Raw genomic sequence first — 72,089 nt, forward strand, 5'->3', positions numbered from 1 at the left:
TTGAAAAAGAGAATTTAGAGAAGAGGAATTCCTAAGCTTTTGAGAGAGAAAGAAGTCATAGCCATGGCAGCACCTAGGGAGCTCTCGGTTATCTCCTTTCCTCCCCTTTCTACACAATTAAGTTGAGGGATTTCAAGGTCAATTGGAGAAAAAATATGGAGATCATAACAGCCATGACAACTTATGGCCATGGCTGTTCTTGAAGAAGTTACATGTTGATGATGAGGGTTTTATTTTTAAGGTAAGATTTCATTCCCTTTTTCATGTTTTAGGAATGATTAATCTGTGTATGAATTGGTGGATGTGGTATGGAAAGTAAGAATTATGTGTTGGTGTTGAAACTTTGCTTGGGCCGTATGTGGGGTTGTTTTAGACTAGCAATGACAAGTTAATTTTAAATTGGTGGTGTTGTTGTTGTCATGGAATAAATGATGAAGGTAAAGGGATTTGATGACTAAAAATGGAGTTATATTCGTCTAATGGGTTGTTCTTGTTGAATTGAAGGATTAAGGGTTAAGATTATGTATTGTGTTGTTGATCTTGTAAGATTGAAGGACTAAGTGTCGTTAAGACTTGTGTTGTGTTGATTATAATTGACGGGCTGCTTTAGGACTTGTCATAATGGTAAGATAATTCTCGTGCATATAAGGGTTGAACCGTTGTTGTGTCGTTGCTAATGCAAATCATTAATTTGATAAGAAAGAAATGTATAAGATATCATATGCGAAACGTATTTGGCCTGTTTTGGGAGTATCCTTGGATCTTGTTTTGGCTAGCTTTGGTTGTTGCTATGTTGGTTGTTGTGTAATTGGCGTAAATGCAAGGAGTGATCGATATAGGTGAAGTCCTGCCCAATTGTCTAGAAATAAGTTACTAACGTTAAAATACATTTTATGCCTTTCAATAGCTAACCCTAGTGCTTAATGTCTTAATATAGGTTGAGACACTATGGGCAGCATATACGTATTGTGTTACGGATAAGCATTGAAGGTATGTGAAGTTATTCCTTTTTTATTTTGTCATATCTTAGATATAAGTGATATATGATATGGATTTGGGGTAATTCCATCCATAGGTTCCAAGTATGATTCATGGTTCTTATTCACTTCTTGATGTTAAAACTCTTAAAGTAGTTAAGCTACTGCCCTTGAGTCTTCTATACATTGGACAGTCATTGGTATGTGAAAGTCCCTATCCTTAAAGACTCTATAATGATTAATCTCCTTAACTTTCATAAGTTGTTTTACATTATCTTGATACGTATCTTTGATTTCCTAAGGCTTCATTTAATATAGTTCAAAATAACATTCAAAGAGTACTGAACATGACTATCGCCTTGATACTCAAGTATTAATTATACTACTTATCTATTGAGTTTTAAATGATGATCTAAATGCATATGGTTACTCACTACTCTGCTCGTGCATACTGCTATTACATCTCTCACCGAGTCTCTGGTCGGGTATGTTATCATGCATAGTTTTGCTACATCATTCACCGAGTCTCATGATGGGCCGAGTATGGTATACGTGTACACGACTTTATTCACTGAGTCCCTTACCAGAGGTCCAGGTATGATATATGTATATAATAATACGATAATATAGTGATACGATTATGGCTCCGAGTCCCATAATGGGCCGAGTACGGTATATGACAATGATATGCATGATTTGTTCCGTAAGGCACAAGTACAGTGAGTTCTTGATTATCATACTTGTCTCTTGGACTATCTACTTCAGTTATGACCTTTCTTACTGCATTTCATGTTTTATATACACAGTACATTTCTTGTACTGACCCCTTCCTTCGGGGGGGCTGCATTTCATACCCGCAGGTACAGATACTCATTTTGGAGATCCACCAGCTTAGAATTTTCATTCAGCTGTTTTGGAGTGCTCCATTGTCCCAGAGCCTAGACTTTTGGTATAGATCCTTTTGATGTATATATTTGGTTATTCAGAGGTACAGCGAGGCCCTTTCCCGTCATATGCTACTGTTAATACTCTTAGAGGTCTGTAGACATATGTGTGGGTTGTGTATGGATGTTGTTCAGCTGTGTTAGCATGACTTATTTTGGGACGTTTCAGTACGTAGTGGCAGCCTTGTCGGCTTACGTGTATATGTATAGTTTGATATGTTGTGTGCAGTGGAAGCTTTGTCGGCTTGCATATATATATGTAGTGGGACGTTCCCACATGCTATGACAACCTCGTCGGCTTATGTACTGTGTTACCCGTTGATAGTTGTGACTCCTCGGGAGACAGGTTGCCTGATATATATATATATATATATATATATATATATATATATATATATATATATATATATATATATATATATATATGCGACAGTTCTAAGACTAGATTTTGGGTCGTGGCATATACTCATGCAAAGACATATAATCTCAGATCAAAATCAATCATCAGAATAAATGAATGAAAATGCAATGTCAAATATCGTGATGCATGTCTGTCCTACAATACACATCCGTTGATCACCTCAGATCGAAACTCAAGGAAGGCTCACATAGACCATGTATCCATCGAAAATAATCTCATCCATAATATATGTCGGAAGAGACCTCGACCGCCAAAAGAAACCTCGGCAAATTACCTTGATCGGTAGAAACCTCAGTTTCAATATCCATTACCTTACTCATATCATTTCTCAGCCATCACAGATGCAATATATGCACAATGAAAGAGTTAAGGAAGATAAATATTCACAATGATGTCATATAAACCATATTCACACAATAGATCACGGTCCAAAATCCACAACACTTAGATGATTAATCCATATTCAAATCCACTATCACCTTTCAACTCAAATAATTCAATTCAATCTAATGACCCAACACACCCTAATCCACTCACATAAGAAAATACAAGGTTCAACATACTTAACAAAGATTAGAATTCCACTTGCCTTAGCCAAAAAGTCACGAATAATCCAAAATCACAGCTTTTCCTCTCCGATGATACTCCAAATCACCAAAATCTAATCAAATATAGCCTCACAATCACATTTCGAATTTATTGACACTAAAATCAAGAAATTCGGATGAAAGAGTACAAGGATCAAAAATCTCATATCGGATATTGAACTCGAAATCTGATTATTTTTAGATGAAAATTCAAGTATTAAGGAATCTAATGGTGAAATCTGTTTAAAAAATGGAGTTAAAATGAGTTCAAAAATCCTCATTTCTCATTCAAAAGTTCATGTTCAAGAAAATCCCAAAATCTCCAATTTGAAATCCACAATTTAAAGTTAAAATACGAAATTATTTAATGGAAATTAAGGAAAAGTGTTAAAATACATTACCCAATAAGTTCTCATGAAAATTCACCTTGAAATTCGCCTCCCCCATGCTTAGAATGTCAAAAATGGAGGAAATTGACCCTAATCCTGTATTTCAGAAAAAGACATTCTTCAGGGCTTTTTAACCCTTAGAGACCGCGACCCACTTACGTCGCGGTCGAGAAGGTCAGGCCCACTTCATCGTGATCGCGTCTCCAGACCTCGCGATTGTGAAGGTCAAACGACAGGTGCCTCGCGATTGCAAAGAGTAATTGGAGGCACCAGCTAACAATAACTAGTTTCACAAGGCTAAGTCTCTGAATGGACCCTCGGGATTCGATCGAAATTCCGTGAACATAAATCAGATATGCAACCCTACTAATTTTAACGTTCCGGACTCAATGGAATCATTGGAATTCAAATTCGAGGCTTCTTTGATCCGAAACCCGATGAGTCGCAACTAAACTAATTTCGACACTTGAAATACCCAAATTACCTTCTAGACCTCTAAAAATTATAACGAAGTCATTTATAGAGCTAGAATCACCTCCCGAAACCATTGGAATCATCAGAAATCCAATCCGAGCACTCGAACCTCAAAGGTTGACCAAAGTCAAACTTGAACCAAACTTTAACTCAATTTCCATCTTCGGACCTAAATTCCACGTTTTAACTCCAAATCTGATTCCGACAACTCTCCTAGATTAATTTCCATATTCTAGAGTTGATGGAATAGGCAAAATTTCATTCTGAGACTCGAAATCCCAAATGACTCTGAAACTGAAATTTTGACAACTTAAGCCTTCAGAACCCATTTTTCAAACAAAACCTCAATTTTTCACAAGGTTTCCAAATACTAACTTTCAAATCTAAACAAAAGTGACCCGGAGAAATTAATGGGAGAGGTAAAATGATAATTTTATCAAAAATGAACTTTAGGTCATTACATTTTGGTGTAAATCTAACTCCAAAACTAAACTACATAACAGGTTCCATATAGATATCCAATTCTAAGACCAAATCATTCTTTAATTCGAGATTGCTAAAACGTAAAAGAAATATGATTTCGTATCCCCAAAAACATCGAGCTAAGCCGAAACAGATTATTTCATTATAGTTGAACTAAATAAAATTACTCCAAAAAAAATAATTCTTAGAGCACACGCTGCTGTCCAGAAAAGAAAACAGAAGAGAAAAAGAAAAAAAAAAAGTTGTATCACCTATTGTGGAGTAGAAAACTGGAGTACTTTTGATTACGAATATACACTCGAACTCAACCACACACAAGAATCTAGAGGAAACATAAGAGATGACAAAACTAGAATTTTGTAAGAGAAAACAAAGTATTTCAGATAGCTTTTTGTTGTGTATTTGATGGCTGAAAAATCAACTCCAAAAAACATGTCCCAAATGAATGCAAAAGTTGGTATTTTATAGGAGAAGAGTATTAGTGATTGGTGGTATTGACTGGAATTTTTGTTTGAAATTCAAATTTTCAGCTTTGAGGAGATCACAAGAAGATCTTAAATTCCTAAACAAGTTGTTTGAACAATGAATAAATCAAAAGTTATTTGGCTTCGTGTTGATTAAATTGTTGAGAAGGAAATTTTGAAAGTTGAGGCGTGGCAGGGACGAAATTTGCTAAAAGAAATTGTCCATAATTATGAGGGCTACCTACCATGGTTGAAAAAATGGAATGAGCATGTGAGAGAGAGATCAGCTCTTCTTTTGACTCTTTTTTTTTATGCAAACAAAAGACAAAATTGGAATGACATCTTTGAAAATAATATGATTTTCTTTTCAAAATTTTAAAATAGTTTTTGTTTTTAGTGATGACCAAATCATAGAAGAGATATGATGGGATACAATGAGTATTTATTCTTACCTAAAAGTGCAGCAATAATGTTGTGCTATTGCTAATTTAACGGATCAATTAATGTAAAGATTTGGACTAATTAACTAGAATACTTTCTTCCTTATACTTCTTTGGGATTTCTAAATCAAGATTAAAGATACTCTTTAATATAAATACATACTAACACATGCTTAAGTAATTTAAATATATATTAAGGGGTAACTATTAATACTTAAATAAAGTTACATAACATCATAAAAGAAAATTAAGCAATAACATTTATAAAAATGTAGAAGTACGTGCTTAAATGCAATGAATGTGACGTCTTTTACTAAATGATGATAAATATAACAAAAACAAACTATGTTGATGAATCCTTTTTTATATAATATTACAAAGACTTCTTATTATAATAAAAAAAAATTATATACATTCTTAAGTTATTAAACTATTAGAAGCATAAAGAAATAATGTGGAAGAAAGGTGGGGTTTGAAGAATGTAGTAGTCATTGGAAATTCAAGATAATCGTTTGATCCCAATTCAAAAATATGATAGATGAGAAATCAACAAAAATCATTTTTTTATTCATAATCAACAATTAATTTTGTCAACAAAATACTATAGTTTTTTTTATTTTATTTTTTGACTTTGCAAGAAGGAGTTTGAAAATATAAAAGAGAGAAAGAAGATTTAGTTACTACAAAAGTTCAAAAAAATGAAGAAGAAAAAGGGGTGGGGGGACTTCTGGAGAGTTTAGGAATAGATTAGGAGTTTTTTTTTCTTTTATAAATAAAAATCGGATATGATTTGGATCAAGTGGCTGAATTAATTGAGAAGAATTAGACTTATTTGGGTTATTATAATGCTGAATTTTGTGGTCTTTTCCTTCTTTAAATTATTTCTTTTGAGCTTCTAATTCAATAACTAGTGCGATATATAATTTATATGTAAAAAATAAAAGTGATAATATTATAATATTTTGTTCATGGTTTAGCAAAATATTGACGTTTAACTAATTTAATACGTTAAAAACTTGAAATAAAATAATGGCAATAGAAAATTTTAAAAGTTAGTAGTAGTAGTGGTGGTGGTGGTAGTAGTAGTAGTAGTAGCAGCAGCAGCAAGTCGTAAATATAATAGAAAAATAATAGTAAAAATAATTGTTAACTTAGAAACTCAAAAAAAATGTAATTTGAAGAGAAGGTCAAAATTGGGTGTCAACAAATCGGGTGTCACGTTCTGACACATAATTGAATCGAATATCACATTCCGATGCATAATTGGATCGAGTGTCATATTTCGATATAATATTAGATCGATTATCACATTCAAACACATTATTGAATTGGGTGTCATATTCCAACACACCAACAATTTGGATGTGGGTTACATGAGAGGACCATTCTTTGAGTGTTGCATTGAAATTGAGATTGTTAATCTGTGTATATGTATATGTACTGATTATGAGATGATAAGTGGTAAAGTATTATGTATATGTGTGTTTACTGTGGTGTGGTTATTTTTTTATATTTCACTTACTAGGATAGCCGCGTGATTATACTAGTACACCATTGTTTTGTATATTGATAGTGCACTTGCTCTTGCTTTGTTGAGAATAGGGCATCTTCAGATGGCTGTTGAGAGACCTCAATTAGGGGAGCGCTGATTTTCAGAGTTCAAATGTGAGCCAGTTCTTTCAAGCATCCGTGAATTCTTCTCGATCTTGGTCTTTCCTTTCAGACCTTTCAGACTCTTATTTATTTTATGGTTTACGGGGTTGCATTCCTTTTTCTTTAGACTTGTTGTTTAGTAGAGTTTTGGTACAATGACTTTCAGATTTTAGGGGGTTGTATTTCTTCATTGTTTATGTTTGGTTTGTTACATTACTGAGTTTTATGGGAACTCAACTTTTAAAACTATTATTTAAATCTGTTTCCGCATCTTTAAATATCTATCTCTTATTATTACTGCTTAGTTGGGTTGTAGTGGTGGTTCTCCCACCAGAGGGTTAGAGTGGGTGCTAATCATGGCGGCCCTAAGTAGTAACAAAGTTTGTATCAGAGCCCTAGATTCATTGATCTCATTGTATCAAAATGAGTCTAGTAGAGTTTTGTAGAATGGTATAGAGGCGTCTGTACTTTTCTTCTAGAGGCTACAAGACTTTAGAAAAATCTCTCTATATTCTTCTCTTTTCGTGCTATAACTTGATTCCAATTGGTATCTAGTGATCCAAATAAGTATCTAACCTCTTTCACTCCACTAAGCAGCAGATATACATGAACCAACAACAACATCAAGAGATGCAACAAGCTTCAACAACTAATCAGGACATCTCCAAAGCAATCTGGGATCTCTTTTTCTTGTTGTTAGCTTGTGCAATTCCTTTCTTGTTTTTGTTTGTTTGTTTATGCAGGTACACTAAGGTATTGATCCATCATATAGGATTAGTACAAATATGCACAGCTGTAGTTCCCAACAAGAAGGCCAGCAGCATCCAACAACAACTCCTTTCAACAACAATCCAAGCAACCTCCAACACACAAGGAACACCTACAAGTTCTTGTTTGTATTTTTGTTTGTCTGTTAGTGCAGGTACATTAAGGAGCTACAACAATTGGTTATGGACTTCCAGCATGTTTCCACATAACAACAAGCTCTTCAACAACCAAAAACCTGTAACAAGCTCCAGAATTGCAACATCAAGACTTGCAACAACTCAACCAACAGTTTCACAGAGCTACAAAAGATGTAGGTTGCTGGAGCTGAGGTGGATTGGAAAGGATACATATGCATTTGAAGAGCTGCAACACTAACTCCAACCAACAAACTACTGAGCTGCAGCAAACTCCACTCCTGCAGCAACTCCAAAGATATTGCAGTTGGGCTCCCTTGGATGCAAGTTGCAACTTACAACAACAACAACTCCTGAAATGCTGAGCTACATTGGGACAGAACTAAAGATGTATTTTGGCCATCCTTTGGACATTAACATCTTCAGCTTTCACTCTTCAATAAGAGGAGCATTCACAGCTCCTAGACTGAGTATTTGCAAAGCTGTAGGGACTTAATTCCTCCACTTCTTGGACAATCTTGGTATGACAAGATTAAGAAGAACAAAGATGAAAAGAATTTTCTCGATCCATGCAAAATAGAAGTTTCGTATACTTACTCTTCTTCATACTAGCTATGTTGATATGTAGCTTATTTGAATAGGACTAGTGTAGGCTACTTTATTATATTCTCATGGAAGGGGAGAGTCTCCCTCATTTACATTTTTTGCTTAGTCACAGTGTACCGAGAGGATTCCTCTCATTGGTTTATCTTTTTCTAGTTAGTAGATAGCACCTTTTTATATCGGAGATGAGTTAGCCGACCTTAGTAGGTTAGCCGACTTACGAACCAACTTAGGTTTGGAGGTAAGGTTTTATGTCCCCCTCCTTGTATCTTTTATTTTATGTATAATAAGGCTTGGGGTGCTGCTTAACATTGGTTGTGCATGAGAGGTGGGAGCCTCGTGTAGGGTCTGTTCCTATAAAAAAACCTCTTTCACTCTCTAATCCATAGATTGTTAACATGTGTTACAACGGTGTCCGGCCTGTAGCTCTCATCCATCCAGAGGAGGAGCAAATAATTAGAGGATATGGTCGAGGCTGGGGTAAGAGAAAGGGACGCGATAGAAGCTAAGGAAGGGAAGCACCCGCCTAGGTGGGGCTCAAGCTGATAATGTTCCACAGGGAGAGGCCCCTCCCCCACCCCAGGCTGAGGTCGAAGAGGATGCTGAACCAGAGAAGGATGCACAAGATAGGGCTGTAGGTTTTCCACCTCTAGACCCAGCTATGGCCCAGCAGATCAGGACTTTCTTAAGTGGGTTGGCTGGCACGGAACTATTTCCTTAGTGCCCGAAGCCTAAGCTCATATTGCTCATCCATTTGTTGTTGCAGTTCCTCAGATGGATGGAGTATTGGAAACTGATGCCTTTTTTCGACCACTTATGGGCCTAGTGATGAATGGCACAGAGTATGAGATATTGACTAAATTTCTGAAGTTAAAGCCACTAGTGTTCCATGGTTCTGAGGGTGAGGATACTTATAAGTTTATCCTTAATTTCTATGAGAGGCTCTACAAGTTGGGCATTGTACACCAGCATGGGGTTGACTTTGTAACTTTCCAGCGTTAAGGTGAGGCTAAGCAGTGGTGAAGGTCCTATGGGGAATATCGATCGTCAGTTTTTCCCCCACTCGCTTAGTTTTAATTCTATGCTTTATTCCTAGAGAAGTATGTACCCCGGACCTTGACGGATCGCAAAAAGAATGAGTTCATAGCTTTGAAGTAGGATGGTATGATAGTAGCCGCTTATGAGGCTAAGTTTCATGCCTTTTCTGGATATGCTACTCAGTTGGTGACTATAGAGGAAGAAAGGATCCATTTATTCGTGAAGGGATTGAATCCCGAATTGTAGGTATTGTTTGTCTATAAGTTTCTCTACAAGTAAAAGTTTTAATAAAGTGACAGATTTTGTAAAGAAGGTAGAAGGAGTTCGACGGGATAGACAAGCCAAGTCTTTGGCTAAGAAGCCTATGAATATAGGTAACTTTCATGGCTCTTACTCTAGAGGTTCAGGTAGGCCGGCAATTGCAACTCGGCCAATTCAGCCAGTTATGCCCATTTCTATGAGTGGTTATTTAGGGACTCCATAGTAGAATCCTACTGTCACGACCCAAACCTAGGGCCTAGACGTGACATGGCGAATGAGGAACCCGAAAGTACCTTAAACAAGCCTCTTAGCATTCTTTTAGCCTTTCATAGGTAATGACGATAAATGAAGAAGCGAAAATCATAATAGTAAATATTCAACTTACATATGTCCAATAATACCTCTAACTATTAGATTTAATGGGACTAAGACAAGTCTCTAGCTCACCCTTAATCATAATAGAAGAAATACCATAGTAAAATATCTCAACATATCATAAGCTAGAAATATAAAGGAGTATTATTCTCGGAACATGGGAACTCACCAAAAGTAGTCTTCAAACGAAGTCTCAACTAGCCACGTGGAGGAGAACGAGGAGGAGCACCGATCCCTACATGGTGATATCATGTAGGCAAAAGAGTATGCGTTAGTAATTTGAATGTACTAAGTATGTAAGGATGCATGAACATTGAGAAAACATTATAACATTTATGTAATATGGAACATGATGTAATATGGAACATGATGTAATACATGCATAATAAATCATATGGATATCCTTTAAAATATTCATTTTATGGGAAAATAATCATAACCGATATTTAAGACCATGCGAGCTATTACATGGAATCTAACATAATCCCCTACGTTGGTCGGGGAGACTACTTGCCAGGTAGAACTCCGTCAACTTCATTCATTTTTTTAACTTTAACTTTAAGGGCTATTTATGGATCCATTAGCCTAAGCTTACAAGGGCTCCTATATTGGCACATAGTTAATGAGACAATGGGTTGCTACTAGGATTCCCTTACCGAATCCCACCTCAATGCCCCATTCGGTGCTAAGTCAATCTCACGGAATAGTTTAATACTTCAAAATATTCATAGCATATAACTTGAGAATTCAAACATCATATTCGGTAGAATAGCTCATTAAAACATTTGGTAATTCAAATATGCAAGAATTATCCTTATTGCATAAAGAATCCATTATTCATATCATTTCATCATTCTTTCATTTCATAAGACTCCCTTTTGATCATAGATATTACTTTCATAAACATTCATTTGGAGTCAAGGCTTTCAAGTCAAACTTCATTGAAGATATAGTAAAACTAGGTGGGTTCAAATCATTTAAACTTGCAAACATGTATGTAAATAATATGCATAAATACTTTGAAATCCATTAATTAAATATCATGCTATAAACAACCCACCATGAATTTCAAGAACCTTTAAATAGATAAATAGAGAAATTACTTGCAAACCATCAATTCATACATATGAAATTATGTTGCATCAAAATAGACCAATAATTATTAGTTTAACCATGATTCATACTATTAAGTAAAAATAAGAATTTTCCATAAGAAAATATTACTTGAAACCAAGAGACTTAATTGAAAGAGTTTTTGGACTACATGGGTGGAAGAACCCATGAATAAACACTCACATAACTTAGAGTAAAGCTTAAAGAAAATAAACATAATTTATCATATAATCAAAATAATTTAGACATGAGATGGAAGGAATACTCTCATTGAAGCCTTACATACCTGGAATCCGAAGCTTTAGTTAGAACCGAAAGACTTAATGAATACTCTTAAGTCCTAGCTTTTCTCCTCGCCGAAACGTTTTGTGTACTATCCGGAGTATATGAATCACCGGAATAGTATTTCTTCACTACTAAGAGCTAAAACTATATTTGAGAATGAGTAAAGAAGTGTATAGAGAGAAGACTTGCTTGAGAAAGCTTGATGAATAAAATGAGGAAATAAGGTGGGTATTTATAGGTGGGAAAGAGGGACCTAATAATAAATAAAATAATTATAAAGAAAAATTTGAAAATTTAATGAAATATATTGATGTCATGGATGATGTTAAATGGAGGACAATTTATGTCATGAGTGATGTCAAATGTATCTAGATCTTTCCATGGTAGGTGAGATGAGTTCTTTTTAACAGAATACTCTTTTTCGGAGCTGCGTTTGAATAAGATAAATTCCTTATTAGGATTTGGTGTCTTCATAAGAATTGTATATATGGAAGTCTAATTTCATATCGTTCAATAATCAACCAATTTGGATAAATCTACAGTGAGATATGATTTTTCTTCTATAATTACTCCTTTTCGTCACAGCATCCTACCTTACAAAAAATAATTTATTTGACCTATTTAACCTCTAAAACTTAAACTATGGTATTCATAAAAGTTGTAGGTAATAATCTTGTGGTTACTCAGAAATTTAAATCACCCAATATGGATATTCTTATGAAAGGTTATGTCTAAAATACAAAGGTTTTATCATATTTAGGCGAGAATCGAAACATCGTATACAACGTTTTAGGAGATGTTACACCTACTCAGGATGGTAAGGGAGCTTCATTTACGTTAGACAATAGGTCATCCCTTGATCACAGGTGTTTTAATTATGAAGAGCCAGGGATATAAGGAGAGAGTGTCCTCTCCCTTGCATGATTGATTTTGTGCTGCAATAGACCAGAGCAGTGGTAATGGCGGGCAGAGGTAATAATGCTAGAGGGCGTCCATAAGGTAGACGAGGAGGAAACCTGAGAGGATATGGAGGCCAAAGAAATGGTAATGCAGGTAGATGAGAAATGCAGCCATGCAGAGAAGTTGCCTAATAGGATGACAAGGCATAGTTTTATACTTTTCTAGATAGGAAAGAGGCTAAGGCATCTGATGTAGTGATTACATGTACTATTCTTATCTGTGACTTGATGTCTATGGTCTTATTTGATCTGGGTTCTACTTACTCTAATATGCCATTATAGTTTGCCTTGGTTTTGTGATTTGTGATATGCTTGATGCCCCTATTCATGTTTCTATCCCAGTTAGAGTGTTTATTGTAGTCACATATGTCTATCGTGCTTGTCATGTTCTGTTTATGGGTTTCCAGATTTGGGCTGACTTGGTAATTTTAGATATGACTGATTTTGATGTAATCTTATGCATGACTTAGTTGTCCCCCTACTATGTTGTACTTAATTATAATGCTAAGACTGTGACTCTAGAGAACTTGAGTAGGCAAAGGTTAGAGTGGAAAGGGGTGTACAAGCCTAAACCTTCTAGGATTATATCTTTCATCCGAGCTAGAAAAATGGTGGGCAGGATTGTTTAGCATATTTGGCCCATATTTAGGATGTTGATGCAGAGTCTCCCTCTATTGAGTCTATTCATGTGGTGTCTGAGTTTAAAGAAGTGTTTCTTACAGATTTTCTTGGTATGCCTTCGAATATAGATATAGATTTCTACATTGACTTATAGCTGGGCAGTTGCTCAATCTCTTTTCCTCCTTATCGCATGGCTCCAGAAAAATTGAGAGAGCTTAAAGCTCAAATCCAAGAACTCCTTGATAAAGGTTTTGTCTATCTCAGTGCTTCCCCATGGGGTGCTCCAGTCTTGTTTGTTAAGAAGAAAGATGGTAGTATGAGAATATGTATAGAGTATCGGCAGTTGAATATGGTCACCATTCGAAATAAGTACCCATTGCCTTGCATAGATGATCTCTTTGACCGATTGCAGGGTGAGTTAGTCTTTTCAAAAATTGATCTATGGTTTGGGTACCATCAGCTGGAAATTAGACCTGAAGATGTACCCAAAACAGTATTTAGAACTCGGTATGGGCACTATGAGTTTTTGGTAATATTGTTTGGGCTAACTGATGCATCTGCAGCCTTCATGAGTTTGAAGAATGGGGTGTTCAAGCCATTCCTGAATTCTTTTGTAATTGTGTTTATAGATGATATTCTAGTCTATTCGAAGAGTAAAGAAGAATATGCAGACCATCTTCATATTGTTCTAGTTGTCTTGGGGAAATAGAAAATGTATGCAAAATTCTCTAAGTGTGAATTCTAATAATTGTAGATCTCCAAAATATTAAAGCAGTCAAGAACTGGGGTCAGTCTAGCTCTGTGACTAGAGTTAGGATTTTTGTGGGACTTCTCAGCTACTATCGATGGTTTGTGAGTAATTTTGCTTCTATCTCTACCCATTTGACAAGGCTGACTTAGAAGGAGGTACCATTTTAGTAGACTAATAAAAGTGAAGAAAGCTTCCAAAAGCTCAAGACTCTTCTGACCACGGTACCTATTTTGATCCTACCAGTTGAAGGTAAAGATTTTATCATTTATTGTGATGCTTTACATTCAGGCTTAGGTGTTATGTTGATGCAGGATAAGAATGTTATAGCCTGTGCTTTGCAAAAATTGAAGGGTTCATGAGAGGAACTATCTAACGCGTGACTTGGAGTTGGCAGCGGTAGTTTTTGCTCTAAAGTTTTAGAGGTATTACCTTATGGTGCCAAAAGAGAAGTTTTTACTAACCATTGTAACCTACAGCACGTGTTCACTCAGAAGGACCTGAACCTGAAACAATAAAGGTAGATGGAGTTACTCAAGGATTATAATGTCACTATTCAGTATCATCCATGTAAGGCTAATGTGGTGGCAAACGCATGAAGTTGAAAGCCAGTTAGTATGGGTAGTCTAGATTGTTTGGGTGCATGTAAACGGCCCTTGACTAGGAGATTCAGGTCTTGGAGGCTAATTTTATGAGGCTATACATCTCAGGAAAAGGTGGAGTGTTTGCCAATGTTGAGGCAAGGCCTACTTTTATTGAGGAAATCAAGGCTAAACAATTTGAGGATGAAAACTATAATGGGATCAAAGAAAAGGTTTTATTAGGCAAGGCCCAGGATGCAACGTTTGATGCAGATGGGGTGCTCAATTTTAGAGGGAGGATTTGTGTTCTCCGTGTAGATAACTTGATTCAAAAAGTGTTGTCTGAGTCTCATGGTTTGTGGTACTCTATTCATCCGAGATTGATCAAGATGTATCAAGACTTGAAGCAACTTTATTGGTGGTCTGGCATAAAGAACGACATAGCTGAGTTTGTGGCTAAATGTCAGAATTATCAATAAGTAAAGTATGAGCACCAAAGGCAAGCAGGTTTACTTCAGAGAATGTCAATTCCTGAATGGAAGGGAGAAAGAATAGTCATGGATTTCATGGTAGATCTTCCTAAGACCTTGGGGAAGTTTGACTCTATTTGGATTGTGGTTGACAAACTGACGAAGTCATCCCACTTCATTCCAGTTCCAGTTAGAGTAGACTATAATGCACAGCAGTTGGCGAAGATCTATGTTAAAAAGATAGTAAGGTTGCATGGGGTGCCCCTTTCTATTATCTCAGACCATGGTACACAGTTTACATTGAAGTTTTGGGGAAATTGCATAAAAAGTTGGGCATTCAACTCACCTTCAGCACAACGTTTCTTCCACAGACTAAAGGATAGTCATAGAGGACCATTCAGGTGTTGGAAGACATGTTCAGGACATGTGTAATTGACTTTGGAAGGCATTGGGATAAATTCTCACCTTTGTGTGAGTTCTCCTACAATAACAACTATCACTCCAGCATTGATATGGCACCATTCGAAGCACTCTATAGAAGAGGATGTAGATCACCATAGGGTGGTTTGATACTGGAGATGTGAAACCTTTGGGGCTTAATTTGGTAAAGGATTCTCTAGATAAGGTAAGAAGCATCCAAGATAAGCTACTAGGAGCCCAAAGTCGACAAAAGGAATATGCATATCGCAAGGTGAGGGATATGATATTTCAGGGTGGTGAGAAAGTTCTTTTGAAAGTGTCACCCATAAATGGGGTGATGAGATTCGGCAAGAAAGACAAGCTCAGTCATTGCTAAATTGGCTCCTTTGAGATCCCTGAATGTGTAGGGCCAGTGGCTTCCAGTTTAGCTTGACCATCTAGCCTATTTGGAGTCCATCTAGTGTTCCATGTGTCCATGTTGAAGAAGTAGCATGGGCATGAAGATCATATCATCAAGTGGGACTCAGTCTTATTAGACAAATATCTTTGGTATGAGGAACAACAAGTTGTAATCTAGATCGTGATGTTTGGAAGCTGAGAACCAAAGAGACTAAACCGGTGAAAGTTCAATTAAAGCATCGTCTCGTGGAGGAAGCTACTTGGGAAATCGAGAAGGATATGCGAGATAAATATCCCCAGTTATTTGATGATTCAGTATTTCCTAGTTTTTTCACTCGGGGACGAGTGTTTGGCAAATTGGTATCTATTGTAACAACATATTCCCATCGTTATGGATAAAATAATGGAAAGGAATTTGGGACTAGAAAACTTCTGAGTAGTGACTTGGGAAATTTGAAATGAATTGCTCCATTATATTACTAATGAATGAGTCGGTTAAAAGTGAAACCAATCAAAAGAAGATAAAGACCAAAAACATATCAACTACCCTAAACTTCCCCTAAAATTTCTCAACCACTTTCCTAACTTCTCTATTTACCCAAAATTCAAACGTATTCTTCACTAAATTTTAACAGTGTTCCTCCTAGTTTTCTTTAGTTTTCTAAGTGTCAAAAAAAGTAATTTAAAGATAGTGTGTTAGGAGTCCTACTTTCTCTGTGTCACTATCCAATTTAAAACAATAGTTTCCATGATTAAAAAAAGACCTCAAACAACTTCAAATTTACATCACAACTTTATTGATCATATCGGGAACATTTAGGGTTCGATAGTTCTTTTTAATTTTTGTTTCTTTTTCTAACTTTTTGATTAGTGATTGTAATTTGTATGTCATCATTGTCTAAAAGTTTGAACAGGTCTGGATAATAATCATGAAAGAATGATTATAAGTATCTTCCTGTGGAATTTATGATTCTATTTGTATTTGGCATATCTATTGAAGAGTCTACCAGGACAGCAAAGAAACACTCCGAAATATGCACTCAATGGAGAATTATGTCTATTTTTATAATTATAATTATTATATAGGTCATTAGATATGTCGAGCATCCAATTCCTTCCTCTTCATCAAAAAATATGGGCCACCTAAAGAGGAGAATGCATTGAGAAAGGGAGGACCTTTCAACAAGCGAGCCACCATAGTGTGGTTGAAATTTTTAGATTTATCGAAAAATGAACTTGGAATATCGCGCGGGTGAATAATAGAATAAGGACTATTCTATCCTTCATCACTGTTAATTAATCTGGAATATCACTATTAATTATTTTTATGCATGTTTTATATAGGAGCTCCAACATCTGCTAAAATGATTGTGGCTAATGCAGGTGCGATATATGTGATTGTTCAGACAATAAACTGGTGTTAGTGCTATGCTCCCATCTTTATTGTTCATACAATACAAATATTGCTTCATTTGATAATTAATTTTCTTAATGATAATTGTTATTCATGAAGGGGAGCCTTGGAGTAACTGGTAAAGTTGTTATCATGTGATCAGAAGGTCACAGGTTCAAGCCTTGGTAACAGAAATGCAAGGTAAGGCTGCGTACAATAGACCCTTGTGGTCAGGCCCTTTCTCGGACACCGGGCATAGCGAGGCTGCCCTTTACTGAGCAGACAGTTCAAAAAATATGACAAGACTTTGCAAATTTTCAAACTTACCTTAAAAGTTAAAAATAATACAACATTATGGATTTTTTTTGACAAATAATTGAGATCAACATGGATACAATGTTGATAGTACAATAAAACTTTTGTCAAATAATAAAATGTATCAATTCTTTTTAATTACTAATTAAAAAGTAAAGTATTTTATATAAATTGAGATATAGAGAGTATTTGTTAATTCAATATGATTTAATGTTTCAATTGCAAATTTTAAAAGGTAAGTGACTTTACTGTATATATTTTGTTATTTCACTGAGTAAAAATCTGTTGTTTTTTTAGGACCTAGACTTGAGAATCCAAACAACAATAGTAGTTTATACTATCATTTATACTTTTTGGTTATTGTAGATAAGAATAGTGGCAAATTAGGACTTTTTTTATATGCTATGCTGTTATATAGCCAAAGGCATTATAAAATTATTTATTTTAAAATATTTAAATTTATATTTTGACTTTACGTGTAAAAAAACTTAATATCCAACTAATTAATTTCATTTTTCATTTTTTCTTAAACAGAGTAAATTTTACTGACAATCAAATATATATTGGAATATTTAAAACATTCCATTATCTTAGCTCCAACTTCTAAACAAATTGTAAAAGTTTTCTTTAAAAAAAAATTAAAACACTATTTAAATTGAACTTGAAAAAAAACTGATTATCCAACTAAAATTATATATTATGATAGTGGAGAAATTTGGAGCAGCCATGCAATCGACGAGAACTCCTTCAACGCCTCGAGTATTATTTTAGTCACTTTATTGACGTATTTTAATTTATTACTTTTAGGAAAGAACAAGCATTATGACTATATAGATCACCCATATATGAAAAAAAAAATATTAGTACATATTAGGAGAACATAAAATTAGTGCTTACAATCAACTTTAATAAGTTGTTTAAATTTATAAAAAAAAAAATTGTATGTGTTTGATCTAAAGGCTAAACTTGTATTTTAACCATTTGTTTGAATACACATTGATTTTTGCTGTCAAAAATTTTATTGGGATATATAATAATTCGAGTAGTTTAATTTAAAATTATAAAATATTAGGTAAAAGTTATAATGTTGCTAACTTCAAAAATTAAACTAAAAACTGTAACGACCTTTCCCCGTCGTTATGAATAGGCCAATGGGGAAGGAATTTGGGCCAGAAAACTTTGAGTAGTAGCTTCGAAAAAATTTAGCCTAGGACAGATTTGGACGAATTCTGAGTCAGGTGAGGTCTACGGTGACCTTGTGATAAGTAGGGGATCAAATCTTTAATTTGGTTGGGTAAGTTGATAGCTAAGACGATACGGAGAATTTACGGCTTCAGGAAATCGCATTCGGGTGAGTAAAACTCTCTGAATTGGACTTGGCATGAAGGGTATAAATTAAGACGTCTTGGGGAGAAGGTATGTTGTGAAAGGGGAGACTTGGAGACTCTTTATGTGCTCTCTGTCTCTGCCTATCCCGGCAGAAAAGGATTAGGGCCACCATAACTGGATGATCCCGCCAGAGCGGAACAATCGTGACTTATTACGGGGTAAAAAACCCAGAAATAGTTTTTTGCATAAAAATTGTTCTTAAGACGTTAGGAGGTGACCCGGGGTGGTTTTGATCACTTTTTCATGGATTTTCACGCAAAAGATTAGATTTCTACTCCCCAAACTCATAATTCGATCCCTAGATCCCGTAATCTATGGTGGGTGATCTTGAGGAAGGGTTTTCGCTTAAAAATTAACTGTGAAAAGTATCCCTAGAATGGGGGTTAGGATCATGGGGTTGGCCTAAGATGGGAATTGTGTTATAATTCATATTAGTTAGGTCATTTTGTTGATCCTTTGTGTGTATGTACTATTTTTAAATCAAGAACAAGTAGAACGAACCCGGAAAGGGAAATCTCTTGCATCTTAGAGTGGTTGGAGCTCGATTTCGAGGTAGGTGATGGTTTTATTTCTTGTATGAGTTTCATGTACTTGCTAAATTATTTCATGGTATGCATATGTGTATATGAATAGGTAAAATGCTAGAAATTATGCGAAATGATCACTTACTGGCCTGTTTAGTGATGACACTGTTCTTGTGATATAATGTTGACTAAGGTTATGAATTGTGATTTCTTGTATGTTTGGATCGGGTGTCATATTTTGATACATAGTTGGATCAAGTATCACGTTCCGACACACATTTGGATAGGGTGTCATGTTCTAACACAAACACTTGATCGGGTGTCACGTTCCGACACGAATTAAGTATTTGCAAGTCCCATGAGAGGACCCTTATGTGAAGTTGCATAATATTGAGGTTTTTGAACTATGATCTTGATGATTATTATTTAGGATAAAAATGGTTAAGTTACTCTATATAGATATGCTTATTATGTTTAGTTTACTTGTCCATGACTCGCTTACTAGCTAGCCGCATGATCCTATCAGTACACTGTTACTTTTGTGTACTGATACTACACTTGCTCTATCTTTGTTGAGTATAGATCATATTCAACCGGTTGAGAAGAGACTTCGCCTAGAGGAGTGATTGTGTTCGAATTCAAAGGTGAGCTATTCTTTCAGGCTGCCGTGGACTCTCTTTTTTTTTCTAGTCTTTTTTCTAGGACTAAGATTTCAAACACTGGTTTAGTTTTCAGGACTATGATTTTGGGATTGCCTTGTCTTAGACTTGATGTTACTAAAGTTTTGGTACATTCGGCTTTCAGTTCATAGGAGTTAAATTTCGTGTACATGTTGGGTTATTAACTAAAATATTTTGAGTTTATCGAAACTCAATCTTATTCATTGATTAAACCTGCTTCTGTATCTTTCAGTTTCTTATATCTTGCGAATGTTGTTAGTTGGGCTGTAGAAATAATTCTCCCACTAGAGGGTTAGTATGGGTGTCATTCACGGTGGTTTAGGGTCATGACAAAGTTGGTATCAGAGACCTGAGTTCGTTGATCTCGTCGTACCAAAGTCTAGTAGAGTCTTATGGAACAGTACAGAGATGTCTGTATTTTTTGTTTGAGAGGCTACAAGACTTTAGGAAAAGTTTCTCTATTTTCTTTCCCTCGTGCTATAACTTGATTCCAATTGGTATCTGGTGATCCAAATTGGTATCTAACTTCTTTTTCTCTATTGTACGCAGATGGTTAATACTCGCTATAATGGTGTTCGGCCCATAGCTCTAGTTGAGCTAGAGAAAGAGCCAGACATTCGAGAGCATAGCAGAGGTAGAGGCAGGAGAGAGAGACACGACAGGGGGCGAGGGAGAGCAGCACCCGCTAGGGTGGAAGTTCCAATTGAAGAGGTGCCAGTAGATGAGGTCCCTCCCGCTCCCCTGAATGAGTTAGAGGGAGATGTAGAGGTTTGAGAGGAAGAGAATATTGAAAAGCTAGAAGACAACCAAACCGGGGCTGCCAGTCTTCCCCCTCTAGATTCTAAAGTAATAGTAGATCATGTCCTTTTTTAGTGGGTTGGTTGGCACTTGAGCCATTCTTACCATGCCCGTAGCACCAGCCCCTGTTGCTCGTCCTTTTGCTTCTACAGCTCCGCTGGTAAATAAGGTGGTTGGCACTGATGCCTTCTTCGAACCACTTATAGGTCCTATTATGACCGACACTGAGCATGATATGCTCACCAAGTTTCTAAAGCTCAAGCCTCCAGTCTTCCATGGTACTAAGAATGAGGACGCTTATGAGTTCATCCTTGACTGCTACGAGAGGTTGCATAAGTTAGGCATAATACATCAGCATGGGGTGGAATTTGTGACTTTTCAGTTGAAGGGTGAGGCCAAGCAATGGTGGAGGGCGTATGTTGAGTGTCACTCGCCAGTTTTTCCCCCACTTACTTAGGTTTAGTTTCATTCCATGTTCTTGAAAATTTATGTGTCACGTACCGTGAGGGACCGCAAGAAGGACGAGTTCATGGCACTGGAGCAGGGAGGTTTGTTAGTGGCTACTTATGAGGCCAAATTTCATGTGTTATCAAGGTATTCTACTCAGCTGGTAACTGTAGAAGAAGAGAGGATTTAGTTATTTATGAAGGGGTTGAACCCCGAGTTGCAAGTGTTGCCAGTTCACTTGACTTTGTCAGATAGGAGTTTCAACAAAGTCACTGACTTTGAGAAAAAGGTAGAAGGTGTAAGGAGAGATGGGCAGGCCAAATCTTTGGATAAAAAGTCCAAGAGAACAGGTAATTTCCAGGGATCCTATTCTAGAGGGTCAGACAGGCCGGTAATTGCAGTCTATCCAATTCAATCAGCTTTGCCCGCTTTTACTAGCAGTTTTTCATATACTCCACAACAGCATCCGGCCCATGAAGGTCAGAGAGCATCATTTCCAGGTAGCAGGCCATCTTTTGATCATGACTGTTTCAATTGAGGAGAACTGGGCATATAACGAGAGAATGTCCTCACCCCCGCGGAATAGTTTCAGCACACCGGTAATGGTAGAGGATGTCTATGGGATGGGTGAGGAGGAAATTAGAGAGACTGTGGGAGATGAGGTAATGGTAGTATAGGTCGAGGAGCAGCCTAGCCAGGCAGGGAGGTGGCCCGTCAGGATGACCGAGCTCCATTTTATGAATTTTCGGGCAAGACCGAGGTAGAGACGTCTGATGCAGTGATTACATGTACTATTCTTATCTGTGATCGGATGGCTACTATTTTATTTGATTCAGAGTCTACTTATTCTTATATATTCATGAAATATACCTTGGGTTTTGATGCACTGTGTGATACACTAGATGCACCCGTTCATGTTTCTACCCCTGTTGGAGAGTCAGTCATAGTCACTCATGTTTATCATGCTTATTCTGTGATGTTTATGGGATTCCTGACTTAGGTTGACTTACTGATTTTAGACATGACCAATTTTGATGTAATCTTATGCATGACTTGGTTGTCCCCCTATTTTTTTTACTTACTTGTAATGCAAAAATGGTGGCTCTAGAGATCTCGGGGAGGGACAGGTTAGAGTGGAAAAGGGTGTACAAGCCTAAGCCAGCTAAGGTCATATATTTTCTCCAGGCTAAAAAAATAGTAGGGAAGGGTTGTTTGGCCTATTTGGACCATATTTGGAATGTGGATGTAGAGTCTCTCTCTACTAAGTCTATTCAGGTAGTGCATGAATTTCCAGAAGTGTTTTCTTCGGACTTGCCTGGTATGCCACCTAATAGAAACATAGATTTCTGCATTGACTTAGAGCCGACCACTCGTCCAATTTCTATTCCTTCCTACCATATAGCTCTAGCGGAGCTGAGAGAGCTTAAGGCTCAAATTCAAGAACTCCTTGATAAAGGATTTATCTGTCTCAGTGCTTCTCCGTGGGGTGCTCCAGTATTTTTTGTTAAGAAAAAGAATGGTAGTATGGGAATGTGTATTGACTACCGACAATTAAATAAGGTTCCCATCCAGAATAAATATCCCTTACCACGTATTGATGACCTCTTTGATCAGTTGCAAGGTGCATCAGTCTTCTTAAAGATGGATCACAGGTCTGGGTACGATCAATCGAAGATTAGGCCTGAGGATATGCCCAACACAACTTTTAGAACCAGGTATGGGCACTATGAATTTTTAGTGGTCTTTTTGGCTGATCAATGCACCTACAACCTTCATGAGTTTGATGAATGGGGTGTTCAAGCCGTTCTTAGATTCATTTTTCATCGTGTTTATAGATGATATTTTAGTGTATTCGAAGAGTGAACGGGAATATACAGACCATCTATGAATTGTCTTAGGTGTTTTGGGAAAATAGAAGTTGTATACAAAACTATCTAAGTATGAATTCTAGTTGCCTTCAGTTGCCTTGTTAGGCCATATTGTTTCAAAGGAAGGAGTAATGGTAGACCCACAAAAGATTAAGGCAATTAAGAATTGGGCTCAGCCTAGTTTCATGACCGAGGTTAGAAGATTTGTGGGAATAGCAAGTTATTACTGCCAGTTCGAGAAGAACTTTCCTTCTATCGCAACTCATTTGACTAGACTGACTAAAAAGGAGGTGTCATTCGAGTGGACGGACAAATGCGAAGAGAGCTTCTAAAAGGTTAAACCTCTTCTGATTACAGCACCTATTTTGACCCTACCGATCAAAGGTAAAGACTTTATTCTTTATTGTGATTCTTCACATTCAAGTTAGGCATTGTGTTAATGCAGGATAAGAATGTCGTGGCCTATGCTTCGCGGTAGTTAAAAGTACATGAGAGAAACTACCCGATTCATGACTTGGAGTTGGTAGCGATAGTGTTTGCACTAAAAATTTGGAGGCATTATCCGCATGGCGTCAAGTGTGAAGTGTTTACTGATCGTCGTGGCTTGCAGCATGTGATCACCAAGAAAGACTTAAATTTGGGATAATGAAGGTGGATAGAGTTTCTCAAAGACTATGATGTCACTATCCCGTATCATCCAGGTAAGGCTAATATGGTAGCAGACACCTTAAGCCGGAAATCGGTTAGCATGGGTATTCTGGCCTATTTGTGAGCCTGCAAGTGGCCTCTGGCTAGAAAAATTCAGGCTTTGGAGGCCAGGTTCATGAGTCTAGGCATCTCAGAGAAGGTTGGGGTGATGGCCAGTGTTGATCTAAGGTCTAATTTCATAGAAGAGATTAAGGCCGAACAGTTTGAAGATGTAAATTTGAAAGATTAGAGAAAAAGTGTTAATGGGCAAGTCCCAAATTCGACACTTGATATAGGTGGAGTGCTCAACTTTAGGGGAAGGATTGGTATTCACCGGGTGGATGGCATAATTTAGGAAATCTTTTTCGAATCTTATGGTTCGTGATACTCTATTCACCCTGGCGTAACCAAGATGTATCAAGATTTGAAGCGTCTATATTGGTGGTCGGGTATGAAGAAAGACATAGGTGAATATGTAGCCAAGTGCCAGAACTAACAACAGGTGAAATATAAGCACCAAAGACCTATAGGTTTACTTCAAAGAATGCCCATTCCAAAATGGAAGTGGAAGAGAATATCCATAGACTTCGTGGTGGGACTTCCTAAGACTTTGGAAAAGTATGACCCTATTTAGGTGGTGGTTGATAGGTTGACAAAGTCAGCATACTTCATTCTGGTTAGAGTAGACTATAATGCACAATAGTTGGCAAAGATTTATGTGAAAGAGATGATAAGGCTGCATGGTGCCCATTTCCATAATTTCAGATCGCGGTACGCAGTTCACCTCCAAATTTTGGGGGAAAGTTGCATGAAAAGTTGGAAACTCAACTCACTTTCAGCACAACACTCCATCCACAGACAGATGGGCAATTAGAGAGGACTATCCATATCCTGGAAGATATGTTGAGGGCATGTGTGATCCACTTTGGGGGACATTGGGATAAGTTCATGCCCTTGTGTGAGTTCTCCTACAATAATAGTTACCATTCTAGCATTGAGATGACCCTATTTGAAGCTCTTTATGGGAGGGGATGCAGGTCTCCCATAGGGTGGTTTGAAACTGGAGAAGTGGAACCATTGGGGGTGGACTTAGTGAGGGATGCTCGGGATAAGGTAAGAAGAATCCAAGCTAAGCTTCTAGCAACTCAAAGTCGTCAAAAAGAGTATGATGACCGTAAAGTAAGGGATATGACATTCAAGGCTGGTGAGAAGGAAATTCTAAAGGTGTCACCCATTAAAGGGGTAATGAGGTTTAGTAAAAAGGTCAAGCTCAGTCCTCACTATATTAGCCACTTTGAAATTCTTAACTGTGTAGTGCCAGTGGCATACAGGTTGGCCTTATCACCTAGCCTGTCAGGGGTGTTTCATGTGTCAATGTTGAAAAAGTACCATGGGGATGGGGACTAATTATTAAATGGGACTCAGTTTTGTTTACAGGGATCTTTAGTATGAGGAAGAGCCAGTTGTAATTCTTGATCGTGATGTCCGTAAGTTGAGGACTAAGAAGATCAACATGGTAAAGGTGAAATGGAAGCATCGTTCAGTGGAGTAAGCTAATTGGGAGACCGAGAAGGACATGCGAAACAAGTATCCTCAGTTGTTCATCGAAGCAGGTACCTGTTTTGACGAACAGTTGAGGATACTTGTCTTGCATATCCTTCTCAGTCTTCCAAGCAGCTTCCTCTACTAAATGATGTTCCCGTTGCAATTTAACCATATTGATCTATTTAGTCCTCAACTTCCGGATATCACGATCAAGGATCGCAACTGGCTCTTTCTCATACTGAAGTTCCTTGTCCAACAACACCGTCTCATTTAATGATGTAGTCCCCATCCCCATAGTACTTCTTCAGCATTAATACATGAAACACCGGGTGTACCCCAGAAAATCTAGATGGTAAAGCCAATTTGTATGCTACTGGCCCTACACAGTCTAGAATCTCCAAAGGGCCAATATAGCGAGGACTGAATTTGCCCTTCTTATCAAACCTCATTACTCTTTTAATGGGTAAAACTTTAGAAGTACTTGTTCACCATCCTCGAATGTCATATCCCTTACCTTACGGTTAGCATACTATTTTTGACAACTTTAGCCCCTAGTAGCTTAGCTTGGATGCTCCTTACCTTATCTTGAGCATCGCTCACCAAATCTACCCTCAATGTTTTACTTCCCCAACTTCAAACCACCCTATGGGAGACCTGCATCCCCTTTTATAAAGGGCTTTAAATAGTGTCATCTCAATGCTGGAGTGATAGGTATTATTGTGAGAGAACTCACATAAGCGAAAGAACTTGTCCCAGTGTCCTCTAAAGTTGATCACACATGCCTTTAACATGTCTTTTAGCACTTGAATAGTCCTCTTTGATTGCCCATCTGTCTGTGGATGAAAAGCAGTGCTGAAAGTGAGTTGAGTGCCAAACTCTTCACGTAACTTCCCCTAAAAATTATAGGTGAACTGCGTACCATGGTCTGAAATGATAGAAAGGGGCACCCCGTGTAGCCTTACTATCTCTTTCACATAAATCTTGGCCAGTTGTTGTGTATTGTAGTCCACTCTAACCGGGATAAAGTGTGTTAACTTTTTCAACCTGTCAACCACCACCCAAATAGAGTCATATTTTCATAAGGTCTTGGAAAGTCCCACCACGAAATCCATGGCTATCCTTTCCCACTTTTATTCCGGAGTGGGCATTCTTTGAAGTAAACCTACAGATCTTTGGTGCTCATAGTTCACATGTTGGCAGTTTTGACACTTGGCTACATATTTAGCTATGTCTTTCTTCATATCCAGCCATCAATATAACTGTTTCAAGTTTTGATACATCTTAGTCACTCTAGGGTGAATAGACAGGATTTTCTTAATTAAGCTATCTACCCAAGGAACACAAATCCTTCCCCTAAAGTGAATCACCCCACCTGCATCAAGCGTTGAGTCCTGAGCCTTGCCCATAACACATTTCCTCTAATTTCATTTATGTTAGCATCCTCAAACTGTTTGGTCTTGATCTTTTCTATAAAAGTGGGCCTTATATCAACGCTGGCCATTATCCCACTCTTTTCTCAAATGCCTAACCTCATGAACCTGGCCTGCAAGGCCTGAATTTCTCTATCCAGGGGCCGCTTGCAGGATCCCAAACAAGCTAGACTACCCATACTAACTAGTTTCTGCCTCAATACGTCTACTACCACATTAGCCTTTCCTGGATGATACTGGATAGTGACATCATAGTCTTTGAGCAACTCCATCTACCTGTGTTGTCTCAAGTTTAAGTCCTTTTGGGTGAACGCATGTTGTAAGATGTAGTGATTAGTAAACACCTCACACTTAACGCCATACAGATAATGCCTCTAAATTTTTAGTGTAAACACTACCGCTGCCAACTCTAAATCATGAGTCGGGTAGTTTCTATCATGCACCTTCAACTGCCTCGAAGCATAAGCTACAACATTCTTATCTTGCATCAACACAGCACCTAAACCTGCAAGCATCACTATAAATAATTAAGTCTTTACCTTTGACCGACAGGGTCAAAATTGGTGTTGTGATCAGAAGAGTCTTACGCTTTTGGAAGCTCTCTTCACACTTATCAGTCCACTCGAATGGCACCTCTTTTTTAGTCAGCCTGGTCAAGTGAGTAGCAATAAAAGCAAATCTCTTCACGAACCGATGATAATAACTGGCCAGTCCAATATAACTTTTAACCTCAGTCATGGAACTCGAAAAGCCCAGTTCTTAACTGCTTTAATATTTTGTGGGTCTACCATTACTCCTTCCTTCGAAATCACAGGGCCTAGAAGGCAACTAAAGGCAGCCAGAATTCACACTTAGACAATTTTGCATACAACTTTTGTCTTCTCAAAATACCTAAAAAAATTCAGAGATCATCTGCATGTTTGTGTTTACTCTTTGAATAAACCAATATATCATCTATAAACACTATCATAAAAGAATCCATGAATGTCTTGAATACACCATTCATCAAACTCATAAAGGCTGCAGGTGCATTGGTCAACCCAAAAAACATCACCAAAAATTCATAGTGCTCGTACCTGGTTCTAAAAGTTGGTTTGGGCACATCCTCAGGCCTAATTTTCAGCTGATGATATCCAAACCTGAGATCAATCTTTGAGAGGACTGAGGCACATTGCAACTGATTAAAAATATCATCAATACAAGGCAAAAGGTAGTTATTTCTAATAGTAACCTTATTCAGTTATTGTTAGTCAATGCACATTCTCATACTACCATCATTTTTCTTGGAAAACAATACTGGAGCACCCCAATGGGAAGCACTGGATGAATAAACCCCTTATTAAGAAGCTCCTGAATTTGAGCCTTAATCTCTCTCAACTCTACCGGAGTCATACGGTAGGTAGGAATGGAAATTGGATGAGTGCTCGACTCTAAATCAATGTAGAAATCTATTTCTCAGTCAGGAGGCATACCAGGCAAGTTTGAAGGGAATACTTCCAAAAATTCACACACTACAGGAATAGACTCAATAAAAGGAAACTCTACATCCATATTCTGACTATGGGCCAAATAGGCCAAACAACCCTTCCCCACTATCTTTCTAGCCTAGAGAAAAGATATGACCTTAGCTGGCTTATGTTTGTACACCACTTTCCACTATAACCATTCCCTCAACGGGATATCTAGAATCATAGTTTTTGCATTACAATTAAGAATAGCAAAATAGGGGGACAATCAAGTCATGATTAAGATCACATTAAAATCTATCATGTCTAAACTCACTAAGTCCACCCAAGTCTGATATCCCATAAACACTACAGAAAAAGCACGATACACATGGGTGACTATGACTGATTCTCCAATAGGGTAGAAACATGAACAGTGGCATCTAATATATAACACAGTACATCAAAACCCAAGAAATATTTCACAAACACATAAAAATAAGTAGAACCCAGATCAAACAAAATAGTAGCCATCCTATCATAGATAAGAATAGTACATGTAATCACTGCGTCAGATGCCTCTACCTCAGACTTGCCTGAAAATGCATAAAACTGAGTCCGGTCATCCTGACGGGATACCTCCCTACCTGGATGGGCTGTTTCTCGACCTACACTACCATTACCTCGGCCCCTATGGCCTCTTGGATTTCCTCCTTGCCCACCCTATGGATGTCCTCTACCATTGCTCCTCCAGCCATTGGTACTACTGCTCAATCCTACTGGGATGCTGAAACTATTCCGTTGGGGTGAGGACACTCCCTCTAAATATGTCTTAGCTCTCCACAATTAAAATAACCGCAATTAAAAGATGGCCTACTACCTAAGAATGATGCTCCATGACTCTCATGGGCTGGATGTTGTTGTGGAGTACCTAAAAAAATGCTAGTAGAAGCGAATAGTTGTAACACCTCCTAAAAACATTATATATGATATTTCAATTATCGATGAAAATGATATCACTTCTATATTTTGAGAATAACTTTTAATAGGTTGGTCGAAATTAGTTGATTCAAAGTTTAAAATAACCCAACATCATTACCTATAACTTTTATGAAGACTATATTTTAAGTTTCGAAGATTAAGTAGGCCAAATAAATAAATTGTTGCAAGACATGGTGTTGTGACAAAATAAAGTATTTGTAGAAGAAAAATCATATCTCATAGTAGGATGTTCTAAATCAGTTCATTCTTGAACGACATAAAAGTAGACTTCTAGAGAAACAATTCATATGAAGACACCAAATCCAAATGAGGAAGTTATCTTGTTCAAACGCAGCTCCGAAAAAGGGTAATCCATTAAAAGAAGATTCATCTCACCAACCATGAAAAGATCTAAATCTATTTGACATCACCCATGACATCAATAGTCCTCCATTTGACATCACCCATGACATCACAATCTTCCATTAAATTTTCAAATTTTTCTTTGTAATTATTTTAATTATTGTTAGATCCCTCTTTCACACCTATAAATACCCACCTTATTTCATTATTTTGTTTATTATATTTTCTCAAGCAACTCTTCTCTCTAGACACTTCTTTACTCATTCTCAAAATATAATTTTAGTCCTTACTAGTGTAGAAATACTATTCTGATGATTCATATACTCTAGATATTTCACAAAATGCTCTGGCGAGGAGAAAATGCTAGAATTCAAGAGTGTTTATTAAGTCCTTCGATTCTGAGCAACGCTTCGGATTCCAGGTATGTAAGGCTTCAATGAAAGTATTCCTTCCACTCTCATGCCTAAAGTATTTTGATTATATGATAAATTATGTTTATTTTCTTTAAATTTTACTCTAAGTATGTGGGCGTTTATCCATGGGTTCTTCCACCGATGTAGTTCAAAACTCATTCAACTAAATTTCTTGATTTCAAGTAAGATTTTCTTATGGATAAATTCTTATTTCTACGTAATAGCATGAATTATAGTTAAACTAATGACTACTGGTTTATTTTGATGCAAAATAATTTCATGTGTATGAATTGATGGTTTGCAAGTATTTTCTCTATTTAGCTCTTTAAAGGTTCTTCAAATTCATGGTGGATTATTTAAAACATGATTTTTAATTAATGAATTTCAAAGTATTTATGTATAATTTCATTTACATTCATGTTTGAAAGTTGAAGTGATTTGAACCCACCTAGTTTTACTATATTTTCAATAAAATTTGAGTTGAAAGCATTGACTCCAAATGAATATTTGTGAAAGCAATATCTATGATCAAAAGGGAGTCTTATGAAATGAAAGAATGATGAAATGATATGAATGATGGATTCTTTATGCAATAAGGATAATTCTTGCATATTTGAATTACCAAATATTTTAATGAGCTATTCTACTGAATATGATGTTTTGAATTCTTAAGTTATATGCTATGACTATTTTGAAGTATTAAACTATTTTGTGGGATTGACTTAGCATCGAATGGGTCATTGAGGTGGAATTCGGTAAGGGAATCCTAGTAGCAACCCTTTGTCTCATTAACTATCTGCCAACATAGGAGCCCTTGTAGGCTTAAGCTAATGGATCCACAAATAGCCCTTAAAGTTAAAGTTAAAGAAATGAATGTAGTTGATGGATTTCTACCTGGCAAGTAGTCTCTCCGGCCAACGTAGGGGGTTATATTGGATTCCATATAATAGCTCGCATGGTCTTAAATATCGGTTGTGGTCATCTTCCCACAAAATGAATATTTTAAAGGATATCTATTTGATTGATTATGCATGCATTGCATTATATTTCATATTACATAAATGTTTTAATGTTTCCTTAATGTTTATGCATTCTTACATACTTAGTACATTCAAAGTATTAACGCATACTCTTTTTCCTACATGATATCACCATGTAGGGACCAGTGCTCCTCCTCATTCTCCTCCACGTGGTTAGTTGAGATTTCATTTGAAGACTACTTTTGGTGATTTCCCATATTCTGGGAACAATACTCTTTTATCTTTCTAGCTTATGATATGTTGAGATCTTTAGACACTCACTATGGCATTTTTTTCTTTTATGATTGAGGGTGAGCTAGGGATTAGTCTTAGCCCCATTAAATCTAAAAGTTAGAGGTATTATTGGACATATTTAATTTGAAGATTTACTATTATAATTATCGTTTGTTTATTTATTGTCATTACCTATAAAAGGGTAAAAGAATGCTAAGAGGATTATTTGAGGTACTTTTGGATTTCTCATTCTCCATGTCACATCTACGCCCTAGGCTTGGGTTATGATAGCAGCACTAACTGAATCGGTCATGCTGCAATTACCGGCCTGTCTAGCCCTCTAGAATAGGATCCTTAGAAATTACCTATGCTCTTGGACTTCTTAGCCAAAGCCTTATCCTTCCCATCACTTCTCACACCTACCACTTTTTTATAAATTCCGTGACTTCGTTGAATCTATTGTCTGATGAAGTTATATGAATGGAAAGTACCTGCAACTCGGGGTTCAACCCCTTCACAAATAACTTGATCCTCTTCTTCTCTGTGAGTAGCATACCTGGACAATGCATGAAACTTGGCCTCATAAGCAGCCATTGATAACCCTCCCTACTCCAGTGATATAAACTTATCCTTCTTTCTATCCCTCAAAGTACGGGGCACTTACTTTTCTAGAAACAAGGCATGAAACTGAACCCAGATAAGTGGGGGAAACACTATCGAACAGCACTCTACATACACCCTCCACTACTGCTTGGCTTAGCCCGACAGCTGAAATGTCACAAACTCCACTCCCTATTGGTGCACTATACCCAGCTTGTGCAACCTCTCGTAGTAATTAAGGATAAACTCATAAGAATCTTCATTATCAGTACTGCTCAATATCGATCATCACAGGACCCATGAGTGGTCTGAAGAAGGCATCATTGCCTACAACCTCATCTGCTAGCTGAGCTGCAGTAGCAACCGGATGAGCAACATAAGATGGTGTTGCGGGCACGGTGGAAATGGATCCAGTTCCAGTCAACTCACACAAGAAAGCCATGATCTGCTAAGCTAGTACAGGGTCTAGATAGGGAATACCAGCAGCCCCAGTCTGGGTGTCCTCCTCCTGTTCAGCATTCTTCTCTCCTTCTCCAACCTCTACCTCTCCCTCGAACTCATCCTACGGAGCAGGAGAGGCCTCACCTACTAGCACCCCCTCAATTGGAACCTCCACTCTTGCAAGTACTGCTCTTCCTCTTCCCCTGCCTTATCTTCCTCTCCTACCTCTACCTCGGCCTCTCCCTCGAACAACGGGCTCTTCATCTAGCTTCACTAGAATTATGGGCCATACACTGTTATAGTGTATATTAACCATCTACAGACAAGAGAGTAAAAGAGGTTAGATACTAATTTGGATCACCAGATACCAATTGGAATCATGTTATAGCACAAAGGAAAGAAGACAATGAAACTTTTCCTAAAATCCTTTAACCTCTCGAAGAAAAGTACAGATATCTTTGTACTATTCCGCAAGACTCTACTAGACTCGCTTTGGTACGACAAGATCAATGAACCTAGACTCTGATACCAACTTTGTCACGACCCTTATCCGTCGTGACTAGCACCTATATTAATCCTCTAGTGAGAGAACCATCATTTCAAACAAACTAACAAAAATCACAATGTATACAAATGTTTAAAGATGCAGAAGCAGATTTAAATCAAAAAATAACTACAGAGTTCCCATAAACTCAGAAACCATCTAGTTATCAACCTCAAACATGCAGAAATAAAAAAATACCCTAGGAACTAAAATTAATTTGTACCAAAACTCTAGCAAAATATTGATTTAAGAAAGGGGAATACACTCCCAAAAACATAGTTATGAAACTAAACAGTATTTGAAATCTTAGTCTGGAAAAAGGACTAGAACAAAGGAGAGTCCACGATAGCTTAAAAAAATAGCTCACCCTTGAACTCGAATGAATCTCACTCTTCTAAATCAGGTCTCTGCGCAGATGGCTGAATATATCCTATACTCAACAAAGATGGAGCAAGTGTAGTATCAGTACATAAAATTAATAATGTACTGGTAGGATCACGCGATTAGACAGTACGCAGATCATAGACAAGTAAACCCAACACAATAAGCATATATATATAGAATAAGCTAACTATTTCCATAGCAATATCACAGTTCAACAACCTCAACTCATATAATTTCACATTAAGGGTCCTATCATGGGACTTGCAAACACTCAACTTGTGTAGAAATGTGACATCCGATCTAAGGTTTGTGTAAGAATGTGACATCCGATCCAAATATATATGTCGAAATGTCACACCTAATCTAATTTATATGTCAGAACGTGACACCCGATCTAAAAATACAAAAAAACACAATTTTATTCATTAATCATCATTATATTTCCAAGAACAAGTTCATCACAAAATATGCCAGCAAGTAATTATTTCACATATAATCTAGCATGTTTCCCTATTCATATACACATATGCATATCATGAATCAATTTAACAAGTAAATAAAACACATATGGAAAACAAAACCATCACCTACCTCGAATTCGAGCTTCAACCACTCTAAGATGCAAGAGCTTTCCCTTTTGGGGTTCTTTCTGCTAGTTCTTGGTCTCAAAATGGTCATATATACATAATGATCAATAAAATAGCCTAATTCACAAGAATTATAATATAATTCCCTCTTAGGACAAAACCCATGATCCCAACTCCACCTTAGGGCTATTTTCCACCATTAGTTTTAATTCAAACCCTCCCCCAATGATTACCAACTATAGTTCCTAGGTTTTAGGAATCAAAATATGAGCTTAGGGAGTAAAATCCTTATCTTAAAGCGTGGAAATCCATGGGAAATTACTGAAAAACGCTCTAGGTCGCCTCATGTCTGTCACGACCCAACCCCGTAAGCTGTGACTAGTGCCCAAATTAGACACTCGTACATACCCTTAGCCTAAATTAGCATATTAGTGGAATAAATAAATATGGAAGTCATATAAAGTTGCTAAACAGATATAGTACACGGAAGCCGATAAGGCCGTCACGGAATACAAAAACCCAGATCATATGCAAAACCCACAACAAATATCTACAGACCTCTACAGAATGATAGCCTAGTCATAGGATGGGACAGGGCTCTGTCGTACCCCTGACCAATATGTACAAATATATACCACAGAAAAGTTAGTACTAAAATATGGGCTCCGGGTAAAGGAGCACTGCCGAATAGCAGAGTGGATGTCCTAAAAAAGTGGATTGGTAAATCGAGCATCTGTACTTGTAGGCATGTAATGCAGCCCCCAAAGACAGAGGGGTCAGTACGGAAATTGTATCGAATATGTAACGCATGAACTGTAATAAATTAAGCCATAACCCGAATAGCCTGTGCAGAAAATGAGCAAAATCTAGAATATCAAAATATTTAGCATAAACACAGATAATGCATGCAGGAAAACATATGTCATAGACGGCCTCATTATGGGACTCGGTGAACAAAACGTGGTCGCCACCCCGTAACTAGAGCCACCGCACAACATACTCCAGAATAGGGAATATCTCTATAAAGGACCATATCATATCAAATAGCCATATCATATCATATTACCAGATATCAGCATGTGTGTACATGGCACAACATACACCACAACCCATGTACCTTTCATACCTGCCCCCTCATGTCAAGGCACGGCAAATAATACAGAGAAGTACGCTTGATAATATATCCTGGCCCGAGCTCAGTGGAGGAAGCATTGAGGCATCCACGAGTGGAGTAGTAAGAAACTAAATGCAATATAAAATACAAAATATCTACAAAGACTCGATAGCATAACTCCGATGATAAATCATATACGAAAAATTGAGCAATAATCATAGTGCATGTCTTTTCAATGTAGCGATGGTATAGGTCAAAATAGTCTTTCTGAATTCATTTCCATATTTCAAAATATATTATGGGTCTCAATGGAATAATTAAAATAACTGTCGTTTAATATTTAGAAGAGTAGCAAAGAGTTTTCTTTGAATTCTACCCAACATAAGTCAAATGGAATAACAAAGAAAAGTTCGGGAATAGTGGGCCCACCTCGGGCCAAATGAGGTGGAATACACAAATTACGTGTGTTAAACTTCATGACGTTACTTATAAGAGTTTTAAGATAGTCGAGTCCTATTTGTGCAAGTTCTAGATATTTAGACAATTTTTTCAAACTATTCATAACTATTTAATTCAATTCTACTGAATGGAAATGGGGCAAATTTAGGCATCGATTCCAAAGAGTAGAGTCGTCTTTGAGGCTCGTATCCAAACTTATTATACCTAAGATATGCCAAGAGAAGGAAAGGTAAAGCTTTACATACCTTATTGGCCTTTTATGCTTGTCCAAATTCAAATCTCGTTTCCTACAAAATCTACAATTGGCCACATTTACCAAATACTAATTATAAGGCTTTAAGAATTCAATCTTAACCAATACTTGTCTACAGAAATTTGGGCAGCATCTCCCCTATATATATAACATCCCCGAGATTTCAACTCGGCCAAAATGTCAACAACCATACCAACAACAATACCAATAATATCAACAATCAATTTGAAATGCATCATAACATAAGTTGTTTTTTTTATAAATAGTGCAACAACTTCCAATCCAACTTTGCATTTTCAAATCAATATTAACATTTTTATGCTCCTATATTAATTTAAGATCATTCAAGCATAGGCCAAGAATATTTCAAGCAATCTAGACAATATTCACTGATCCCATATTTTACCTGAAATCTCTTTATATGCAACAAAACTATCACGGTGCATTTTCTACTTTTAAATTCATAATCAACAACAATAATCCACACTTTAACAACTTCATTTCCATAATCAAAATCATGCTAAAATGACATAATTCCCTACAATCTATTTCAAGGCCAACTTAAACCATTTAACCTTCATTTACATTATAAAAATCACAACAACCCAACTAACATACTAAACAAAATTAATTCATTTCCGTCTCATCACCCTACACCACATTTCCAACTTCAACCAAATTCATTCAACTTCCATTTCTAATATAAAATCCACAATAACTACTACTAGAACACTACATAAAATTTAATTCATCTTGCCCATACCATAACACATATATACGGCCATAGACATATATACACCCCCACCATGCAAACTTCCATATTTCCATAAATTCTACCCATTTCTACGTACTACAATGTAAACAAGCCTTCATAACATATTAAAAAGGGATTAATTCTTACCTTTTCCTTCTAACTTCTTCACTTGACCAAGGTGCTAAATTGATGAAACAAGCACCCTATCTTCCGAAATAACTACACCACGTTATAGACGGCCCTTGAATTAGTGGAAATACTAGAAGAAAATAATTTTTGGGACAAAATTTCAAGGACCAAAATTTCCCTAGGCTTGGCCGATTTTCTCTTCTTTTTTTTTGTTCTTCTCCCTTCTCAACTTGTCTTGAAAGTTCCATGGAACTTTATGATTTAAATGGACCTTTTATTAATTCATCACATGGATGAATTACTTGGGCTTGGGTTATTATTTTTTTTGGACCATGGCCACTCCTTATGATTGGGCCTCTCTTGTCTTCTTTTTTGCTCCAAAAATTTTAAGCCCAATCATTTAGTCCATATATCTTCTTTTTTTGGGTAATTCATGAACTAAGTTTTTAAAAAAAAAATCCATTTTTACCCTTGGCCTTTTTCAATAGTTCCACATCCAAAATTTCATAACCACTTATGTGAAATTCCAATTTTGCCCTTAACCTTTTATAATATTTCCACATCCAAAAATTCCATAACCAACTTATGTATCGAACAAGATCAAAACATAGCATTATCCTTAACTTGTTGTAATTATCCCAAAATGTCCAAATGTGCAAAATACGGATTATAACAATGTCGTTCTAGTAACTATTTTTGTAGAAAAGGACTATTTCTGGGGGGTTTTCCGACTTAAGTTGCAGTTGTCCCATTCTGGTTAGATCCGTCCTGCTCTGGTGGGATATGCGGAAACAGAAAACTCGGAGTTTGAGCTCCAAGCCCCCATTTCGCAAAACACCCTTATTTCCAAAGATGTATTAAAATATGCCTTTTATGCGAAATCCAATTTCGGGAGTTTTGCTCGCCCGTATGCGATTCCGCAGAGCCGTAAATGCTCCTTATTATATTGGATATTAGCTTACCCAATCAAATTGTAGATTTGATCCCCCACCATAGGCAAGTTCACCCTACACTTCACCTGACTCAGATTTCATCCAAGTCTGGCTTAGACTAAAAAAATTTGAAGTTACTCCCTAAAGTTTCTAGCCCGAAATCCTTCCCCATTGGTCTATTCATAACGATGAGGATAGGTCGTTACAAGAATCCTTAGGCAATCCTACACATAGCTTTGATCGATACTTGAGCTGGATGAATTTCTACTTTTTATTTGTTATATTTTATTATACATGTTTTTGCATATTCTATATTTTAACTTACATGTACTGCACATTTTTTAGTTGAACATATATACTTTACACATCATTTTCAGCCTCGTCCACATTTTTTAATGATTATGGTTTACTTATGTTGAGCTTGGAAAAATAATTCAATACTTCACATTCATGTTAGTCTCTACGACTGTCTTTCTAAGTCATATCATTTTATTTTATTTTTACATCTATTTTTTTATCTTTAGGATCATTCTTTTGAACTTTATCATCTAGTTCAAAAAATTATTAACATTGTCCTGTACATTTCTTTTCATTCTAGAAATATATTATTTCAGAGCTGAACTCTAACTCATAGTCTCACCTCCTTTAAACACAATCATTAATACATAGTAATCATACAAGACACGCATATGTATGTTTATGTTTGAACTACTTTTTGACCTAATTTTTGTCCTAGCAAAATACATAGGAAACCCTATATAAGGGTTCGGTCTTTCACTATTTCAAAATAACTTCTTCAGAATTTAAAAACTTGGGGCAAATATTTTTGAAACAGTTAAAATACACTCTCCAAAGTTCTGCCAATAGCCCAAATCAATAATTCTCTCAAATTCAAATCTCTCTGGCATCAATGCCAATATTGAATTATATTCAAACCTTCACATGACTTTGATCCAAAGTATAGGACAAAAGTTTTTTCGAGTATCGTAGGCTATGAAATATGGAGTTTCGTCCTTCACTTTCAAAATCAAGAGTTCAACACTCCCTTAATCATTCAAACCTTCTAATAGCAGTGAAGGAGGAACAACATCATCATTGAAACTCATGGTAGAATCACGCTAACATTCGATTTCAAATCGAAAGCATCACTTTGCCACATGGCCTAATTCTAATCCCTCTGAGTCTTATGATATGGAGTGACGCAAATACTTTGTTATTTAATTCTTACAGGATAAATGATCCATGTACTTCACAAGGGCTTTGGACTCCATGAGGCACCAATATATAATGGGGCAAACAAATTAGGGAAGCTTTGATCAAATAATCACACTTTTTTTATATTATTTTTTTATGGCTCCCCTACTTTCACTCATTTCTCATATATCTATAGAAGAACCAACCCCACCTGCAGGTGGGGATGGTCATAATAATTCACAATCATAAAGACATCTCAAAAATGACAGAATAAAATATGCCCTCGCAAATAACCAAGGGACCATAACATGTCGTCTCCAAAAACTATCACGAGACTATCACAGCAATGAGTGATTTCTACAAATAACTGGGAGATTATAATATAATTGTACCTTGAGCAGGCAGGATGTACTTTCCTACTGAACATGTCAATCAACATCGAACTTATGAGGCATCGCTCTGAGTTTATCTATACCCTTGCATTTAATTTTGTACATATATTTTATACATTCAATAAATATTTTTGGTTTTCTTTGTCTTGCATTCCTTCAACACATGAATACATTCTCATACATATATTTTATTTCATATCTTCTTGAACTACATGAACTTGATTCTTATCTCAATGAGATAAGTAGGCAATCATTTTGGGTTCAGTACTTTTTACAAAAAATCAAAAAAAATATTATTTGCTTGCTTAGCATTTTATACTATAGTAGCCTGAAATACGCAGACCTGATTCTTATTTTCTATAAGATACGTAGGCAACCCTCATTTGGGTTCTGTTCTATTTTTTTTTCTTTCAAAAAAAACAAAAATGAATCAAAGTCTAGACTTGATTGGTACCAACACAGTTAGGAGTGTGCATGAGGAAGAAATATTTGGTATGATGGAGAGGATCAACTTCATGGTAAACCATAGATTCTTTTGGTACCTCTTAATTGCTCCTTAGTGACATTTGAGAGAATTCTCTAGCATACATCTAATACAAGAACGAAATCAACCCCATTGTTTCAAGCGCATTTGTGTGGTGAGTCTTAGATTAATTCATTACATTGCAATGTTGATCTAGAACTTAGCCTAAATGTCTTTTGAGGTGAAATCGTGAGTTACAATTGACTGGGAAAGGATTGTAGGCCTTCCTTGACCCGATGGTTCCTTTCATAGCCTACCAAATGGCATTTTCCCTAGCATCCCCCCTTTGAGCTTGTAGACTTTTTGTTGGACAACCACATTTTAACCTATCCATTTTGAGTGCTTAAATGCATTATCCCTCTCTTGGTCCAACCTTCCTGAGCATACTAAAATGTGCAAATTACGAACAAAGAACCAAGATCAAAGACGTAAGCTAAAGTCCCATAAAAACAAAATTGAAAATATGTCTTAAAAAAAACACAAAATCAAAAATAAATCTCCAACAAAGGTGTAAAAACTTTTTTTAAAAAAAATGATTTTGAGAAAGAGGGAGAAAGGACTCCAACCACAAACGATTCAAAAGAAGACAAAACAAATACAGAAGAAAGGGATGATACAACAAAGAAGATCAATTGTCGATGCACAACAAATGTCAAAAGCACAGATACAGTGCATGTTCAAGGAAGATTTAGTCATTTTTACCCAGAATAATATCCTACCTATCCCTAAAGCTTATATTACAATCCAATAACAAGTCCTACATGATCCTATTCCAAGTGTTCTCATATTAGTGGATACTTACATGAAGGCCAACTCTACAATATCACAATTGCATGCATGAATATCATTTTGAGCGTGAGAGTACTTTCCAAAATGTCCTAAAATTATAGTATTCAAATATGTGAAAATTAGGACTTTCTTTGTGATGAGGCCACTTGAAACATGAGGGATAGATATAGTTCAAAACTTTGGTTTGAAACAAGACGAATAAATCGTATCGATATTTAGGTATGTTAGAGGTACCACTTGAAACTATAGGAATTATTTTGATTTTGATCTTGGCTAGCTGAGAAAAGATGGTAGAATTCTTATGCACATTACTAAGTGTTGGTACCAATAAGAGTCAAGATGTGATTCTGTCTTTTTCACTTTTCAACATTTCTAACAAAAACAAACACCCAAAAAATGAAAATGAAAAAAAATAAAATAATTCATATTTTCTGTCTTCAAATACGATCATTTTAAATTCAAATACAGGCACCCACCTTCTAATACAAGTATTTCAATATATTTTACATGCACCCACCTTCTAATATGAGTATTTTAGTACATTTTATATGTATCCGCCTTCTAATATGGGTATTTCAGTATATTTTTCAGGCATTCATCTTCTAATACAGGTATTTCAATATATTCTACAGGCATCCACCTTCTAATATAGATATTTCAGTAGATTTTACAAACACCACCTTCTAATACAGGTATTTCAATACATTTTACGAATACCCACCTTCTAATATGGGTATTTCAGTACATTTTAAAGGCACTCACCTTCTAATACGGTTATTTCAATACATTTCACAGGAGCCCATCTTCTAATATGGGTATTTCAATACATTCCACACATGCTCACATTCTAATACGGGCATTTCAGTATATTTTACAGGCACCCACCTTCTAATACGGGTATTTCAGTACATTTTATAGGCGTTCACCTTCTAATATGGGTATTTCAGTATATTTTTATATACACCCACCTTTTAACACATGTATCCACACTCTAGTGAGTGTTTTTAATAAATTTTACAAGCACCCACCTTTTAATATGAGTATTTTACCTTTTAAGTATATTTTATAGGCTTTTACATTACATGTTTGCCCAGCTAGTTGGAGGCCACTTACATTACATGCTTGATCCGCCAGTCGAAGGCCCTTTACATTACATTTTTGGCCCTCCATTTGTACTAAATTCTTTCTACCATTATCACAAAAGAAAACAGTGTCATCACAATTCAACACTAGGCAAATTTTGAGAGACAATCAAAATTTACCGCAACTTTGCATTTTGTACTACATTAACTTGATTCTCATGACACTGAGATATGTAGGAAGCTCTATGCAGAGTTAGATCATCACAAGGACATAACCATTCTTTCTCTCCAACAAGAGCACAGTCTTGCATTCCCAACTATCACAACTCGATATTGGAGTAATTTTGGAAGAGACATAGGGAACATATGAAACCTTTCAATAGGACCAGAGTCTTCAACTCCAAACAACAAGACAAGAGGCTATTTGCCTCAACTTTTAAACTATACATGGCCCGATCCTCATGCAACTCGAGGTATGTAGGCAACTCTTAATCAGAGTTTAATCAATTTCTTTTTTTATAAAAAAAATAATCTTTTGTTGAGCAAAATTGGCTGCATGTCAACATTTTTGCCCGAAGACTTCTACGTCATCTTCCGTCGAAAAGGGCAAACTGTTGACATCCAATTTTGGCTCTGTATGCTCAAAATTACCATCTTCAGACTTCTTGATCATTAAAGAGCACAAAATATAATTTCTTACACATCTTTTTCCAGTTTTTAAACAAAAATATTAATAATAATTCTTATTTTAGGATTTACATAAATTTATTCTCATCTTTTCCCTTTTTAATAATTTATGGATAATCATTCTTAGTTTCATAAATAATAGGATTCTTATCCATTTATTGTCATTGTAAAATTTTAATAGTCATACTATTTTTACAGTCATCAACAAGCGTATACAACATAGCACTGTAATTTATTCTTTACAACATAGTATATCTTTCAAAATATTGATTACATTTTTATTTTATCTTTTTAATTATTTTATAATTATTATTTTACATATCGATACATATATTATTTTTTGTAATGACCCATGATTTCATTATGAGAACGATTTTCAATCTTTAATAAAATACCTCTCCGTAGATTTAAATTGAAAATTTTGGACTATTTGGTAGCTACGGATAATTAGTTGATGGGTAATTTTGGGTAATTAATTTAATTGATGGACTAAATTATTAATTTATTTAATATCATTTACCATTTATCACATATTTATTTAATAGGACTTATCACTTTTAATACATAATTAATTCTTTTAAAGATAATAAATTAAAGAAAGAGGGGTTAATATTATTAGGTCATACCACAAACCACTTGCAAATCTTATTATTGGGTCCCGCCGTCGACAAGATTCACCGAAAGGGAAAACAGGTAAACTTATTAAAGTCCTAATTTCTAGCTTTATGCATATTGATAATTTTTGGCCATAAATCCTTATTATTATTTTTTTGTTTTGTTACTTAGATGATAAAGAGTATAGAATGGGTTGGAGCAAATTGATTATATTTTTTCATTTTGTTGTTGCGGTTCAACGTGGGCATCTCCTTATGATATGGTGGGATCATATTACATTCGGTAAAATTACCAAAATACCCCTAGACTAAATACGCTTGCGCAATGCATCTTTCTTAAATATTCTGGTCAATCTGAGGCCAAAATATTGATCAGTGTGAAAATTATGTGGAAAAATGGTATTGGTTGAATTTTAGGCCAACCGGATCAAAAGATAAATTTTCAAAGTGAAGCGACAAAAACAGAGAAGTGGGCGATAGGTCCACGTCGCGGACCTGCCGTAGATTTGGACTTAATTTTATCCTGGTTATTTTCTACAGGGTTAGAATAAAAATACACTATGAGAGAACAAGTGCGCGACAGGCCAATTTTTCTGCCCGTTTTTAATTTTAAGGAGGGGCATTCCGGTCTTTTCTCCACCCCTCCTTTACTTAATCCACCACTGATATAGGTTATTTTTGACCTTAAAAGAGTTCCTAAACGCATTCCTATGTCTTTTACACTAAATTAACTTAAGAGCTAGGGCTAAGAAGTGGAGAAGAGGCTAAGGTTCAAAAGATTCAAGCAATATCTTGCAAGATTAATTGTCCTGTGTTTATCCCAGGTATGTAAGGCTACCCATAATGTGGATTGAGTTCATCCACATACCTTACATCTTTCATTTACTTAGTTGAGATGTGTTTCAAAGTTCCATGAATCGAGTTCTTGAATTATCTATCATTCCCATTGGGTAATTAATTTAATTGGTGGACTAAATTATTAATTTATTTAATATCATATACCATTTATCACATGTTTATTAAAATAAATTAGTAGAACTTGTCACTTTTAGTACATAATTAATTCTTTTAAAGATAATAAATTAAAGAAAGAGGGGTTAATATTATTAGGTCATACCACAAACCACTTGCAAATCTTATTATTGGGTCCCGCCATCGACAAGACTCAACGAAAGGGGAAACAGGTAAACTTATTAAAGTCCCAATTTCTGGCTTTATGCATATTGATAATTTTTGGCCATAAATCCTTATTATTATTTTAGTATTTTGTTACTTAGATGATAAAGAGTATAGAATGGGTTGGAGCAAATTGATTGTTTTTTTTCACTTTGTTGTTGCAGTTCAACGTGGGCATCTCCTTATGGGATGGTGGGATCATATTACACCTGATAAAATTATCAAAATACCCCTAGACTAAAGAACTCTCGCGCAACGCATCTTCCTTAAATTTTTCAGTCAATTCGAGGTTGAAATATTGATCAGGGTGAAAATTGTGTGGAAAATGGTATTGGTTGAATTTTAGGTCAACCGGATCAAAAGATAAATTTTTGGAGTGAAAAAATGAAAATAGAGAAGTGGGCGATAGGTCCACGTCGCAGACCTATCGTTGATTTGGACTTAATTTTATCCTGGTTATTTTCTACGGGGTTAGAATTCGATCAAAAAAAATTTGAAAAAAAATCCACAATGAGGGAATAAGTGTGCGACAAGCCAATTTTTCTGCCCATTTTTAATTTTAAGGAGGGGCATTCCGATCTTTTCTCCACCCCTCATATACTTAATTCATGACTGATATTGGTCGTTTTTTACCTTAAAAGAGTTCCTAAACGCATTTATAAGTCTTTTACGCTAAATTAACTTAAGAGCTAGGGCTAAGGAGTAGAGAAGAGACTAAGGTTCAAAAGATTCAAGCAATATCTTGCAAGATTGATTGTTCTGTCTTCATCCCAGGTATGTAAGGCTACCCATAACGTGGAATGAGTTCATCCACATGCCCTACATCTTCTGTTTACGTAGTTGAAATGAGTTTCAAAGTTCCATGAATCGAGTTTTTGAATTATCTATCATTCTCATTGAGTTCGTATATAAATCTTCTTGTGTTATTGTACATGTATTATAATATTCCTTGATGAGTTCTTGAATTGAGTCTTGTTGAGAGTGTGGGTTCGTGTTTGCATCCATACGAACCCTAATTGATATTTCATTGTACATTATGCATTGACGGAGTTTTAAAGAACGAGTTGTAAACATCTTGCATTAAATATTTTATGCATTTATTTTGAGTTAAAGAATAACAAGTGTTTTCTTTGATTGAGAAAGAGTCTGAGCATGAGTTGAGAAATCTCCTGAGTAGTATTTTGAGCATGAGTATTCTATGTATAAACGAGTTGAGCGATATTTCATTAAAATGTCTATTATAAGATTGAGTTGAGAAGTCACAATACATTTTTATTTTAAATGCATTCCTTGAGTTGAGATGGGTTGAGTCTTGAGTTAAAGTTCGGAAGAGACTAATTGAGTAAATTGAGAAATGTTTCTCACTTAATATGTATATGAGCATAACAGAGTATTTTTGGAGTAGTATTGAACACCGATATAGGGTGAGCCAATAAACTACGTAGTCAACGTAGGATAGAGGTTAAGCCTCTCTAGTCCCAAATGAGGACTTTTGTACTGAATCCATGAGGTTCAGCAGCCTTTACCCTGGCAAGGTATTGGACGGTTGCGACAACGGCAGCTCTTAAGCGTTGTATCATCACTAGCTCATAAGTGATGGTTGTCGGTTAGAGAACCTTCCAAAGATTAAGTTATCATACTTTTATATATTGAGTTATATCTCTGATTGCATATCATTTAAAGCATTATATTATTCTACTTCATATTTTATTGAATTGAGTTATTTTCAGAGTTGAGTTGAGTTGAGTATCTCGAATAAGTTTTCTTTCAGCCATTTTGCATACTCGTACATTCCATGTACTGACACCATTTGGCATGCATCATTTTATAATGCAGATACAGGTGATAGAGGTCCTCAACAGGTGCACCGTTGAAGACTAAACCTCATCCAACTTTTGGTGAGGCCTCCTTGCATTCGGAGGACTTCAATTATATGTCTTCCATTCATTTTCTTTCGATGGTCAGTTGAGGTAGCCTTGGACTTGTCTTGGTACCTCTCTAGTATTGATTTAGAGGCTTCTTGGACAGAGTCTGAGTTGAGTTACAGGGATTTGTTCCAGATCTTGTTTTAAAAACTAAATTTTATTATTGAGTACGTAACATTGAGTCCCTTCATGCTTGAATATTTTTCATCATATTATTTCATTGTTCATGATGTTTTATGTGCCCACTTGAGTTATCTGTCTTTTGAGTTATGTTGAACCTTCCACTGAGAGTTTGGATGTGTGATTGGACCAAGTGGTTCGCTTGGAGATCAGCAATGATCTTCGAGTGCTAGTCACTTCTAGGGTACCCTCCTGGGGCGTGACAGATTATTCTTATATATATATATATATATATATATATATATATATATATATATATATATATATATATGCACATAGCTAATAATGGGGCTCCTGTTGACACTCAATTTTAGCCTAACTTTTGTAAAATTAATATTTTTAAGTTTTTATTCTTTAAATAGTTCAATATACATTCTCATCAATTTTAGAATAATTAATCGATAATTATTCTTATTTTTTAAACTATTAGGATTTTTCATTAATTTATTTTGAATTTTAGTTAATTTTAATTATTAATATTTTCATTAATTTTACTTTATTCTCAGTCTTGTTTTGTTAAATCATCATTTTTCATCATATTGCATTTTTACATGTAACAACCAGAATCAACGTTAATTTTAGATTAAAAGAAAATGCAGGAAATTTATTCAACTGGGTTCCACCATCCCATCAGAGCAGGATGGTCCGGCCTTAGCGGCGCCGCTAGAGCGGAATAACATAGGATAGAACTTAAGTCGCGATTTTCTTATTTTTACCCACTTCTTCTAATGGGAGTTTAGAGGCGAGGATTACTGCAATAACCCTCCAAAAGGCTGCTCTTGATTTGGAAAGAAGAAGGAAGGGAATCTCAGCATTGGAAGGCTCTCAACCAATGGAATTCAGTCCGGTCTTTCCCGTAGAACACCTGAAACTAAGGATTTCAGCAGTACTGTCCATCCACAGTTGTTTGGCGTCAAGGTAGGCTAGGCTTCTCTTTTCTGAAGAGTAAATGTATACCTATTATGTAGTATGGAAGGAAAATTAATGAGAAATCATATAACTAATATCATAACCCAACCCCGTAGGCTATAACTGGGTTCCGACCTAGACCCCCCGTACATGTATCTATTAGTTATAGTCAAGTTGAACTACGTATAATGTGATACTACACCCCAAAAACCCTAATGGGTCAAACCGTTTTCATATACATGTAGCCTCTTTCCTTCGTATCATATAATGAAAGGGAACGCATGCCGACTAGGCTGTCATAACATAAAAATATTTACAACGCGTCGTATAGGTACAATTGAAACAAACTTACAAAAACTCACATACACATGTCTACAGACCTCTAAGAGTATTAACTGTATCATATGGCGGGATAGGGCCTCCATCGTACCCCTGAATAAAAAAATATATACATCAAATGACCAGCGTCAAAAGTTAGGCTCTGGAATAGTGGAGCACTTCCAATATAGCTGAGTGGAAATCCTACACCAGTGGATACCTCAAAATGAACATCTGTACCTGCGGACATGAAACGTATCCCCCCCTAAAAAAAGGAGGTCAATACGATAGATGTACTGAGTATATAAAGCATAACACAGTATAAGTGAGATTACCGCAGAATTGGGGTGCAGGAAACAAGTATAACATTTAATAAATCACTATACCTGTATCTTATAAAATGAGGGCATGTATACCATCCTCCCACACCATACCCAGCCGGCTGTGGGACTCGGTGTTATCATATCATCATATACGGCATCATACCATCATATACGACATTATCTTATAGGTTATAAATATATCATTATGTGTTTATACGCACGCATATGTACTGTATCCGACCCTTTAGTAAGGGACTCGGTGAATGGAGTAGTGTATATTCATATCATACCGTTACCATCTCATACCATTATATCTTATCATTATATATATATCATACCGTACCCGGCCCATTATGGGACTCGGTGTTATAATCATATCATCATATATGTACCTAACCACTTAGGGGACTTAGTGTCATCATCATATCATCATATACCGTACCTGGACCACTATGGGACTCGATATCATCATCATATCATCATATACCATACTCGGCCCATTATGAGACTCAGTTTCATAATCATATCATCATATACTGTACCTGGCCCCTTAGGGGACTCGGTGTCATCATCATATCCTCATATATCATACCTGGCCCATTAGGGGATTCGATGTCATAGGCAACCACACATAGGCAGATCATTATCTAAAACTTTTTAAGGTAGTCAAACAGAACTATCATTCGTGGATCAGGATAATAATCATCTCAAGTGCCCTTTGAGTGCCACTAGGGCTACATTAAGTGAAGTCTCAAGAATTATAGACATATTTTAGGGTAATGCCAACCGACTTAAGGAACTCAGGGACATCTGTCATAACAGAGTCCTTAGGAATAAGAGCTTTACATCCCACTATTAAATGACATATAGACGATTCAGGGAAGGTAGCTCAACTACGATGAGAGTTTTCCTGCCAACGAGTGAATATGAGACATATAGCATATTCAGAGCTTAAGAATGAAATTACCCTACAGCTCGTATCATGTATGATCTATCTTTGACACATGTCAACTAAAAGGAAGGGTAGGCTTTACCTGTTTATCACTTCCCATCCCAAAGGAGTTTGAGAGACAATAACTCAACTATTGTAGGCGTTCTAATATTCAGAAATTGATAAGGATCAGGAGGTATGCTCGAGGATTTATGCATGGGATTATCCCCACTTACATACGCAGATATACACATTGCACTTCTATCAAGGATATGCTAAGAGGAAGGAAACAGCTTTACGTACCCTCTACTTCTCATCATCTAGGGGACAGTGAGAGGCCCTAACTCAATTAGCATGGGAGCTCTCACTTCTAGAAGTAGGTAGGGGTTGTTTATCATATTCAGAACTTCATGAGTAGATTCGTCCCCATATTTCATATACATATCATATTTAAGACTAAGACACGCCAAGAGAAAGGAAGGATAGCTTTACATACTCATCACTTCCTAATGTATGGAAGGCTTGAGAAGCCCTAGATCAATTATTGTAAGATTGCTTTCATCAAGAAATAAATGAGGACCGTGAATTATGCTTGGCATTTATGAGTAGATTTACCCTCAAGCTCATATCATTCATTACTTAACTTGAAGACATGCCAAAAGAAAAGAAAGGGTAGCGTCACATACCTGTTATGGGTTAATCGCATCCAAACTCGCTTCGTTACTCCTTTAACTTATTTAACACAAAAGTAATACTAAATTAGTGACCTTCGACTTTATTGTTACATTCCGTATTTTTGCATTTTGGATTATTCGTAAGCTAACGATTATAAATTCAAGGGCTTTTAATTTTGAATTTTTAAAAGGACATGATTTGTTGTAGATGCCAAGTTATATGAATAAATTATGTGTAGTAAAATACATCTCAAGAAGGACCCTTAAGCCGAATCAAAATAGAAGCCATCAAATATGTTTTTCTTAAAGTTACGTTTCGGGTAAGCTGACTTCGGGAGGCCATAACCTCTTTATAATTTGAGAATTTGGGAAAACTCTCAACATGAAAGTTGTAGATAATTGAAATATCTTTCCAACCATAGGTCGTGGGACGAAATGTGATATCGGAGTAATAAGATATAGACGTTTTAAATCTGACAGGCCAAACTAAATAGTGAATTCGGCCCAACCCAATTTTAATTCGGGTCAGGCCCAATACCCACAAAATTAAATCTGATTTTTTGTAACTATTCCTTCATACAAAGATCAACATAATTCTGGAAATTTCCAAAGAGAGAGAGAAAGGGAGTTCTTGAGAAAAATCCCAAATCCGACCAAAATTAAGTCCCGAAATCCGAAGCTCATGAAGAGAAAATTGTTGTACGTCGTGTTGGCTTCAATTTGAGCTAGAAATCAACCAATAAGGAGAAGATTTTATGTGGTGCTGCAAATTCAAGGTAATATTAAAGTCTCCTTTTCATTGTTAACAAGTTTAGTTAGAGTTTTAACGGATTAGAACGGAGAAAATAGTGTTATAAACTAGTTTGGTGATTTGTTGAGATTTATGGGTTAAAGGGTTGTTTTAGGTAGATTAAATGGATGAAATTAGGTTAGTGATGATGTATAATAATGGTTGATATTGTTTTGATGTTGTTGATGAGTTGTTGTTCTTGAATTTGGAGGAAAAAGGTGTATGAAGATTTTGAATGTTCAAACCCGTTTTTGGAATTGAGTAGCTGGTAGTAATTCTGGAATATCTCATTGTGTAGACCTTCGAATTTAGATATTAAACATGTTTTGGAAAGCTAATACACGTACCTACAACTCTTATGTTTATGTCTTAGTCTATATCTGCTGTTATGATGTCGAAAACTGAGCATGAATCTTAAGACAAATTCTGTCCAGATTCTGGATTGAAAATTCCTTCATGTATAGCTGTTCGTATTTTGATGATATCTCTTTGTAGAAAATGAATTTTGAGTTGATTTCTTTTGAATTGGAAACTTAAGACATATATCTAAATGTTTCATGAAGGTTATAAAGTCCAGTTTTGCCGTTTTCATTTTCAAATTTTAGATACAACGTGAGGTACTTGACTTTCCGAATTTACTGCTTTGGTAACATGAATAATAAATCTTATTTTGTGTCAATATTTTGGATTGTTGATGTTGGTTGATGATTATATGGCTGGTTTAAAAGTGGGAAAAGTGAGTGGTATAGGGGAGGTGCTGTCCAATTTTTTTTAGAAATAACCTACTAACGATAGACTACGTTTTATTCTTGTCCATAGCTTAATCATAGTGCTTAACGTTTTAATATAGGTTGAGACAATATTGGACAACGTATACGTATAAACGCTAAAGGTATGTGAAGTTAACATTTTCTTCTTTTGGCATGATCCATATGAAACGAACGAATGACGTATGCTTAAATTCCAAAGAAACTCTTATTCGTAGATATACTCGGATGGCTACCGTTCTTGATTTTCAAAATTTATATTGTTATGTCTTGACTCATGTGTATAATTCCAGCCATCCTAGTTGGTATAACTCATGTTGTGGTATAATTCATATTTTAGTATAATCCATAATTAGTGTGATTTATAATGACTATTGTCTTGGTTTTCAAATGATGGTCTGTTTTGCTTATTCTATTAAGTCTCCGATAATGATTAAATTTCACAAGGTTGCTAATGATATCTTATTCGTGCATGCTGTTATGGTATTATTCACCGAGTCCTACGATAGGCCGGGTATGTTATCATGTATGGATTCCACTACATTATTCACCGAGTCCCTTACTAGAGGGCCGGGTACGTGATATGATAATATGATATTATAATGATATGACGATATGATTATGGCACCGAGTCCCATAATGGGCCGGGTACGGTATCAGTGTACACTACTCTATTCACCGAGTTCCTTGCTAGAGGGCCGGGTATGGTATATATATACATATGACGATATATTGATATAATTGTGATACCGAGTCCCATAACGGGCCAGGTACGATATATGATGATGATATGCATGTCTTTATTTTATAACACAGGTACAGTGATTTATTGATTATGACACTTGACTCCTGAATCTTTATTTCAGATGTGATCTCTTTTACGATATTTTATGCTTTATATACTCGGTACATATTTCGTACTGACCCCCTTCTTCGGGGGGCTGCGTTTCGTGCCCGCAGGTACAGATACTTATTTTGGAGAGCCGCCACCTTAGGATTCTACTCAACGGGTTGAAGTGCTCCATTGTCTCGGAGCCTAAACTTTTGGTACTAATCCTTATAATGTATATATTTGTGTATTTTGGGGGTACGGCGGGGCCCTGTCTCGTCATATGCTATTGTTAATCCTCTTAGAGGTCTGTAGACACATGAGTGGGTTGTATGTAGATATTGTCTGATGTACTAGTATGGCATATGTTTTTGGACATTTACATTCGGAGTGAAAGCCTTGTCGGCTTACGTATTATGTTATCTTATTTTTGACAATTAAGACTCCCCAAGAAATAGCTAATTTTGGTATATATATAAGTGACAGTTTGAGACAACGTGCTACCCATATAAATTCTATATCGTGTTTACTTGTCGATTGACAAAAGATAATATGTGTGTATACGAGTGTCCAATTCGGACACTAGTCACGGCCTACGGGGCTAGGTCGTGACAAAAGTGGTATCAGAGCAGTTCATCCTCGGAATGTCTACAGACCGTGTCTAGTAGAGTCTTGTTTATCGGTGTGTTGTGCACCACATCTATAAACAGGAGGCTACAGGATATTTAGGATGTTATCATTTCTTTTACTTTAAATCGTGCGATAGAGCTATATTATCAGGATAATTTCTCCCTAACATACTATTATATTTACAGCGATGCCTCCAAGAAAAGCGACAGCTGCCCAAAAGGGAAAGTCAGTAGTAGGAGAGACTAGTCGGACCCCGAGGATTACTAGGGCCCGTGCCCAGTCTATGCCTGAGGTTGTGCTCCAGTCGGCGAGCTCTACTACACCACCATATGAGGAGAGAGAAGCAGCAACTGACACTATGGATCGGGGGGTTGCTTCACCGCCAGCTCCAGAGGCTCCAGTACCTGAGCCTCCAGCTCTTCAGCCAGGGGCAGAGGACAGGGCTATGAGAGATGCAGTTCAGTTGCTGACCAGAATAGCGACAGGGCAGGCTCGCAGGCATGGGTTAGGGGTTGACTATGCTGATAGACATGATAGTTTAAGGGCTCGTGATTTCTTGACTTGTAATCCTCCAGAGTTCTATGGGTCAAGGCCCGGGGATGACCCGCAGGAGTTTATCCGACAAGTGCAGCGTACGTTGAGAATAATTAAGGCTTCTGAGACAGAGTCTGTTGAGTTAGCTTCCTATCGGCTGCGTGATGTAGCTGTTAATTGGTATGAGTCATGGGAGTTATCTAGGGGCGAGGGTGCTCCTCCAGCGGTGTGGGGTGAATTTGTGGAGGCCTTCCTTGGCCACTTTCTACCTCCAGAGATGAGACGAGCCAGAGTAGACAGGTTTTTACAATTGAGGCAGAATGGCAGGAGCATCAGAGATTATAGCCTTGAGTTTGACTCGTTGGCGAGACATGCACCAGCTATTGTAGCTGACATGGCTGATAGAGTGCATCGGTATGTGATGGGGCTGGATCGTTATTTGATTGATAGCTGTATGGCAATGGCTTCTCAGCCAGGTATGGACATTGCTCGGGTACAGGCATATGCACAAGGGGTAGAAGATCGGCACAGAGGGCGTCAGCCCGATAGAGATCATGATAGAGGCCAGCGTAAAAGAGCTAGATCGGCTAGTTATTCTGGGGAATTTCAAGGCGGGCAGCCTCAGCAGTACAGTAGATATCCTTCTCAGCCAGCCCGGAGTGCACCCCCACAATTCAAAGGTAGTAGATTCGATAGCACAGGGTATTCAGGATCCGGTCAAAGCTCCAGGGTTTCAAGTTCACAGATAAACAGGGGTTCGCGTCAATCGAGACCACCTTTGCCTCGGTGTCCTCGTTGTGGTAGGTCACATTTTGGAGAATGTCGTTTTTCTACAGGTGCATGCTTTACTTGCGGCCGTCAAGGCCATATTATGAGGGAGTGTCCATTTAGGGGTAATTTAAGTGGTGCAGCTCAGCCTACTGGGTCAGTTGTTGGCTCATCTTCTTCTGTAGCTATGCGCCCTGTGGGGCAGGGTATTCAGATAACAGCAGGCCGTGGTAGAGGCCGTGGTGGATCTTTCAGTTCTAGCGGTCCTTCGAACCGCATATATGCCTTGGCTAGTAGACAGGACCAGGAGGCGTCGCCAAATGTAGTTACAGGTATATTATCGATTTTCTCGCAGAATGTATATGCATTGATAGATCCAGGTTCCACCTTATCATATATATCTCCCTTTGTTGCTAGTAGAATCGGAATAAAATCTGAATCAATAGAACCATTTGAGGTAGCTACACCGGTAGGAGATTCTGTTATAGCCAACAAAGTATATAGAGATTGTTCGGTGATTATATATAGTCGACACACCAAGGCAGATTTGGTAGAGTTAGCTATGACAGAATTTGATGTTATTATGGGCATGGATTGGCTAGCTTCTTGTTATGCTAATGTTGATTGTAGAGAAAAAGTAGTTCAATTCCAATTCCCAGGAGAACCAGTCATAGAATGGATGGGCAATACAGCATCACCGAGGGGTAAGCTTATTTCATACCTCAAGGCAAGGAAAATGGTTAGAAAGGGTTATATTTATCATCTGGTTCGTATCCATAACTTGGAAGCAGAGGAATCGACTCTTCAGTCAGTTCCGGTAGTTAACGAATTTACAGATGTATTCCCAGATGAACTTCCAGGTCTTCCTCCTGAGCGGGAGATAGATTTCAATATAGATATATTGCCAGATACCCAGCCTATATCTATTCCTCCCTACAGAATGGCACCCGCAGAACTGAAGGAGTTGAAGGAGCAACTGCGAGACCTATTAGAAAAAGGCTTCATTAGGCCCAGTATATCACCTTGGGGAGCACCGGTATTATTCGTGAGAAAGAAAGATGGGTCACTACGAATGTGTATTGATTATAGGCAGTTGAACAAGGTGACAATAAAGAATAGATATCCTCTCCCCAGGATTGATGATTTATTTGACCAATTGCAAGGTGCTAAGTGTTTTTCAAAAATAGACTTGCGGTCAGGCTATCACCAGGTACGGGTAAAGGAGGCAGATATTCCAAAGACTGCGTTTAGGACCCGATACGGGCATTATGAGTTTCGGGTGATGTCTTTTGGGCTGACCAATGCCCCAGCAGTGTTTATGGATCTTATGAACCGAGTGTTCAAGCCATTCCTAGACCTGTTCGTGATTGTATTTATTGATGATATTCTGGTCTACTCACGATCGGAAGGGGAGCACGTAGATCATTTGAGGAAGGTACTTGGGGTGCTCCAGCACCAGAAGTTGTATGCTAAATTTTCTAAATGTGAATTCTGGTTGACTTCAGTAGCATTCTTGGGGCACATTATTGGAGCTGATGGTATTCGAGTAGATACACAGAAAATCGAGGCCGTAAAGACTTGGCCTAGACCTACGACACCTACTGAGGTACGTAGTTTTCTTGGGCTAGCAGGATATTACAGGAGATTCGTTGAGAAATTTGCTTCAATTTCAGCACCTTTAACAAGGCTAACTCAAAAGGCCGTTAAGTTCCAGTGGACCGATGCCTGTGAACAAAGCTTTCAGTTGCTGAAAGACAAGTTGACTACGGCCCCAGTTCTAACCCTTCCTGAAGGACCAGATGGCTATGTTATTTATTGTGATGCTTCTGGTGTTGGGTTAGGATGTGTATTGATGCAACATGGTAGAGTCATAGCTTATGCCTCCCGACAGTTAAGGAAGCACGAAAGAAATTATCCAACTCATGATCTGGAATTAGCAGCAGTAATTCATGCTTTGAAACTATGGAGGCATTATTTATATGGTGTACATATTGATATCTATACGGACCACAAAAGTCTCCAATATATCTTTAAGCAGAAGGACCTGAATTTGCGACAGAGAAGGTGGCTAGAGTTGCTGAAAGATTATGATGTTAATATTCTATACCACCCAGGGAAAGCAAATGTTGTAGCAGATGCACTTAGCCGTAAATCCATGGGTAGCCTGGCAGATGTACAACCAGAACGAGAAAAGATAATTCGTGATATTTGCCAGTTAGCTAACCTTGGAGTCCGTTTGGCTGATTCTAGTGATGGTAGAGTTTTTATTCGAGGAGTTGCTGAATCCTCTATCATAGAAGCGGTAAAGCAACGCCAGTATGAAGACCCTATTCTGGCACAGTACCGAGATGAAACCCTTCAAAAGGAAAGGACCCCATTCGAGGTCACACCTGATGGAGTGCTAAGATATAGAGGCAGATTATGCGTACCTGAGATTATAGGGCTACGACAACAGGTTTTGGGAGAGGCACACTATGCCCGGTATTCTGTGCATCCAGGGTCGACAAAGATGTATCATGATCTTAGATGTTTATACTGGTGGAATGGAATGAAGAAGGATATAGCAAAGTTTGTAGCCCAGTGCCCAAACTGCCAACAAGTTAAAATTGAGCATCAGAAGCCTGGCGGACTATTACAAGAGATAGAAATCCCGACTTGGAAGTGGGAAGCAATTAATATGGATTTTATTACAGGCTTACCTCGCACTCCATGGAAGTATGATTCCATATGGGTGATTGTAGATAGGCTGACAAAATCAGCCCACTTTCTTCCGGTTAGAACTACATATTCAGCGGAGGACTATGCAAGGTTATATATCAAAGAGATAGTAAGACTTCATGGGATTCCCATATCTATTATCTCAGACAGAGGGGCTCAGTTTACAGCTAGCTTCTGGAGATCATTTCAGAAGGGATTGGGAACACAAATAAATCTTAGTACAGCATTTCACCCTCAGACTGATGGGCAGGCTGAACGCACTATTCAGACGCTAGAAGATATGTTACGGGCCTGTATTATTGACTTTAGAGGTAGTTGGGATGACCATCTGCCACTTATTGAGTTTGCCTATAATAACAGCTACCATTCTAGCATTCAGATGGCACCGTATGAGGCTTTATATGGCAGGAAGTGTAGGTCACCTATTGGCTGGTTTGATGTTGGTGAGGCTAAGTTAATCGGACCCGATATGATTCAACAAGCTGTTGATAAAGTGAAGCTTATTCGGGAAAGGTTATTAGCAGCCCAGAGTCGACAGAAATCATATGCAGACAATCGACGTCGACCCTTAGAGTTTCAGGTTAGTGATTGGGTGTTTTTGAAGGTGTCACCCATGAAGGGGGTAATGAGATTCGGTAAGAAAGGAAAGCTTAGCCCGCGCTACATTGGCCCTTATCAGGTTACTCGTAGAATAGGCAAGGTTGCATATGAGTTGGACCTACCATCTGATTTGGAAGCAGTGCACCCTGTTTTTCACGTGTCGATGCTTCGCAAATGCATTGGTGATCCTTCTAAAGTATTCCCCATGGATGATATCCAGGTGACGGAGGAGCTTTCTTACGAGGAAAACCCTATAGCTATACTTGATCGCCAAGTCAGAAGGTTACGTACTAAGGATGTGGCTTCCGTCAAAGTATTGTGGCGAAATAACAATAGAGAAGAGATGACCTGGGAAGCCGAGGAAGAGATGAAGGATAAGTATCCTCACTTGTTTTCTACGCCTACAGGTAATCTAAACCTCTCGATTAATTATATTGATTGACATATAAAACTATTTGTTGTTGCAAAAAAAAAAAAAAGACTATTCCCCCAAATTTCTTATAAGACTTTATGAGGCGGGTTTAACATTCGAGGACGAATGTTCTAAAGGGGGGAAGAATGTTACATTCCGTATTTTTGCATTTTGGATTATTCGTAAGCTAACGATTATAAATTCAAGGGCTTTTAATTTTGAATTTTTAAAAGGACATGATTTGTTGTAGATGCCAAGTTATATGAATAAATTATGTGTAGTAAAATACATCTCAAGAAGGACCCTTAAGCCGAATCAAAATAGAAGCCATCAAATATGTTTTTCTTAAAGTTACGTTTCGGGTAAGCTGACTTCGGGAGGCCATAACCTCTTTATAATTTGAGAATTTGGGAAAACTCTCAACATGAAAGTTGTAGATAATTGAAATATCTTTCCAACCATAGGTCGTGGGACGAAATGTGATATCGGAGTAATAAGATATAGACGTTTTAAATCTGACAGGCCAAACTAAATAGTGAATTCGGCCCAACCCAATTTTAATTCGGGTCAGGCCCAATACCCACAAAATTAAATCTGATTTTTTGTAACTATTCCTTCATACAAAGATCAACATAATTCTGGAAATTTCCAAAGAGAGAGAGAAAGGGAGTTCTTGAGAAAAATCCCAAATCCGACCAAAATTAAGTCCCGAAATCCGAAGCTCATGAAGAGAAAATTGTTGTACGTCGTGTTGGCTTCAATTTGAGCTAGAAATCAACCAATAAGGAGAAGATTTTATGTGGTGCTGCAAATTCAAGGTAATATTAAAGTCTCCTTTTCATTGTTAACAAGTTTAGTTAGAGTTTTAACGGATTAGAACGGAGAAAATAGTGTTATAAACTAGTTTGGTGATTTGTTGAGATTTATGGGTTAAAGGGTTGTTTTAGGTAGATTAAATGGATGAAATTAGGTTAGTGATGATGTATAATAATGGTTGATATTGTTTTGATGTTGTTGATGAGTTGTTGTTCTTGAATTTGGAGGAAAAAGGTGTATGAAGATTTTGAATGTTCAAACCCGTTTTTGGAATTGAGTAGCTGGTAGTAATTCTGGAATATCTCATTGTGTAGACCTTCGAATTTAGATATTAAACATGTTTTGGAAAGCTAATACACGTACCTACAACTCTTATGTTTATGTCTTAGTCTATATCTGCTGTTATGATGTCGAAAACTGAGCATGAATCTTAAGACAAATTCTGTCCAGATTCTGGATTGAAAATTCCTTCATGTATAGCTGTTCGTATTTTGATGATATCTCTTTGTAGAAAATGAATTTTGAGTTGATTTCTTTTGAATTGGAAACTTAAGACATATATCTAAATGTTTCATGAAGGTTATAAAGTCCAGTTTTGCCGTTTTCATTTTCAAATTTTAGATACAACGTGAGGTACTTGACTTTCCGAATTTACTGCTTTGGTAACATGAATAATAAATCTTATTTTGTGTCAATATTTTGGATTGTTGATGTTGGTTGATGATTATATGGCTGGTTTAAAAGTGGGAAAAGTGAGTGGTATAGGGGAGGTGCTGTCCAATTTTTTTTAGAAATAACCTACTAACGATAGACTACGTTTTATTCTTGTCCATAGCTTAATCATAGTGCTTAACGTTTTAATATAGGTTGAGACAATATTGGACAACGTATACGTATAAACGCTAAAGGTATGTGAAGTTAACATTTTCTTCTTTTGGCATGATCCATATGAAACGAACGAATGACGTATGCTTAAATTCCAAAGAAACTCTTATTCGTAGATATACTCGGATGGCTACCGTTCTTGATTTTCAAAATTTATATTGTTATGTCTTGACTCATGTGTATAATTCCAGCCATCCTAGTTGGTATAACTCATGTTGTGGTATAATTCATATTTTAGTATAATCCATAATTAGTGTGATTTATAATGACTATTGTCTTGGTTTTCAAATGATGGTCTGTTTTGCTTATTCTATTAAGTCTCCGATAATGATTAAATTTCACAAGGTTGCTAATGATATCTTATTCGTGCATGCTGTTATGGTATTATTCACCGAGTCCTACGATAGGCCGGGTATGTTATCATGTATGGATTCCACTACATTATTCACCGAGTCCCTTACTAGAGGGCCGGGTACGTGATATGATAATATGATATTATAATGATATGACGATATGATTATGGCACCGAGTCCCATAATGGGCCGGGTACGGTATCAGTGTACACTACTCTATTCACCGAGTTCCTTGCTAGAGGGCCGGGTATGGTATATATATACATATGACGATATATTGATATAATTGTGATACCGAGTCCCATAACGGGCCAGGTACGATATATGATGATGATATGCATGTCTTTATTTTATAACACAGGTACAGTGATTTATTGATTATGACACTTGACTCCTGAATCTTTATTTCAGATGTGATCTCCTTTACGATATTTTATGCTTTATATACTCGGTACATATTTCGTACTGACCCCCTTCTTCGGGGGGCTGCGTTTCGTGCCCGCAGGTACAGATACTTATTTTGGAGAGCCGCCACCTTAGGATTCTACTCAACGGGTTGAAGTGCTCCATTGTCTCGGAGCCTAAACTTTTGGTACTAATCCTTATAATGTATATATTTGTGTATTTTGGGGGTACGGCGGGGCCCTGTCTCGTCATATGCTATTGTTAATCCTCTTAGAGGTCTGTAGACACATGAGTGGGTTGTATGTAGATATTGTCTGATGTACTAGTATGGCATATGTTTTTGGACATTTACATTCGGAGTGAAAGCCTTGTCGGCTTACGTATTATGTTATCTTATTTTTGACAATTAAGACTCCCCAAGAAATAGCTAATTTTGGTATATATATAAGTGACAGTTTGAGACAACGTGCTACCCATATAAATTCTATATCGTGTTTACTTGTCGATTGACAAAAGATAATATGTGTGTATACGAGTGTCCAATTCGGACACTAGTCACGGCCTACGGGGCTAGGTCGTGACATTTATAGCTTATAATTCTACCACCAATTACCCATAGGAACCAATTCCTTATTCGCCTTTCTTGACGAGTCTCGACTAGTCTATTAGTTAGTTAGAAGTTAACAAAATTCGGGCAGCATCTCCTCTATAATTTGCCCGATCCAAACTTTCAATTTAACCCCCAAACCTTAGCATCCACATTAACAATAACAACCAGCAGCTATACAACCTTGAATTACGAAAATACGACGCAACACAAGTTCCCAATGACTCGCCGAAAATCATGATACCAAAATAGGGTTTTTAGTCTTTATTTCATAAAATCTTAACCACACCAAAAAGGAGGGTTACATGGCTGCAACCAGCAGCCTATGCAGTTATTTTTAACCATGTTCCATCCCTACAACATTACACAACAACATCCAATACAACACCACAATAACAACGACTCTAGCAAAACTTTAACCCGTTAGAATTATGTCAAATCAGCCCCTACATGACCTGCAATGTTCTTTAGTCGTAACATTTATATTTTCATGTTTACAATACATATTTATACCTTTATAACATATCCAAACCCTTACCCAAAACGTGGGAGAAGAGAACCAAGCCATACCTCACTAAAACTTGCTTCGGAAGTTCTCTTAACATGCTAAAAATTGATGGGTTGTTTGCGTCCCTTCTTCGCTGCCTCAAATAGTAATTTTATGCTATTAAACACCTTCATGTATCTGTGGGATACCTTAAATAATTAATTCATGGAATTAAAGTCCGAGAGCTTACCTTGGTAGCCATGGTCGTAGCTTCCTCTTCTCCTCTCCAACATTTTCTCTCAATTCTTTTAAGGCTAAGATGCTAAAAAATGATGTTGATCCAGCAATACACATGTATATATATGTGTCCTTAAGAGGGGACATGTGGTAGCCCCTAAGGGTGACATGTGGCAGCCCCCTAGGGTGCTACCTCATCCATGTGCCCACTCACATGCTACCACATGGTAGCGTGGGGTCCAACCCAAGCAGGTGAGTCACCTACTTAGCCCAAGTAGGTGCGTCACCTACTTGTCACCTGTTTTCTTCCTTTTCATGGGTGCGTAATCTTGTCTTACTTTAAGAGCCTATGTATTCTTTGCTACTTAAGCTCGATGTGTACTCAAGTAGCTTAATTACGTAGGACATCCAAGTTGGTAGCTTACGCAAGTAGATCGTATCCTATGACTCATTACTTGGCCTCCAACTCCTCCAATTTCTTATAACCCTATTTTCAATCTTCCTTATTATGGGGTATCTCATTTTCCTTTTTAGGGTTATTTGATAGCGTGGTAGATAATCTAGGTCACGTGGCAACTTTTAAGAAGCTTAAGAAAGCATTCCAAAGTATAAAAGTATGGGGCATAACAACTAAGTTATGGTCATGGGTCACGGGCAGAAATTCAATTGTGTTAGGGTCTAATTCGAATATGATTTAGGTAAAAAGGTGTCGTAATGATTGGGAAGTGTATTTTTTTTTTCCTTTTTTTTCTATGCTTCTATTGAGCCGAGGGTCTTTCAAAAACAGCCGTCCTACATTGGTAGGAGTCAGGTCTGCGTACACTTTACCTTCCTTAGACCCCACGATGTGGGATTTCACTGGGTTGTTGTTGTTGTTATTGTATTACATACAGACAGTTATTTTATAATGGGCATGGTATTGTGTACATGAATATGAAACTAAGTAGATATTGATGATAAACCTTAAAGGTTTGGTAGTGTATGTAAGGGTTTTGTTTTTCGTATGTGTTTCATATACTTGTTAAATTGCTTCATGATATGCATAGGTGCATATGATTAAGGAAAACATGTTACACTTGATGCAATAATTAATTGCTGGCTTGTTTTGTGATGAATCTGTTTTGGTGATATAAAATGGTCTATTTTTATAGACGTGGTTGGTTTGCATAATTGGATCGAGTGTCACGTTTCGATATATATTTGAATCGGGTGTCATATTCTAACAATTATTTAGATTAGGTATCACGTTTTGACACATTCTTCAATCGGGTGTCATTTTTGACATATATATGACTAGATTGGGTCCCCTGATAGGGCCAAGTGTGTGTGGATGGTTTCATGAGAAGACCTGATGATATCGGTATTTGCATGTAATAATAATGTAAGGGGTAAATGAACCATTAATGAAGGACCTATGAAGGAACCCTTGAGTTGAGGTCTGTTAGTTATAAGGAGATGCGAGTATGTATAAACTTATGATGATAAGAGGATTGGCCGTATTAGGCTAAGTGTGACATATGTGTTATATGAAGTATGTTATGTTCATAGGCTTAGAGGTGGAAGTTGTTAGTTCACAGATAGTTTTATCATTAAGATGTTCACGAGTAACTGGGTAGTAGTAGTGGTTACTTATGACCAGGTTAGTGTAGAAGTATGGTTGTGGAATAGCTAGGCCCTATGTTGTGAGACAATTAGATCAGGACTAGTGGTGGCTGGGTGAAATCATTGAGCGGTTAAGGTTGTTAGGTGGGGACTGTTGGGGTGATTGAACCATTGTAGGGTAGATCCATAACCCACAAGTCGTAAATTATAGTAAATCTGGAGCGTAGAGTGGTAAATACCTCAAGGGTGAGAGTAAGAGGTGTACCCATTGATCGGGGTGGGCAAGTTAATAAAGTTTAATTGTTATGATCTCTCTTATTTTTCTGTTCATATACTATGCGGTAGGTATTAGATTGTACGATGATGTCTACCAGTACGTATTGTTTGTAATGATACTACCCTAGCTATGCCACTTGGCATAGTTTGGTTGCAGGTTCAATTATGTCTCTTAGGTGAAGACGAAGGCGATCCTTCAGCAGCTTCTATTTTTTTTCCTTCCTTTTGGTGAAAGCTGGGTCATTATTCCTTTATTTTACTTTTACTGTTAGAAGCTCTTGTACCTATTTTAAACTAGTATTCATGGGGTTTTACGTGTTATTTTGTGAAGGTGTATTATTACAGATTTCTATAAAGATCTGGTTTGATTACTCAAGTTTTGAATTTAAATTCCGCAATGCATTTATATAAGGGGTTAAATCGTGAAATTTTAGTACAGTGTAAAAATATGTTAAAAATAAATAAATATTAAATTACTCAAATATTTAATTAGCTCATAATTTTAAGCCCATAATTTTATAAATTAGTAAATTTTAATTACTTTTTTTATAACTATTTTATTTGGTCTTAAAAAGGGGTGGTGGGAATTTTTCATTTGGGGGGAAAGAAATAATTTCAACTCTAAAGGCTTTTTCTATTTTTTGTTTCACAAGAGGAGCGCCGCGGAGAGAGACCCATTTTTCTCCACTCTAATTCTTCTTCTTTAATTCATTACTGTCAGGAATGAAGAACGACAACAGCAGTATATAAATGACCTCCACTCTCCCTTCTCCAATCCAAACGAACCCTACACTCCATCATCTTCTCCAGCGAGCACCATCGAACTCGCACCTCTGCGAACCGACCAACAAGCTCGAGCTTGAAGCTCAGACCACCGAACAACCAGAGCAGCTCCAAACAACCAGCAACCAAACAAACCCCGCTTAGCCAAACAACAACAAATACTAACAATAAATCATAAGCTCCGATGAGCTCGGAGAAACGAGCCAGATTTGACCACGAATCGGCGAGCTCGGACTAGCGACACCACCACCAAACAACGACAAAGTCGATGAGCTTCAAGCTCCGATGAAGAATGAGCTTCTGAGCTCGCACAACCAAACACAACCCTCATGACTTCAAGCTCTAATGAATGGAGGGGAACAAACTCCACCGGTCTTTCTACGAAAACCCGATGCCTCCAGCTCTCTTACTCACTTCGTCATCACCAGATCTCACCGGAGAAACCACAGAACCAGCTCTAACCATGGACTCCGGCAACGCCCCACAGATTCGAACCCCCGTGAACTCTTTTCATTTGTGCAATTTATCTCTCTGTGTATAATTTTAGATGTACAATGTTTTAATATTGTTAGGTTATTTCTTAAAGAGTCTTATTTTTTGTTTTTTTCTTAGAGCCCGTTTGAATGGGCTTAAAAAAGTAATTTTTATGTATGAAGTGCTTTTAAAATTTTGAAGTGCTGAAAGTTATTTTTATAAATAAGCGGTTGAGTGTTTGGATAAAAGTGTTTATGTTGAAAATAAGTATTTGAATTTTAGGGTTAAAAGAATAAAAAGGATAGTTTAGGAATTTAGTTAAAATATAAGGGATATAAAAGTAATTTTCATTGTTAAACAAAATGGTTTTAAGCACTTAGAAAAAAAAAGTTAGAAATCCTAACTTTTCATTTTTAACTGACTTTAAGAATTTTATGACTTAAAGTTAGTATTAGGCAAACACGTTCAAAAGCTAAAAAAGAGCTTATAAGTTGATTTGACCAACTTAAAGCCCATCCAAACGGGCTCTTAGTTTTGTTTTCTTTGTCTATATTTTTATGTCGAGTTATACATTTTTGATTCAGATGTGTGATGTTTTTCATATTGTTAGGTTATTTTAATCTTTTACCATTAGTCTCCTTTTATATGGTAGTTTTCTAAATCCATTTACATGTTTGTAGAGTTGATTCAGTTTTGCATTTGACGTGGTGGTAGTTTATGTTAGAATCCATTTTTTCTCTATGAGTAACTGGTAAAGTTGTTGCCATGTGACCAGGAGGTCACGGGTTCAAGCCTTGGAAACAGCCTCTAGCAGAAATGCAAGGTAAGGCTGCGTACAATAGACCCTTGTGGTCAGGCCCTTCCCCGGACCCTGCGCATAGCGGGAGCCTTAGTGCACCGGGCTGCCCTTTTTTATATTTCATCGTGCTTGCTTTATTTTATTTTATTTTATTTTCCTATTTTGTTCATGTTTAGCTATTTTAAATTTGTTAAATCAATGCCATACATTTTAGTATATTTAGTGATACGTTGGTTATTATTTGATCACTATTTCACATTATTCCACATTGTCTTTTGTTCACTTTTATATGATTTCATGTTTGAAAGATACCGAATTAGTTATGGCTTGAGACCTCTACATTTTAAAAGACGGAAAATTTTAGTTTAAGTTATATACATCAATGTTATTGTTTAGTTGTTATTATCTCATTATTGTTTTTGTCATCATTCGTTAGGAATTTTGCTCACGTACTTTTATTTTTTATTGTCATTATTGCTTCTTATTCTTTATTTTACTATGTCATTATTGTTTTTTTTATTATTATCTTCTTGTTGTGGAGTGTCGTATTAGTTATGGCCAATGAAAAATTTTCTCTTTCAGTTTTTTAGGCCACCCATTTTAAAAAATAAAATTTTAATTTAAGTTTATATTATACATTATATTTTGCAAGTTAGAAGTGGCCGATGAAGTAATTACCGTCAATTTTCAAGGCCTTCGATGTTTATAAGATGGATTTTATTTCTAGTCATATTATTACAACAACCAGTGATATCCCACAATGTGGGGTCTGGGAGGGTAAAGTGTACGCAGACATAACTCTTACCAAGGTAGGACGGCTGTTTCCGAAAGATCCTCGGCTAAAAAGAAGCATAAAAAGAGGTCAAATATGGCTAAGAAGTTCAAAATGATATGGAAAAGCAAATAACGAATAACGTAAATAACAAAAGTGACACAGATAAAATAGAGTAATCAAATTACAGAAAGTAATAGAAAGATAATAACAGAAGTCAGAGCACAAGAAATTATAATGCGCTAATGCGCCTACTAATATGGAAGAATAACGACACTATGTACTAGCCTTCTACCATAATATGGGTCCTCCACACCCTTCTATCTAAGATCATGTCCTCGGTAAGCTGTAACTGCGCTATTTCCTGTCTAATCACCTCTCCCCAATATTTCTTTGGCTTACTCTTACCTCTTTTGAAATCATCCATGGTCAATCTCTCACACCTCCGCATTGAGGCATCTGTGTCTCTCCTCTTCACATCCCAAACCATCTCAGCCGCATTTCCCGCATCTTCTCTTCCACTGAGGTCACTATTACCTTGTCCCAAATAGCTTCATTTTTAATCTTGTCGCTCCTAGTATGCCCACACATTCATCTCAATATTCTCATCTCAGCTACTTTCATCTTTTGAACGTGGAAGACCTTAACTGGCCAACACTCTGCCCTATATAACATAGTCGGTCTAACCACTACTTTGTAGAACTTTTCCTTAAGTTGTGGTGGAACCTTCTTGTCACATAGCACATCGGAAATGAGCCTCCATTTTATCCACCCTACCCCAATATGATGTGTGACATCCTCATCAATCTTCCTACTGGCTTGCACGATAGACCCAAAGTACTTGAAACTACTATTTTTTGGATGGCCTGGTCACCAAGCCTAACTTCCGCGCCAACCTCCTTTGGTGTCGTACTGAACTTGCACTCTAAGTACTCTATCTTGGTCCTACTCAGCTTAAACCCTTTAGACTCCAAGATATGTATCCAATCCTCCAGATTAGCATTAACTCCGCTACGAGTCTCATTGATCGGGACTATGTCATCTGCAAAAAGCATACACTATGGCACCTCACCTTGAATTTATTGCGTCAATCCATCTATCACTAAAGCAAATAAAAATGGACTAAGGGCTGATCATTGATGCAACCCCATCATAACTAGGAAGTGATCTTTTGGCACCCTCATACATGTCCTTGATCACCTAAATGTACGCCACAGGTACACCTTTAGCCTCCAAACATCTTTATAGTATCTCTCGTGAAACTTTATCGTAAGCCTTTTCTAGATCGATGAATACCATATGCAAGTCCCTCTTCCTCTCCCTATACTGCTCCACAAGTCTCCTCATAAGATGGATGGCTTTTGTAGTTGAGCAACTCGGCATAAATCCAAATTGATTTTCTGAGATAGACACGTCTCTTTTAACCCTCATCTCCACCACTCGTTCTCACACTTTCATAGTATGGCTTAGAAGCTTGATACATCTATAGTAGATGCAGCTCTGGATATCCCCATTGTTTTTGTATAGAGAGATCATTATGCTCGACCTCCATTTTTTAGGCATCATTGCTATCGTAAAGATGACATTAAATAACCTAGTCAGCCACTCCAAACCTACCAAGCTCGCGCTCGTCCAAAATTCCCTAGGAATCTCATCAGGTCCGGTCGCTCTTCCCCAGCACATCCTACGTACAGCACCCTTAACCTCTTCGACTGAAATACTTCTGCAACACCCAAAATCGTAAAGCCTCTCTATATGTTCCAAATCTCACAACACAATCTTTATGTCCCTTCTTCATTCAAGAGTTTATGGAAGTACGAGTGCTATCTCTATTTAATGAGGGTCTACTCTACCAATACTTTTCCATGCTCATCCTTAATGCACTTCACTTGATCCACATCGCGTGCCCTTCGCTCTCGCACCCTGTCTAGCTTGAACAATTTTCTATCCCCACCTTTCTCTTCTAGTTCAGCATAAAGGCGTTCAAAAGTTATCGTTTTTGCCGTCGAAACTACCGACTTTGCCTCCTTCCTCGCTATCTTATAAAGTTCCCTATTCATCCACTTCTCCACCTCATCTTTTCTTTTTATCAGCTTCGCATACTCTATCTTCTTTACTTTCACCTTCCCTTGCACTTCTCCATTCTACCACCAGTCTCCTCGATGTCGGTCATTATTATTATTATTATTATTATTATTATTATTATTATTATTATTATTATTATTGTTATTGTTGTTGTTGTTGTTGTTATTGTTATTATTATTTATATTTATCGATAACTAACATTTTACCAAATGTTTGTACAGGTACTTGGAGAAATCTTTTGAAAATAATATGTAAAAGAAGTTTGAATTTCATATTTATATCTTATTCTTACAATTGTAAAAAAAATATAGTGAAAACTTTATGTAATGACCCTCCAGGTCATTTTTGAATTTAAGCATCATTCCATCATTTAGATAGTTCCTGTAGCGACCCCAAGTCATTCATGACTTGCTGGCAATGACAGTTTGATCGCCTAGTCATTCGTTTGGGGCAAACATAGCCTTCATCTTAAGCTCAAATTAGGTGATTCCAAGGTCCAATTTCAAGAGAATTTCACGAGAAATCTAGTGGTGAGCTGAAAAATGCGAGGGAAAGCTTCGTATAAGGTAAGAATTCATATTTAGCCACTGCTCTAGTGATTTTCGGAGTGAAAAATTATTGAACTTTGGAGAATTATAACTTGGTCAATTTAACTCCATTTTTAGTTATTTTTTAGGCTTGATTGTGCAATTTTTTATAATAAGCATCGTAGTACAATTTGTTTGGTTTGAGGGAGTTTCGTTCTTGAGTTATAGCTGATCAAAGAATTTGCCATTTTCATCTCTTAGCCCAAATTTTGTAAATTTTAGTTACATGCTCGTTTTGCATAGTTTTTCATCCTGAATTGTGATATGTTTCTGATTTATGAGCTTGAGATAATGTTTAGAACCTGTTTTTGGGGTAAATTTTGAAATTTCAAAGGTGGGTACCATATTTTCCGTTTTAGACTTCAAAATTGGTTCATCTTCGAATTTGATAATTTTAGTGTCATAACGACCATATTAATGTTGTGATTCTATTATTGATAGCATAGCAGCATTCGAAGATTGCTCGAAAGGGAAAAGCTCTGGTTTCGTGAGTTGGAGCGCTTATGTTCGGCTTTCACTTAGGCTACGGTTTTCCCTTGTAAGATTGAGCATGTTTAGGAAATTGTACATTAATTTGTATGAGTTTGGTGGGGTTGGGTGTTGAGCATGCTAAATTCCTATAATTCATGTCCTAGGCCTTATTTTGGGTAAGTGTTGGACTGTGTAAGAATGACTCCTATTGTTGTTGGTTGTTCCTATCATGCGATGAATATTGTCCTTGTGGTTTTATGTTTGGAAGAATGTTTGGCCTTAGACTAGGCTTAGACTAGTGTTGCCTTAGACTTCCGTGGTTTTGATGTCGTTGGGTCGTAGCTCCCTATAGACTAATATAGCAGACTTGAGTCTTATAGTTTGAGCCTTAGCTAGGCAATAACTCAGCTTGTGTCTTTACCTCCATAATGCCCTATTCTTCTATCGATCATGTATCACTTCGTTCTTGATTTTGGAAGTTTCTCGGTGATTCTGGTTATATTTAGTTTGGGCTGGAGCGGTGTATCGATGACACTCAATTTGGGGATACTCCTCGTGATGCATGGTTGGTAGCTGATTCTAATTTGGTCCGACTTCTTAGCTATAGATACCTAGTTAAAGTCCATGGTCCAGCTTACTTGTGTTTGACTCCTTAGCTATAGGTATCCGGTCAAAGTCCGTGGTCTAGCTTACTTGTGTTTTGGCTTCCTACCTACAGTTATCCAGTAAGAGTCTGCGGTCTAGCTTACCCGTGCTCGACCTTTGGCTATAGTTACCCGATTAAAGTCCACAGTCTAGCCTATTTATGTCGACTCATTAGCTACAGTTACCCGGTTGCAGTTTGTGGTCCAGCTTGTACATGCTCAAATTCCTAATTCCCTGATGAATCCTCGGTTTAACTCTTCTTCTACTCTTAGCTGTGGGTTGAGATGTTAGAGTTTAAAAAATGGTTCGATTCAAGTCTGAGAAATTGTGATATTATTGAAATCCTTTTGGTTCCGTATATTTTCTTCTAGCTATTCTTCCATCTGTCGAGCTTATGGGAGTCCGCACAAGTGGTTACCCTTTTCTTGTGCACGAGCATAACCGTCGGGTTTATGGGAGCCTGACAGAGTTAGTTAGATTCTCTCTCTTTATTTGTTAGTACGCTTGTGTACATACCTACATTTACTTCTTGCCCATCTTTTACTTGCATTTCAGTTTACTTTTACTTATCTTGCCCAGTCGGTCTGTGATGCATACTGGGTACCTGTTGTCTTGGTATTCATACTATACTTTACATCTATTTTTGTGATGTAGATCCAAGTACTAGCTACCGACATTGATTTAAGCCAGTTGCGGTCTTGATCGAAAGCGAGGGTAAGCACATAGCGTCCTGGATTTACCCATCTTCTTTTATATATACATTTTGTCTGTCTTTTACTTTTTGAGACAGCTTTGTTTTCGTGGTCCACTTTTGGGACTTGTACTCTTTTATTAGCAGCTCTATACCGGTGACTTCCAGGTTCTGGAAGAGATTCTTTTTGATTTTATATATTTAGTTGTTTTTGCCCATTTATGTATGCTTCCGTTATTTTACTTATTCTTTTTTATTAGATTATTGGTCTTCTACCCTAGTATCCTATTACTTGCAGTCTTAGGATATGGGTCGGCTTGCCTACGTGTGGTTATAGTAGGCGTCATCATGACTTGCGAAATTGGGTCTTGACAAGTTGGTATCAAATCCCCAAGTTCACTGGTCTTACTTGTACAGAGCTAACGTCTAATAGAGTCTTGCGGATCGGCGCAAAAATGTTCATGACTTATCCTCGAGAGGCTACATGATGTCATCAGGAACATATCACTTTTGTATCACTATCGTACAGTATATGTCTTGTTGGTTTCTTAATCTCACTTGTTCTACTCTTTTATAGGATGGCTCGTATGCACATTGGAGGTTGAGGCCGACCATGGGGTCATGCCAAAGCTACAGCACTAGCCCAAGATTGAGAGCATACTTCGGAGTAAGAGGTGGAGCCACCAGTAGCCCCAGTACATCAGCAATCGGTGGGCTTGGGACCATCCCAGCCACCGCTCGAGCCAGCAACAGCTTCAGACATACAGGTGACTCTCGCCTAGATTTTGGCTGCCATTGGGGATATGTGGTGGCCCCAACTCTAGCCTCTCCAGTACCACAGGACTATTTTATACCAGTGGCATCGATTGTTCAGCAGCCACCAGCACCGATCGCTCAGCCTAATAATTTAGAAGGCGTCATGCTACTCTAAGAGCAGAAGATGCTTGGGGTATTCCTTAGACTATCACCGCTGAGATTTTCTAGGGCTGTGGGTGAGGATGCCGATGAGTTTCTACTTACTTACCGTGAACGCCTACATATCTTGGGTTTAGTGAAGTCGAGAGGAGTTGACTTCACTGCTTATTAGTTAGACGGTCCCGCCAGGCAGTGGTGGCATACCTACCTAGAGACCAGGCCAGCAGGATCTCTACTGGTCACATGGGTTGAGTTTATAGAGGCCTTCTTGGCCCAATTTATCCTTAGGAGTGTCAAAGATCAGCTCTAGGATAAGTTCCAATGATTAGAGTCAGGCTCCATAACAGCATCAGAGTATGAGGCTCGATTCCATGAGCTCTCCAAGCATGTTGCCATGATATTTTCCACAGAGAATAAGAGGGTTCGGTGCTTTGTTAGGGGATTGAGGCTCTAGTTATAGATCCAAACTCAGTCTTTAGTCTTAGCGGGCGACTCATTTTTAGAGATGGTAGACCATGCCCGCACGCTCGAACAGCTCTGTTGTGAGGCCCAAGGGGACAGTGGCAAGAGAGCTAAGTAGGAGGATAGCTATGATGGGCGTCATTTTAGACCCTGAGAGTCATAAGAGAGATCTTGCCAAAGATTTCAGTTGGGTTAGCCCAGCTGCCCCTTCCAGGCCTTTCTTCAGACATTGGAAGGTCATCAGTACCGTCAGATTAGTTTTAGTATCGGTCTGAGTCAAGGTCGAGGTGGTTTGTAGATGTGTTCTTCAGGCCGGGGCAGCCAACTGCCAACTTTCATCTGATATGCACAGGGATTCTATGAGTATAGGGAGCTAGATCATTGGTCCCGTGAGTGACCTCGCCGCAGGCTAGCCTTACCAGCTCCACAGGTAGATAGACCTACGCCAGCACCAACACCTCTAGCTAGAGGAGAAGGCCAGGTTCAGGACCGTAGAGGTGGTCATCAATGTGCACGAGGTGGTCCCCGGGGAGGCAGGTCAGGAGGTAGAGTTGACATGCAGGGTAGAGGAGCCCAGGCCCACTTCTATGTAGCTTCAGCTAGAGCAGAGGCTGAGCCCTCGGATGATGTGATCATA

The 72,089-nt window shown here is 37.2% G+C and overlaps 1 protein-coding gene and 1 long non-coding RNA gene across 4 annotated transcripts; both read left to right on the top strand.

Annotated features, from left to right (window-relative positions):
- The first annotated feature begins 49,614 nt into the window (after window positions 1-49,614).
- On the top strand, window positions 49,615-51,934 carry LOC129882855 (uncharacterized). The gene is made up of 3 exons (XR_008765842.1): window positions 49,615-49,828; window positions 50,693-50,734; window positions 51,570-51,934. It is a non-coding gene; the product is annotated as an uncharacterized LOC129882855 (long non-coding RNA).
- A 476-nt stretch (window positions 51,935-52,410) lies between these two features.
- LOC129882914 (uncharacterized) lies at window positions 52,411-60,024 on the top strand. Of its 3 annotated transcripts, XR_008765861.1 has the most exons (3): window positions 57,705-57,918; window positions 58,783-58,824; window positions 59,660-60,024. XR_008765861.1 is itself a non-coding variant. In XM_055957453.1 (2 exons), exons 1-2 carry the CDS (start codon window positions 52,427-52,429, stop codon window positions 59,692-59,694), a joined length of 1,311 nt encoding a protein of 436 aa, XP_055813428.1. In that variant the 5' UTR covers window positions 52,411-52,426; the 3' UTR covers window positions 59,695-60,024. The 3 variants fall into 3 exon arrangements, 1 of the variants encoding a protein (XP_055813428.1); XM_055957453.1 differs by lacking the exons at window positions 57,705-57,918; window positions 58,783-58,824 and adding an exon at window positions 52,411-53,702; XR_008765868.1 differs by lacking the exon at window positions 58,783-58,824 and having other exon boundaries at window positions 57,169-57,918.
- The last annotated feature ends 12,065 nt before the right edge of the window (window positions 60,025-72,089 follow it).

This window comes from Solanum dulcamara, chromosome 1 (genome assembly GCF_947179165.1).
Source record: "Solanum dulcamara chromosome 1, daSolDulc1.2, whole genome shotgun sequence".
Classification (NCBI taxonomy): domain Eukaryota; kingdom Viridiplantae; phylum Streptophyta; class Magnoliopsida; order Solanales; family Solanaceae; genus Solanum; species Solanum dulcamara.

What these genes read in the sequence shown, in the direction of transcription:
- LOC129882914 (XM_055957453.1), top strand. Translation starts at nt 52,427, where the DNA reads ATGGATCGGGGGGTTGCTTCACCGCCAGCTCCAGAGGCTCCAGTACCT. An exon ending in GTCGCCAAATGTAGTTACAG is followed by an intron (nt 53,703 to 59,659) that starts GTATATTATCGA and finishes TCGTGCCCGCAG; the next exon opens with GTACAGATACTTATTTTGGA.